The sequence below is a fragment of the Scyliorhinus torazame genome, chromosome 24, assembly GCF_047496885.1.
Source record: "Scyliorhinus torazame isolate Kashiwa2021f chromosome 24, sScyTor2.1, whole genome shotgun sequence".
Classification (NCBI taxonomy): Eukaryota; Metazoa; Chordata; class Chondrichthyes; order Carcharhiniformes; family Scyliorhinidae; genus Scyliorhinus; species Scyliorhinus torazame.
Window position 1 is genome coordinate 53931953 of NC_092730.1, and position 56007 is coordinate 53987959.

General features: G+C 45.7%; 11 non-coding genes across 11 annotated transcripts; 8 read left to right on the forward strand and 3 right to left on the reverse strand.

The window, feature by feature from the left end:
* Window positions 1-4213: 4213 nt before the first annotated feature.
* Window positions 4214-4285, forward strand: trnaw-cca (transfer RNA tryptophan (anticodon CCA)). The gene has a single exon. It is a non-coding gene; the product is annotated as a tRNA-Trp (tRNA).
* Window positions 4286-11601: 7316 nt separating this feature from the next.
* On the forward strand, window positions 11602-11673 carry trnaw-cca (transfer RNA tryptophan (anticodon CCA)). The gene has a single exon. It is a non-coding gene; the product is annotated as a tRNA-Trp (tRNA).
* A 99-nt stretch (window positions 11674-11772) lies between these two features.
* Window positions 11773-11844, forward strand: trnag-ucc (transfer RNA glycine (anticodon UCC)). Its single transcript has one exon. It is a non-coding gene; the product is annotated as a tRNA-Gly (tRNA).
* Window positions 11845-11860: 16 nt separating this feature from the next.
* Window positions 11861-11942, forward strand: trnas-uga (transfer RNA serine (anticodon UGA)). Its single transcript has one exon. It is a non-coding gene; the product is annotated as a tRNA-Ser (tRNA).
* Window positions 11943-14293: 2351 nt separating this feature from the next.
* Window positions 14294-14376, forward strand: trnal-cag (transfer RNA leucine (anticodon CAG)). Its single transcript has one exon. It is a non-coding gene; the product is annotated as a tRNA-Leu (tRNA).
* A 1088-nt stretch (window positions 14377-15464) lies between these two features.
* On the forward strand, window positions 15465-15536 carry trnam-cau (transfer RNA methionine (anticodon CAU)). Its single transcript has one exon. It is a non-coding gene; the product is annotated as a tRNA-Met (tRNA).
* A 2414-nt stretch (window positions 15537-17950) lies between these two features.
* trnal-cag (transfer RNA leucine (anticodon CAG)) lies at window positions 17951-18033 on the forward strand. Its single transcript has one exon. It is a non-coding gene; the product is annotated as a tRNA-Leu (tRNA).
* Window positions 18034-19348: 1315 nt separating this feature from the next.
* trnal-cag (transfer RNA leucine (anticodon CAG)) lies at window positions 19349-19431 on the forward strand. The gene has a single exon. It is a non-coding gene; the product is annotated as a tRNA-Leu (tRNA).
* Window positions 19432-32901: 13470 nt separating this feature from the next.
* On the reverse strand, window positions 32902-32983 carry trnas-gcu (transfer RNA serine (anticodon GCU)). Its single transcript has one exon. It is a non-coding gene; the product is annotated as a tRNA-Ser (tRNA).
* Window positions 32984-41067: 8084 nt separating this feature from the next.
* trnak-cuu (transfer RNA lysine (anticodon CUU)) lies at window positions 41068-41140 on the reverse strand. The gene has a single exon. It is a non-coding gene; the product is annotated as a tRNA-Lys (tRNA).
* Window positions 41141-48774: 7634 nt separating this feature from the next.
* trnas-uga (transfer RNA serine (anticodon UGA)) lies at window positions 48775-48842 on the reverse strand. The gene has a single exon. It is a non-coding gene; the product is annotated as a tRNA-Ser (tRNA).
* Window positions 48843-56007: the final 7165 nt, after the last annotated feature.

Sequence of the window (56007 nt, forward strand, 5' to 3'; positions counted from 1 at the left end):
GCAGCAAATTGATCATCGAGGAGGATGGATTCAGACCCGCAGATGCAAAGCACAATGGATTAGCAGCGCATCACCTTCACCTCTCGGCCAACTCGCCAAATGACCTGACTTCACCAAACCACCTCATGGACCTTTAACATCTGCAACAACTAACGGAAGGAGGTTGGATTTGTCCATTGGTCCAGATGTGCAGCCAGTTGTGAAATGTTGGAAATATAGTCTCTGTCAGCAAATTACATTTCCAACATATCAGCTGAAGGATTGTTCTGAACGGACTGATGGGAAATACTTCAACACCATGGGAGTGGGCACGTGAGCAATAGGTCAGAAGGTGAGAGTATTGAGGGAGAACTCACACACTGTATCAGAGAGAGACCTCTCCTGTGGAAATGTGTTCTCTGCTGTGTTACTGTGTTCTCTGCTGTGAAACTGTGCTCTCTGCTGTGTTACTGTGTTCTCTGCTGTGTTACGGTGTTCTCTGCTGTGAAACTGTGCTCTCTGCTGTGGGACTGTGTTCTCTGCTGTGGGACTGTGTTCTCTGCTGTGAAACTGTGCTCTCTGCTGTGGTACTGTGTTCTCTGCTGTGGTACTGTGTTCTCTGCTGTGAAACTGTGCTCTCTGCTGTGGTACTGTGTTCTCTGCTGCGAAACTGTGCTCTCTGCTGTGTTACTGTGTTCTCTGCTGTGAAACTGTGCTCTCTGCTGTGTTACTGTGTTCTCTGCCGTGAACTGTGCGCTCTGCTGAGAAACTGCGATCTCTCCAGTGGAAATGTACTCTCTGCTGTGAAACTGCTCTCTGCTGAGGAAACGTGGACCAGATGTGACGCAGCTGAGGATGCTGAGTGATGTAACGTGGACATGGTGAAGTTACTGGCCAGAAATTTCCGAATTCTATTTTTGTTTTTAATGGACCGCTACAATCCACGTGTTTATTCTAGGACACAACAATGAATAAAAATGAATCAGTGCTGAGCAGATTCTAACATCCCACACCTCCAGTTTGTTCTTATTGAGAACCCCGTCCTCGATGGAAGCTTTTGCTCTCCGAATCAGACCACCGCCTCCTGGGAATACAGCAGCGATACCTCCAAGATCTGATCTGCAACAGAATCACAGAACAATAGTGTCCCCTTGTGACTGAGGGGAACAGGTGCTCCTTATCCGCCCTGTCTATACCTATCATAATCTTGTACACCTCGATGAGATCACCCCTCAGTCATCTCTGTTCCTGCGTGAGAGAGAAAACAAGTCTATCCAACCTCTCTTCATATCCTAAATGTTCCATCCCAAGCAACATCCTGCTGAATCACCTCTGCACCCCATCCAGTGCAGTTACATATTTCCTAGAATGTGGTGACCAGAATTGCACACGGTACCCCAACATTCTATACAACTCCACCATGACCTCTCTGCTTTTGTAATCCATGCCCCGAATGATAAAGACAAATATCTCAAATGCCTTTTCCAACACCCTATTAACGTGCCCTTCTGCCTTCAGAGATCTCTGGACAAACACTCCAAGGTCCCTTTGTTCCTCAGGACTTCCCAGTGTCAGGCCATTAACATTAATCCTATAATAATAATATAATATTCTTTATTGTCACAAATAGGATTATATTAACACTCCAATGAAGTTACTGCGAAAACCCCCTACCAAATGATCACATCTAATTTTTCAGCGTTAAATTCCATCAGCCACTTTTCTGCCCATTTGACCATCCCGTATGTATCTTCCTGTAACTCAAGACACTCAACCGCACTGTGAGCTTGAAACTCAGTGAAAGGATTTCACCCTCCTCTCGGAATCTGATCACCACCTCAATCCCAACATTCAGCTTGGGTGGGCAGACAAGACAACGTCCTTCCCGCAGGCCCCCCAGCACAGACTGGATAATATCCCAAACTCGTATCCTGCTATTGTCACATTGCTCCACCACCTTGTTCTCTTCACAAAACGCCAGGAATCTCAGACCAATTCTTCAGGCCTTTGATTCTCTCTTCAAACAACATCTTGTCCCTGATTAAGTCCATCCTGGGAAGAGGGGCTCGGTATTCCGAGTTTCTCTGCAGGCATCCGGTTGCTGTTGATGGACCAAAAGAGGCCTCACGCCTGAAAGAAAGCCTCTCTCACAGCCCTGCGAGCATGTCTCCATTAGACGGTGTCGCCAATACCTGGAGAGTAGATAACAATGGAGAGAAGTGTGAGCAATTTCAGCGTCACAATTCTCTGGACACAGAGCATTCAAAATATAATATTATTGAAAATACTGAACTGATCCTCTGGGAGCAGGACTCAAGTCAAAGGGGAAAATCCAGTGGGTTTCTAGTGGAAAGATTTAACAACTGGATGATGGCAGCTAAAATCAATACTTGCGTTACAATCTCTGTAGATATTCTACTGAATTGAAACCTGCAAAAGGCATATTTTCCGACTAGAAATCCAACACATTTCCCCCTGTTGTGGAGGAAGTTCTCAATCGCACAGGTGGTCAAACGGAATAAGGCTGGGCTGGGATTTGAGTCCAGATTTTTCTTCAGTGAACAGACACTTTACCGGACGAAGCTACAGACTCTGAGGATGTTCAGCTAATCACAAGGGAATGCTGGAAATACTGTACGGATCTGTAGTATCTGTGAAAAGAGAAATAGTTAACATTTCACAACCTGACCTTGCGTTGGAACGACCTGTTTCTCTCTCCACAGAAGCTGCCGGATCAGCTGAATATTTCCAGCATTTTCTCTCTTTGTTTCAGATTTGCAGCATCCGCAGTATTTTGCTTTTGGGTCAAAGGACATTGAGTTGCCTTTCCTGCTCTGAGGGTTATTGCAGGTCTCTCTGGCTTTGATTGTCGCTGATTCGGCAAAACATTTACAATCTATCATTAATTGACCGCGAGAATGGGCGGTGAGGGGATTCTGGAACCGCTGCAAGTCCATATGGTGTATGTACAGGAGGGGAGGGGTTCCAGGTTTGGATGGTGCCTCGCGGAGGAAAAGTCAATTTCAGGAGTGGGATTCGAGCCCTGACCTCCAGAGGAGACTGCGACCTGCGCTCAGCCATCCTGACGTATTCGAAAGGTTAGGTGCGTTTCGGCCAAAATCTCGTGCTCTTTCCGAGGGTCGGTACCGGTTCCATGGGCCGAATGGCCTCCTTCTGCACTGGAGGCATTCTATGATTACTTAAACAGGGTGAAAATGGCAGCATCAGGACACAGGGACGAGTTAAGGTCTCAGGCCAGAGTAAGTGTCCTATGAAATGACACATAGAATGTACATTTATTGTGGACTGGTGCCATCTCCTGGCTGAACGGGAGCCGTGCGACACGGACACTTTCATTCAGGAGCATTTTAAATTGGAGTGAAATAACTTACGCAAAGTAAGTACTTGATACGAAACAGTTAATCAAACTAATCTAAAGAACCAAAAGGACACATCTCTGAGCAGTGAGCGATGGTGGTATAGTGGTGAGCACGATTGCCTTCTAAGCAGTTGACTCGGGATCGATTCCCAGCCATCGCAATAATAAATTGGGAATTTTTGCGCCTCTTCGTGAGTTTCAAACTGAGAAGGGAAAGTTTCTCACTCTGAATTTAGACGCAAATACAGCGGGGAATGAAATAAGTACTTATCGTTCTTTAACTTGGTTTCAATGTGGACAGTGTTCGACTATCCCACCCCGCCCCCCCACCCCCCCACCCCCGCCCCCCGCGCCAGCCCTCAAACAAAAGTTAAAAATAACAGCATTTTTACTTCATCTTTGATGCACGATCAATTGCACAAAGACTAAAGTTGTGGACAGCTGCGGCTTTATTACAGTCAGATGCGAGGCCTCCTGCTGCAGCTGGCGAAATGGCAGGGCACTGGGGGGCATGCATATTTATACAGTTCACACTGGGCGGAGCCAGCAGGCAGGAGCTACCGGCGAACCTGTAGTGCAGGCCCTACCTTACATCTCCTATCACAGTGGATCACCACAACCCCCATGAGGGGACCAAACACAGACACAACAGACACGTCACAGACCAGGATTGGATTTGAAGCCACGTGTACAGAGCACAATGGATTATTGTGCATCCCCTTAACCACGTGGTACAGCTGCTTTACTTCATGGCCCTTTAGTATCCCTCAATCGAACTTCTTTGCGTTTCTTTCGCACAGTTGGGTATAAATAAAACATAAATTTATGAGGAGAAACCCGCAATGATCCGCACTTGGGCTTGTGGCGCAACGGTAGCGCGTCTGACTCCAGATCAGAAGGTTGCGTGTTCAAATCACGTCAAGCTCAGGAGGATTTTCTGCCGCTGGTTCCAGGAATTTTTCTCTGTGGGAATGTTCCCGAAATGACTCCGTTCAAAGCCACAATGCTGGTAAATGTTTGCGGATATTTCAGATTGACCCGCTCAGTTTATATTTTTGAGCAGTTTAATCAAACATGCGGAGACTCGGATAGCTCAGTCAGTAGAGCATGTGACTCTACAACCCAGTTGGCCGCGTCCATATTATTATGGGAATATTGAACCAACTGTGCTAACATTGTGCTACCGTGCTGTCCAAACAGTTGGTTCAATCTCACTGCTCGTGGATGACACCAGAACAACTGGGCAGTTAAAAACAAGGACGTCGCTCTTTTTCGGACGGAGATGAGGAGATTTCTCCCTCTCAGAGAGTTGTGCGACTTTGGAACTCTGCCTCAGAAGGCCGCGGAAGCGGGACATTGATTATTTTTAAGGCGCAGATGGGGAAATTCTTGTTCAGCAAATAAATCAAAGGTTTATCGGGGTTGCATACAACCATTGCATTCAGCCAGTTACCTGGGTGCAGAAGCGTGCGGTTTTTAAAAAATGTCGTTTTCATTTCTTTACTTGTTCTCCACTGATATATTCGCTGCAATAATTTATCTGGGCACAAAGCACGGTAGCACAAGTGGCTTCACAGTGCCAGGGTACCAGGTTCGATTCACTACCTGTGCGGAGTCTGCACCTTCTGCCCGTGTCTGCGTGGGTTTCCTCCGGGTGCTCCGGATTCCTCCCACAGTGCAAAGTCGTGCATTAGTTGGATTGGATAAATTGCCCTGAGTGCCCATACGGGACCAGTCTTTATAAATAGTAGCGTCATCACGGCCCTGGGCCACTGCCCGCCTGGAGTTTGCTAATTCTTCCCATGTGTGCGTGGGTTTCACCCCCGCAACCCAAAGATGTGCAAGGTACGTGGATTGGCCACGCTAAATTGGCCCTTAATTGGAGAAAAAAAATAATTGGGTACTCTAAATTTATACAGAACGAAATAAATAAATAGAAACGCCGAGCACAAAGGCAAGGCCGCTATGGAGATTCTTCATAAAATGCTGCAACAGAAATAGACAATGTTGGATAACTCGGCTGGTCTGGCAGCATCTGTGGAGAGAGAAACAGAGTTACAGTTTCCAGTCCAGTCTGACCCTGCTTCCCATTCTCTGTTTCCCGCTGCCAGGTCTGCTGAGATTTTCCAGCTCTGGGCGACTGACATGCACACGGTGGGCGGAATGGCCGCACCCTGTGCTGGAACCATTCTATGATTCTATAATTCTAATCTGTTCTCGTAATTGAAACCTTCTATGTCTGTATCATTCTGGTGAAGCTCCATTGCCGCCGCTACATTAAGGTTCTGAATACATTTTTGGACTCCCCTCATTCCCTCCTCCAGCAGATTTTTGCTGGGTAAATATCCTGATTCCCTAAACTCCTCATTCTCTCGAACAATGAAATGCCGCTTGGCTTTGACACTACCCAATAGACAGAGTGGTTCCGACCTCACTACCCGATCAATGCATCTCAATCGGAACCTGACTGAAATTTAATTCTCGCGCTTCCAACACAACTCGATGCAATCAGGCCTCACAACTTGGACTGGATTGTCACATCAGTGATTGCAGATACTTTGGAAAAATGAGTCCCGCTGGGAGAAAGCAGGATGGAAAATCGACAATGATGGGTTTCGAACCCACGCACGGAGAGCTCAATGGATTATCAACCCGTCCCCTTAACTACTCGGCCACCTCATCCCGCAAGCGCGTTTGTCAAATCAAAGGTTTATCAGGTACAAATAGCCATTGTATTCAGCCAGCTGCGCGGATGCACAAGCTTGCGTCTGTTTTTACTTGAGGAGAAATTCAGAATCCCACACCATGATCAAACGACCTTTAAATACCCTGTCCGTTTCTTCACGTGTTCTGCACTGATATATTCGCTGCAATAACTTCCCGGGAGCTCAAACCTCCTCCCGATTTCAGTCAATGACACCATCCGGGCTCGTCCGGATTTTTGAACCCGGGACCTCTGGCATTTTATCGCAGCTGAGAATCAATGGCAATGTCAAGAGTGGGATTGAACCCTCGTCTCCAGAGGAGACTGACACCTGACGTATCCAAACGGTTCGGAGACGATTGGGCCGTGTTGGGGTGCTCTTTCCGAGGGTCAATGCAGACTGGATGGGCCGAATGGTCTCCTTCTGCACTGGAGGGATTATATGATTACTTAACCAGGGTGCAAACGGCAGCATCAGGACACAAGGACAAGGTGAGGTCTCAGGCCAGAGCAAGAGTCCCATGTAATGGCACACAGAACATCAGAAATAAATACTTTTATTGTGGACTGGTGCCATCTCCTGGCTGACCGGGAGCCGTGCGACACGGACACTTTCATTCAGGAGCATTTTAAATTGGAGTGAAATAACACAAACATAGTGAGACGTTGTTTACGAAACAATTTATCAAACTAATGCAAAGCATCAAAATGACTCAACGTTCGGCAGTAAGTGATGGGGGGATACTGGGGAGCATCGCTGCCTTCCAAGCAGTTGATCCGGGTACGATTCCCGGCCATCGCAATAATAATTTGATTGGAGGCGTTTGCGTCTTTTCCTGTGTTTCGAGCTGAGGAAGAGAGCTGGAGAAAGTGAGGTGGCTGGAGGCAGGAATCTTCGCTTGTTCTAAATAGTCTGGCTGGATTGTTCACATCCGTCCGAGTGGCGAAACTGTGATCTCGGTTTCTATAGTGGTTTATTATTGGATATTGTTATATATGCTTATTGCCCCTCTGTGGGGTATTCCTGGAAGTTATTATATAAACTTTTCACGTTCTCGCTGTTATAGGGTTTGAAAACACTGAAAAACACCCGGTTCGATCTTTACCAAATGACATGACTGTGTTAACAAAACATAATTCATTCCAGTCAGTGGAGATGTGATATTGACACCAATAATACTCACACACCACAGCAGATGTTGTCTGTTTTCCTCAGTGAGAGTGAATTGAAGAGCTTCCCTATTTTGTTACTTTGAGCTTCACAGTGATGTAATGCTGTCTGCTTCATTCCTGGCGCAAATGTCCGGATCACACTGGATGCAACACTTTGATACTAATCTACTGAAAAGAAAAGGCGGATGTGCCGCAGGGTGATAGCGTCATGTTTAATTTTGGGGTGACTGAGAATATCAATAGCAGATGATGGTTTCGATCCATTGACCTCTGTGTTATGGGTCCAGCACGCTTCCGCTGCGCCACTCTGCTTTTTAGATCCGCCGTGTTCGCAATTGCTGTTCTGCGGCAGCCACGTAACTATTTTTTTCTTAAACGAGAACCACGTGTTGTGAAGCTCACCTTGGCTGGACAATAACACAGAATATCAGCACGGCTGTGACAGACAGAGAAAGGCACACAGTAAAGCAGGAAGAGACTATCAGGACACACACACACAATGACACACAGAAAAGGTGCCGAGCAAACCAGCAAGATACTGAGATGGAAAAACTGGTTATTTAGCAAAAAGGGATTTTCGGTTCCACAAAGATAGGCAATTAAATGTTTTCCTGCTGTGTAACTGAGCTCTCTGCTGTGTAACTGTGCTCTCTGCTGTGTAACTGAGCTCTCTGCTGTGTAACTGAGCTCTCTGCTGTGTAACTGTTCTCTCTGCTGTGTAACTGAGCTCTCTGCTGTGCAACTGTGCTCTCTGCTGTGTAACTGAGCTCTCTGCTGTGTAACTGAGCTCTCTGCTGTGTAACTGTTCTCTCTGTTGGAACTGTGACTCTGCCGGTGACAGAACTTCACTGTGGTTGTGCTAATCATTCCCTGTTGTGGAAATGTGTTCCCAGTTGTGGAAATATGATCCGTCTGCAGCAGAACTTTCCTGCGCCATTACTGAGATGAAATTTCAATTCCAGATTAATTAAATCTTGTCACGAAAGATTAGTTCAGGCCTCTGGATTCCCAGTCCAGGAACATAACCTTGTGTTCCTGTTATCAAATCAGTTCGTTCAGCTCAACGCTCTCAGATTACAATATGGAAGCGCCCAACGTGGGTCTGGAACACACGACCCTGGGATTAAGAGTCCCAAGCATGAGGGCAGCACGGTACCATTGTGGATAGCACAATTGCTTCACAGCTCCAGGGTCCCAGGTTCGATTCCGGCTTGGGTCACTGTCTGTGCGGAGTCTGCACATCCTCCCCGTGTGTGCGTGGGTTTCCTCCGGGTGCTCCGGTTTCCTCCCACCGTCCAAAGATGTGCAGGTTAGGTGGATTGGCCATGGTAAATTGCCCTTAGTCTCCAAAATTGCCCTTAGTGTTGGGTGGGGTTACTGGGTTATGGGAATAGGGCGGAGGTGTTGACCTTGGGTAGGGTGCTCTTTCCAAGAGCCGGTACAGACTCGATGCAATTCTATGAAGCTCTACCGACTAAACTAGCCGGGCTGATGTCCAAAATACTATTAACCCTCTTCCTGAGGATATTAGAATTTGCTAAGTAGCGAACGTTGTGTCAAACCGTTGACTAAAAATCGATTAATTCTTCAGTCACAGTCGTTGGGAGCAGGGCTCGAACCTGCTGGGGAAATTCCAACACCTTAACCACTCGACCATCGCAGCTGTGTTCAATAGGTCATTCATTAAACATTATAAAACCGGCCTGGAATCACTCCAGGAAGTTCTTGCATTCCTGCGATGAACGATGACCCGGTGTTTATGTGAGGAGCGGTTGAATCTACCTTAAAATGACCAATGGATTTGGAGAAAAGCCTTGAGAGACTCGAAAATCCCAGCTCCCGAAACGCACAATTTCACTGATTCAATTGTTTGCGGAAGAAAAACAGTTAAATTGGAAATATCCTCGAAGTTCATTTTTGCATTACATAGAACAGCACCGAACGTCCCAGTCTAGATCCAAATTAAAGCATGAGTGGGGTGCAGGATTGGAGGGTCGGTGCAGAGTCGATGGGCCGAATGGCCTCCTTCTGCATTGTACTGGTTTCTAGGGAAACAGAGAGAATCACAGTATTTATTCACATGCGATAAACATCGGCTCGTATGTCCCATGCAGTGGTCGCGTGGCCTAATGTCTAAGGCGTCTGATTTCGGTGAACATAATGAAGATATCAGAAGATTGGAAGATCGAGTCCCACCGCGATCGTTTGATATAGAAATCCGGTGGAGCTTGCTGTCAGCTGAGTTTTCCTTCCTCCGCTCAAAGTTTCACCTTTCCATCCAAACGTTGCAGGGCTCTTTTTGGAATATAATTTTTGGGAACATTGTTCATTCAATTCGCTCTCATCCTAGTATTTTCTTTATCCCCTGATGAATCCACAGTGCCTGTTTGACTTGGATAAAACATAGAATAAAATATTATGTATCAATCGGTTCAATACAATTCTGTGGAGGAAATTCTAATATCATCAGGAAGACAGACAGAGTCAAAGAGTCGTGGATGTTGGCAGCATGGAAACAGCCATTCGTCCCAGCTTGTCAATGCCGCCCAGTTTCTATCACTAAGCTCGTCCCACTTGCCCGCATTTGGCCCATATCCACCTCCACCCACCCTGCGCATGTAACTGTCCAACTGATTATTACAAGACAAAATGATAACTGCCTCTACCACTGCCTCTGGCAGCCCGTGCCAGATGCTCCTCATTACCTTATTTATGCTCATCATTATTTCATAGACCTCTATGACATCACCCATAAGCCTCCTACGCTCCAGGAAAAAAAAGTCCCAGCCTATCCAGCCTCGAATTTTCACTCACACCATCAAGTCCTGGTAGCATCCTTGTAAATCACTTATGCACCCTTTCTAGTTTAACAATATCCTTCCGAAAATAGGGTGACCAGAATTGAACACAGTATTTCCCGTGTGGTCTTACCAGCATGTCTTGTACAACTTGAACAAGACATCACAACTCTTGGATTCAATATTTTGACCTTAAAACCGAGCATGCTGAATACCTTCTTCACCACCCTGTCCACCTGCGACATCACCTTCAAGGATGTGTGAACCTGTTCTCCTCGATCTGTTTGTTCTGTAATTCTCCCCAACTCCCTACCATTAACTGAGTAGGTCAATCACTGATTTGAGCTACCAAAATGCCTCACCTCACATTTATCCAAATTAAACTCCATCTGCCATTCATCGGCCCACTGGCCCAAGATGTTTAATAATGAGCCGAATCAACTGTTGTTCAGAGGGATGAAAGATTATGTCACTAGATTGGGAATCCAGAGGCCTGAACTAATCTTTGGGACAGGGTATAATTCTCACCATTCAAATTCACTGATTTAATAGATTTTCAGGGGGGTTGACAGGGTGGATGCTGAGAGGTTGTTTCTCCATGTGGGAGAGTCTGGGACCTGAGGGATTAATCTCAGGGTAAGGGACCGCCCAGTTAAGCCAGAAATATCGGTATAGAGACTGGTGCAAGAAGATTCACTCCTCAGGCCTGTTGAACTCCGAATCTAAACTCCATCCTAGTTCCGGACACACTGAATGAATCATCAGGTCACCCTCAATAAGTGGCCCAACGCGGAGACGCAGGAAATGGATCGTCGACGAAGATGGATTCAGACCCGCAGATGCAAAGCACAATGGATTAGCAGGGCATCGCCATCACCCCTCGGCCAACTCGCCATATGACCTGACTTCACCAAGCCCCCTCATGGATGTTTAATATCCACAATAACTAACGGAAGAAGGTCGTCTTTGTGCATTGGTCCAGATGTGCAGCCAGATGTGAAGTGATGGGAATGTTGTTTCTGTCAGCAAATTACATTTCCATCATAACAGCTGAAGGATTGTTCTGAATGGACTGATGGGAAACATTCAACACCATGTTAAACATGTTTCTACACATTGTAAATAAAACACCGCGGAAAGACTGAAAGATACAAACATTTGATCGCATCATGATGAAGATCAGTCAGACGCCTTAAACATCCCGTCAATGTCGGAGTTCTGACGATTCTAATTTGTTATCCAGAGAATCCCTGCAGGACATTCGGCCTCTTGAGTCTGTACCGAACGTCCGAAAGAAACCTATAAGGACTGAAAAGGTTAATTCTTACTCTGAAGCCTCTGCTGGAAAAAGTACAATTCAAAGCTCTCATTCACCTCAGTGTCGCAGTGGCTGTCAAACTTCAGCAGGACTGTTTTGAATTTTGTTTTGTCTTCGCCGGCAGCGAACGTAAGGGAGTTGTAGATGTGGATGGCATGGTCCCCCACGGTGGAGAGAAATAATGTGATCTTCCTGGCATCCGATGCTGCTTCGAGGTCGGAGGCCTCGATGTACAGGAGGAACCTAGTATGGGCTTGTGGCGCAACGGTAGCGCGTCTGACTCCAGATCAGAAGGTTGCGTGTTCGAATCACGTCAGGCTCAGGATGTTATTCTGCCGCTGGTTCCAGGAATTTCTCTCTGTGGAAATGTTCCCGAAATGACTCCGTTCAAAAAGCCACAATGCTGGTAAATGTTTAGTGAGCGATGGTGGTATAGTGGTGAGCATAGCTGCCTTCCAAGCAGTTGACCCGGGTTCGATTCCCAGCCATCGCAATAATAAATTATTGCAGCTGCGATAGCCGAGTGGTTAAGGCGTTGGACTTGAAACCCAATGGGGTCTCCCCGCGCAGGCTCGAGCCCTGCTCGCAGCGACTGTGATTCGAAATATTTTTAGGGCAGCACGGTAGCACAAGTGGATAGCACTGTGGCTTCACAGCGCCAGGGTCCCAGGTTCAATTCCCCGCTGGGTCACTGTCTGTGCGGAGTCTGCACGTTCTCCCCGTGTCTGCGTGGGTTTCCTCCGGGTGCTCCGGTTTCCTCCCACAGTCCAAAGACGTGCAGGTTAGGTGGATTGGCCATGCTAAATTGCCCTTAGTGTCCAAAAAGGTTAGGAGGGGTTATTGGGGATAGGGTGAAAGTGAGGGCTTAAGTGGGTCGGTGCAGACTCGATGGGCCGAATGGCCTCCTACTGCACTGTATGTTCTATCTATCTATCTATCTATCTCGAGTGAATCCGCATTGACCAGGAAGCAGCCATCCGGTGAAATGGAAAACACCAGCCTCCTCCGCAGCTCCGCATCTCCGGCAACCTTGGCACCAATTGGAAAATCTTCAAGCAAAAGTTCCTCCTGTACATCGAGGCCTCCGACCTCGAAGCAGCATCGGATGCCAGGAAGATCACATTATTTCTCTCCACCGCGGGGGACCATGTCATCCACATCTACAACTCCCTTACGTTCGCTGCCGGCGAAGACAAAACAAAATTCAAAAAGTCCTGCTGAAGTTTGACAGCCACCTCGACACTGAGGTGAATGAGAGCTTTGAATGGTACTTTTTCCAGCAGAGTCTTCAGGGTAAGAATGAACCTTTTCAGTCCTTCGTGACCCATCTCCGCATCCTAGCGCAGTCATGTAACTATGACTCGACGGTTGATTCCATGATCCGGGATCAGATCGTTTTCGGGGTCCACTCCGACTCCCTTCAGCAGCAGCTCCTGAAATTCAAACAGTTGATCCTCTCAGTTGCTATCGAGACATGCGTTATCCATGAGCATGCTAAGAATCGTTACTCCCACATCAGGGCGGCAGAAACTGCAAAACTGGCCTCCCACGAGAGGAACGGGTGCAGGCCATTGTTCAAATGCAGGGCCTGAGCATCGAGGAGAGATGTCGCTTTGTGCGCTTTTCCCAGGTCCCTGCGCATGTGCGCCATGTTCGAGTGGACGACGAGGCCGAAAACACGACTGCACAGGTGCGTACGTCGACCGACTGTACTGCGAATGCGCGATGGCGCACGGAATGCCCTGTCGTCGGCGTCATGACATCTCCGAATTGTGGCTCCACCCACTTAAAGCAGAAATGTCCGGCAAAAGGACGCCGGTGTCTGCAGTGTGGCAAGCTTGGCCACTATGCAGCTCTTTGCAGATCTGCTCCACCGCTCAGCAGCCAGCGATCCCAGTTGCGGCGCAGAAGTGTCCGCTCAATACAACAAGGCATGCCAGATTCCGATCCCGACAGCCCAACAGACCCTGATGCTGAGTGCGTCAGGTCCCCATACCGGGTGGGCATCATAACTACACATGCGCTGCCTTCCACCACAACGGCGAAAGGCCTTTCGATCCTCGGTGTGGATCGACGAGTGGTGTGCTGTCCACACAATTAATGAAATGAAAACGAAATGAAATGAAATGAGACAAGGCTTGCATCCGATTTAAACTTCACACCGGCACATCAGCGAACCTCATCTCAAAATCCGGCCTCGACACCATCCACAGCATTCTTCCACCGACCTGCCAGTTCCTTGACTACAATGGCAATGCCATAGCTGCCAGTGGTTCCTGTCAACTAGGGGTATCCAACAAGGCGATCAAGGCAACACTGTGGTTTGAAATCGTCGGGCCTGACAGAGCGTCCCTGCTCGGTGCTCGAGCCGGCAAGCTCCTGAACCTGGTTCAGCGAGTCCACACCACGTCATCATCACCGGCGGCGGCCTCGCCTGATGGAAACTTGCAAGCCTATTTCTATTCTCACTCACACCAAACGGAAACAAGCCGCTATTTGTCAGCAGCACACCTGCCTTCTTCTTTATTCGTAGCAAAGTTTTGCTTTCTGTCTGATCCGCTCCTTGTTTTTCAGCTAACCACAGTACAGTCTGTGAACTTGTCTGTGAAAGCAGCACGGGAAGCAACTGTGGAGAGAGATGGCAGTCGCCAGAATGCAACTCTCCAAATGGATACATCACGTCGTTCAGATCTTAGACTTTCAAAACTTTCGTGTGAGGAACAGGTCGAGCGGGAATTCGGAACTTGTTGGTTAGAGCAAACTGCTCAATGCAGCAATGAGAAGCTCCTTAACCACCAGCGGTTTGGACAAGGATGGCACTCAGACACAGGACTCTGGCTGGTGTTCAAAAGTAGGAAAAGCATATCTTGTTTGAAATGAAATAAAGATGAAGACAGACTTTAAGTCGATTTGTGCACGGATATTAGCTTTGGTGTCAACGCATCAGGATGGCCGAGTCGTCAAAGGCGCTGCGTTCAGGTCGCAGTCTCTTCTGGAGGCGTGAGTTCGAATCCCACTCCTGATATTGCCTTTTACTCCACGAGGTTAAATTTCTCCAGCAAGATTTTCAACCTCAGGAAGATCCAATACCTCCCTTTCAGTGGAAAAGCGCTGGTCTCTGGACCTGAGATTCCTGCTTAAATATGCACAGCAAGACACCACCGGCAGAAGCCCAGTTCATGACTCGATAATCTGCTTCAGTGACTCTGGTTGAGGAATTAATATTGATCCCAAGAGAAGGGTAAAATTCGTCTTCTCTTGTAAATAGTCTGGCAGGTTGGATTGTTCACATCCGTCCAAGAGGGGAAGTTGGGGACTCGGTTTCTATTGTGATTCATTGCTCGATAAAGCTTTATTTCCTTATTGTCCCCCTGTGAGTTATTACTGGATATCGTTATATATCTATATTGCCCCTCAGTGGGGTACTGCTGGATAACGTTTCCCGAGCAGCTTTGACTAAGGGTCACCTGGACACGAAACGTCAGCTCATTTCTCTCCCTCCAGATGCTGTCAGATCTGCTGAGACCTTAAAGCATTTTATCTGTGGTTCCTATGTGTGAGCTTTACAATGTTGTAATGTGTCATGCTGTCTCTTTCATTCTTGGGACTAATGTCGGGATGAGACTGCAAGGAAGTTTCTGATAGGTATTTGCTGCAAAGCAAACAGGAACGTGTGTTATGTTTACTTTTGGCGTGAGGGAGAATGTAAATAGCAGAGAATACCCTCGATTCCTCGACCTCGGGCTAATAGCCCTGCACGCTCCCGCTGCGCACTCTGCTCCTTAAACCAGGAGCTACAACATTACTGCCCTGCGGTAACCACACAATTATTCACTTCTTCATTTTTTTCTTTCAACCAGAACAGACGTTTGAGCACACTGATACTGGTCAGCATAGTTTAGATACTTTACTTTCGTGCTGAATGGTTGTTCTGTGAAGGTGATGTGATTTCTTCTCTGACGTTGTTCTGATGGGAAAGTGTGGAGTGTCTGGAATCATCTTTATAAAATGAAGTTCGGGGCGGCAGTTTCAGCTCTCTGGGAACATTGATCACGCTGTTACAGACTTCCTCAAACTTTGCCTCAAGTCCGACCACAAAAATAATGAGCTACGAGCAGAGTGGCGCAGCGGAAGCGTGCTGGGCCCATAACCCAGAGGTCGATGGATCGAAACCATCCTCTGCTATCCATATTCTCAATCACACCAAACGAAAACGAGTTGCTATTTGTCAGCATCACATCTGCCTTTCTCTTTATTAGGATCAAAGTTTTGCTTTCAGTCTGATCCGCTCTTTGACACCTGTTATTCAGGTTATTCAGGTTATTCACCGTACAGTCGAAGTGACTCAGTTGACTTCTCCCAGAACACTCTTCTGCCGCCTCTACTGGATGAACGTTCACCTGATTGGACAGTGGAGGGGTTCTTCGGCGACTTGTCTGTGAAAGCATCACCGGAAGCAGCTGTGGAAAGAGATTGCAGTTTCCAGAATGCAACTCTCCAATTGGATACTTCACGTCGCTCAGTTCGTAGACTTTCAATACCTTCGTCTGATGAACATGGAGAGCGGGAAATCGGACCTTGTTGATTAGAGCATACTGATCAATGCAGCAATGAAAAGCTCATTAACCACCAGCGGTTTGGCCAAGAATGGCACTCAGATACAGGACTCTTGCTGGGGTTCTAAAGGAGGAAAAGCATATCTTGTTTGAAATGAAATAAAGATGAAGACAGACTCTAAGTCGATTTGTGCACGGATCTTGGCTTCGCCATCAACGCATCAGAATGGCCGAGTGGTCTGAGGCGCTGCGTTCAGGTTGCAGACTCTTCTGGAGGCATGTATTCGAATCCCACTCCTGATATTGCCTTTTCCTCCATGAGGTTAAATTTCTCCAGGAAGATTTTCAACTTCAGGAAGATCCAATACCCCCCTTTCAATGGAAAAGCGTTGGTCTCAGGACATGGGATTCCCGCTTAAATACGCACAGGAAGACCCCACCGGCAAAAGCCCAGCTCATGACTCGACAATCTGCTTCGGTGAGTCTGGTTGAGGAATTAATATTGATCCCAAGAGAAGGGTAAAATTCGTCTTCTCTTGTAAATAGTCTGGCACGTTGGATTGTTCACATCCGTCCAAGAGGGGAAGTTGGGACTCGGTTTCTATTGTGATTCATTGCTCGATAAAGCTTTATTTCCTTATTGCCCCCTGTGAGTTATTACTGGATATCGTTCTATATCTATATTGCCCCTCTGTGGAGTACTGCTGGATAACGGTTCCCGAGCAGTTTTGACTAAGGGTCATCTGGACACGAAACGTCAGCTCATTTCTCTCCCTCCAGATGCTGTCAGGTCTGCTGAGACTTTAAAGCATTTTCTCTGTGGTTCCCTATGTGTGAGCTTTACAATGTTGTAATGTGTCATGCTGCCTCTTTCATTCTTGGGACTAATGTCGGGATGAGACTGCAAGAAGGTTTCTGATAGCCATTTGCTGCAAAGCAAACAGGAACGTGCGTTATGTTTACTTTTGGTGTGAGGGAGAATGTAATTAGCAGAGAATACCCTCGATTCCTCGACCCCGGGCTAATAGCCCAGCACGCTTCCGCTGCGGCACTCTGCTCCTTAAACCAGGAGCTACAACATTACTGCCCTGCGGTAGCCACACAACTATTCACTTCCTCATTTTTTTCATTCAACAAGAACACACGTTTGAGCACACTGATTCTGGTCAGCATAGTTCAGATACTTTACTTTCCTGCGGAATGGTTGTTCTGTGAAGGTGATGTGATTTCTTCTGTGACGTTGGTCTGATGGGAAAGTGGGGAGTGACTGGAATAATCTTCATAGAATGAAGTTCGGGGCGGCAGTTTCACCTCTCTGGGAACATTGATCACGCTGTTAGAGATTTCTTCAAACTTTGCCTCGAGTCCGACCACGGAAAGAATGAGCCACGATCCGTGTGGAGAAGCGGGAGTGTTCTGTGGCCATAACCCAGAGATCGATGGATCGAAACTATCCTCTGCTATTCATATTCTCAATCACACCAAACGGAAACAAGTTGCTGTTTGTCAGCAGCACATCTGCCTTTTTCTTTATTAGTATCAAAGTTTTGCTTTCAGTCTGATCCGCTCTTTCACACCTGGTCTTCAGCGACCCACAGTGCAGTCGAGGTGACTAAGTTGATTTCTTCCAGAACACTCTTCTACCGCCTCTACTGGATGAACGTTCACCTGATTGGACACTGGAGGGGTTCTTCGGCTACTTGTCTGTGAAAGCAGCACCGGAAGCAGCTGTGGAGAGATATTGCAGTTGCCAGAATGCAACTCTCCAATTGGATAATTCACGTCCTCAGATCTTAGACTTTCAATACCTTCGTCTGAGGAACAGGTAGAGCGGGAATTCAGACCTTGTTGATTAGAGCAAACTGATCAATGCAGCAATGAGAAGCTCCTTAACCACCAGCGGTTTGGACAAGGATGGCACTCAGATACAGGACTCTGGCTGGGGTTCAAAAGTAGGGAAAGCATGTCTTGTTTGAAATGTAATAAAGATGAAGACAGACTTTAAGTCGATTTGTGCACGGATCTTAGTTTCTGCGTCAACGCATCAGGATGGCCGAGCGGTCTATGGCGCTGCGTTCAGGTCGCAGTCTCTTCTGGAGGCGTGGGTTCGAATCCCACTCCTGATATTGTCTTTTCCTCCACGAGGTTAAATTTCTCCAGCAAGATTTTCAACCTCAGGAAAATCCAATACCTCCCTTTCAATGGAAAAGCGTTGGTCTCAGTCCATGAGATTCCCGCTTAAATACGCACAGCAAGACCCCACCGGCAAAAGCCCAGCTCATGACTCGACAATCTGCTTCGGTGAGTCTGGTTGAGGAATTCATATTGATCCAAAGAGAAGGGTAAAATTCGTCTTCTCTTGTAAAGTGTCTGGCAGGTTGAATTGTTCACATCCGTCCAAAAGGGAACGTTGGGAACTCGGCTTCTATTGTGATTCATTGCTCGATAAAGCTTCATTTCCTTATTGGCCCCCTGTGAGTTATTACTGGATATCGCTATATATCTATATTGCCCCTCAGTGGGGTACTACTGGATAATGCTTCCCGTGCAGTTTTGACTAAGGGTCACCTGGACACGAAACGTCAGCACATTTCTCTCCCTCCAGATGCTGTCAGATCGGCTGAGACTTTAAAGCATTTTCTCTGTGGTTCCCTGAGTGTGAGCATTACAGTGTTGCAATGTGTCATGCTGTCTCTTTCATTCTTGGGACTAATGTCGGGATGAGACTGCAAGAAAGTTTCTGATAGCTATTTGCTGCAAAGCAAACAGGAACGTGCGTTATGTTTACTTTTGGTGTGAGGGAGAATGTAAATAGCAGAGAATACCCTCGATTCCGCGACCTCGGGCTAATAGCCCTGCACGCTTCCGCTGCGCACTCTGCTCCTTAAACCAGGAGCTACAACATTACTGCCCTGCGGTAACCACACAATTATTCACTTCCTCATTTTTTTCTTTCAACCAGAACAGACGTTTGAGCACACTGATACTGGTCAGCACAGTTCAGATAATTTACTTTCGTGCGGAATGGTTGTTCTGTGAAGGTGATGTGATTTCTTCTGTGACGTTGTTCTGATGGGAAAGTGGGGAGTGACTGGAATCACCTTTATAAAATGAAGTTCGGGGCAGCAGTTTCAGCTCTCTGGGAACATTGATCACGCTGTTACAGACTTCCTCAAACTTTGCCTCAAGTCCGACCACAAAAATACCTTCGTCTGAGGAACAGGTAGAGCGGGACATCGGACCTTGCTGATTCGAGCAAACTGAGCAATGCAGCAATGAGATGCTCCTTAACCACCAGCGGTTTGGACAAGGATGGCACTCAGATGCAGGACTCTGGCTGGGGTTGAAAAGTATGAAAAGCATATCTTGTTTGAAATGAAATAACGATTAAGACAGACTTTAAGTCGATTTGTGCACGGATCTTAGTTTTGGCGTCAATGCATCAGGATGGCCGAGCGGTCTAATGCGCTGCGTTCAGGTCGCAGTCTCTTCTGGAGGCGTGGGTTCGAATCCCACTCCTGATATTGCCTTATACTCCACAAGGTTAAATTTCTCCAGCAAGATTTTCAACCTCAGGAAGTCCAATACCTCCCATTCAATGGAAAAGTGTTGGTCTCAGGACATGCGATTCCTGCTTAAGTACGCTCAGCAATACCCTTCAGGCAGAAGCCCATGTAACGACTCGATAATCTGCTTCATGACTCTGGTTGAGGAATTCAAATGGATCACAGGACTCCGGCTAAAATTAATCTTCTTTTGTTATACATCGTCTGGCTGGTTGGGTTGTTCACATCCGTCCGAGACGGGAAGTTGGGAACAAGGTTTCTATTGTGATTTATTTCTAGTTAATGCTTTCTTAACGTTTTGCCCCAGCTGTGAGGTATTACTGGATATCGTTATATCTCTATATTGCCCCTCTGTGTGGTACTACTGGATGACGTTCGCAGTCCAGCTTTGACAATGGGTCTCCTGGACTCGAAACATTAGCTCTTTTCTCTCCCTACAGATGCTGGGAGACTTGCTGAGATTTTAAAGCATTTTCTCTGTGGTTCCCTATTTGTGACATTTACAATGTTGTAATTTGTCATGCTGTCTCCTTCATTCCTGGGACTAATGTCGGGATGAGACTACAATAGAGATTCTGACTACAATAGAAATTTGCTGCAAAGCAAACAGGATCGTGCGTTATGTTTACCTTTGGCGTGAGGAAGAATGTATATTTTGCTTTCGTGCTGCATGGTTGTTCTGTGAAGGTAATGTGATTTCTTCTGTGACGTTGTTCTGATGGGAAAGTGGGGAGTGACTGGCATCACTTTTACAGAAAGAAGTTCGGGGCGGAAGTTTCACCTCCCTGGGAACGTTGATCAAGCTGTTACCGAATACTTCAAACTTTGCCTTAAGTCCGACCGCGAATAGCTCAACCACGAGCGGACTGGCGCAGCGGGAGCGTGGTGGGCCCATAGCCCAGCAGTCGATGGACCAAAACCATCGTCTGCTATTTGTATTCTCACTCACACCAAAAGCAAACAAGTCGCTATCACCCAGCAGCACACCTGCCTTTTTCTTTATTAGTATCAACATTTCCCTTTCAGTATGATCTGCTCCTTGACACCTGTTCTTCAGCTACCCACAGTATAGTCGAGGTGACTAAGTTGACTTCTCCGAGAATTCCCTTCTGCCGCCTCTACTGGATTAACTTTCACCTGTTTGGACACTGGAGGGGTTCTTCGGCTGTGAAAGCAGCACCGGAAGCAGCTGTGGAGAGAGATTCCAGTCGCCAGGATGCATCTCTCCAATTGGATACTTCACGTTGCTCAGATCTTCGTCTCCCAATACCTTCGTGTGAGGAACAGTTTATAATGAAAAAATATATCATTTGAACCATGAATGTGAACCTGGAAAAGACTGAGATTTGAAATGAAATGGAAAGGTCCCACAAAGGGTTAACAGTCGCAGCTTGTTTAAAACACAGATAGCTTCGCAGGCGTTAAAGAAAACAGATATGGACAAATCAACCTGGTTTTAAAGTTAAAAGACATTCAATCAATTTAAAATCTTAAGTTATATAAACGGGAACAGTATTTCACACTTCCTGAGAAGTGCATTATTTTACTGAACAATTAAAAAAGGAACAACCAGGATCTTAGGTTTAAATTGGGGGAGAAGGTTAAGCGGGAAACCTTGCTGACGCCACTTAAATATGAGACAACTGTTTTCCAGCTAGGAAACACATGAGGTGCACGTTAATCCCATAATTTACACATTTTTGACGTTAAAAATCTTTTAGCAAATAATCAGGTCATAGGGTACAGGTCCAAGCCAGATAAGCTTAGAAATATAGGGGGCGACCTGCCGTTGACACCAGCTGACCAGTGGAAGTGCAGAGGCGAACTGCTTCGTTGGACACGAGTTCATATCCAGTATTGAGACTGAGAAAAAACATCACGAAAGACAGATATCAGGAAAGTTGCTGTCGAAGCAACAAATAAATGTATTACCTGCCAAACAAAAGTATTACATGTCAAGCAGAATCAGCTCGTTCAACGACAGGGAGCTTGCATTAGCTACAGTCGGCAAGCAACGGTTACATTTCAATAAATGCCATGTAGAAACTAAGGCTGCGCAAAGGGTTATATAATACCTAATAATTCAGCAGCCAGCTCTCATAGCTACCCTCGGTCATGGGAAGGACTGAACACGGAAGCCGAGCAGAACAGCGAATCCATCAGGAAAAAACCAAAACTTACAGGAGAAAATTGTCAAGGCAGACTTGAAGGTCTAACAACTGACCAGGAAGATGCAAAGAAAAGATCTTATTACTTTTCTGTAAAAACAGTGATTACATCTTTTAATTTGAAATTAAAACTAACTTAAATTGATAACCTGAAAGAGTGTTTATTAGAAAGTTTTCTTCATCTACTTAGAAAAGCCGGACCCGTGAGTGAAGCACATGAGTGGAAAGTAAACAGAATCTTCTCTGAAGACATGGGTTATGCCGTGGGATAACATGAAACACTGGTTTGACCCGAATAGCGCCCACCTAAGTCTGCATAGGAGTCAGGGAGTGAGAATCCCTGTTCATCATTTAGAATATCTTGACCCTTTTCTGGTACAGGGGGAATTCTAAGAATAGTGGTGAGGTTTTAACTTCATGGCGCGCAAATTGGAGGCCTAGAATATTAGAAGTTTCTGGGTAAAGCGAGGCTAGAATATTAGAAGTTTCTAGTTAAGCAGGTGGAGGTTTGAATATTAGAAGTTTCTAACCTAAAAGGGAATGGAATATTAGACGTTTCTAGTTCCCAAATAATTGTTAGAATATTAAAAGTTTCTAACCGGCACAAAGGCTAGAATATTAGAAGTTTCTAGTTTATGTGTGAGGCGAACTTTCCTGCCGAGTTTAATGCGGAAAGTCATGTGTGATTGAGTTTTGGAAGGATATTCTGTGCATGGAGGGGGGGGGGGGGCGGACGACGACACATAAAACTCAGTTGGGTGCGAGCGTCAGAAGACTAGAAGATACTGACCCTGAGTAAAAGTCTGCAAGACATCTTAGTAAAGGTACTGGGATTCTTGCATCCATTACTGGTAGAAGGAGGACAAACATAAATCTTCCTTGGAGTCAAGCAGATTGTGAGGGAAAGCCGAGAGAAATAGGGACGCCGAGAAAACTTTAGAGACCAAGATCAATCGACCTTTAACTAAAACAAGAAGATAGTGCCTCAGTACCCCTGGCTAGGTCCCAGATAGGGTGCATATCCTGAATGTCGGAGTGCACCTGAAAGGGACAACCAGGAACAGAAATTTAGAAGTCGAGAAAATGGCAATTAGGGTAATCCTCTTGCTCTGAAACACGGTGAAGAGAGATGAAGCAACGGTGCGAGAGTACGGGGCGAGAGTGGAAGAGATTAAAATACGCAAAAAAAAACTCCTGGATAAGAGAGGCTTATCAGAACGGAGGGTTCTCAATTTTTGTTAGAGTACCTAAAACCCGATTGAATAGACATCCAAGGTCTCGGTGGATAAATGAGTGTGTGTGTGTGTTTAATAAGGATTTGTGAATTTCCGTTTGGTGTTTCAAGATTTTTAAATGTTGTATTTTGCAAAACCGAGTTTCACATCAATTAGAAGTTATAAACGGCAGGTAGAAATGTGACCAATATTATGAGGTAGTAAATCAGTATGTTCAGAACTAAATTGGTCACAGCATAAACACAAAAGAAGTTTTACTCGGGAGCAGACAGAGCTCTGTGCAGGAAAGTACTTTGAAACTAACCCGTTGAAATTGACACGGCACAGCTCCAGCAGGTTCCTAGTGCCCGAAGACTCAAAAGATAGTCAGGAGCAGGAAAAATGATGTTTAGAATGTTAAATACATGGTAGAAGGAGCTTTAGGGAATAAAGATATTAGACCAGAAGTTAGATTAGGAGAAGTACTTTCAGTATCAGGAAATGAGAATCTGATGGCAGGGAAATATTTAATAAAATTCGATGCAGGAAAAATTGCGATATTATATACCAATCGATAGCACAGAGGCAGTTTGGGTGAAGCTACCAACTAAAACCAGGTAAAAGGTAAAGAAAAGATCGTTCAGAATTTGGGTGAACATATAGTTGAATTAGAGAAGCATGGCGTCTGGAGCAAAAAGAATTGTATCAGAACTAAAACATCTGACCCAGCTAAATAATAACCAAGGGATTATGATAATCCATAGGCAACCTTTCGGCAGTAACGAAGAAACGTAATCAGCAAGGATTGTATGTGGGATGGTATGATAATGACAAAATGGCATGACTGCAGAGAAAACCTAGCTAACGACGATGTAATTCTGAAAGGATGTGCAGGATTGTGGAGAAGTGACAAACTAATTGTCCCAATTAGTGAGGGATTATATAGTTCAAAAGATGTTGGGATGACCCGGGGACATAAAATTAGCATAACAGTGTTCAGAGACTGTATCACCGCAATGGTGCCATGCCAGTAGGCAGACCATACCCCCCAAACCGGTTGGACAAGGAAAAAAGGAATGTTGTACGAAATTAATGATTGACCCGGGCTATGGATTTGGAAAAAATATGAACCAAAACTTTCCCGATACAGTGAAGGGAGTTCTGTGGATAAATTGAAAACCCCAGACAATGTACAGGCTTTAGAGGAAAGGAATGTTTGGTTATGAGTGTCAGGGAATTACTGCACTCACTAGTATTATGTGATGAAGTAGAGTGGGATGACAGTGAACCTGTTAGCAGCATTGATAGGACAGATGATGAAGTTAAAATGTCATGTTCAGAACTTACCTTTCATAAAACTCCTGTCATAATCAGAAATAAAGAAATTGAAATGAAGGCAGTAGCAATATCCGAAATGTATCAGGGTAAGTTTCAACCAGATTGGACCACTGAGCGAGCAAAAGAGGAGGAGTTTGAGATGCTTCGAATCTCTCTCAGGGATGCAATGATAGAAGGAGAAGGCTTAACCGGCCTTAATTGTATGATGTACATATATGAGCAAAAACCCAGCCAGCAACAAAAACAAAAAGAAACTTATGGTAGCAAAGGGCATCCGAAAGTCCTGGAGAGGGCACTTCTGGAGTATCCGAACAAGAATAGAAGATACAAATGAACAAATAGGGCCCTCTCCAACCTTGGCCTGTTCGTTTGATTTTTCAGATGGATAGAATGATACAGACACATTTGTTTGGAAGGAGAAATAGGACTACAATCAAGAGGAAAATAAGGATCAGGTTCAAAGAAGGAATGGAAGAAGCTAGGATTAGGAGTAAGCTAGATTGCTTAAAATGGGGGGCAACAATGTTGATGGGGATGACCGTGATTAGTTTCGGAATATTAGTATTCTAATTGCATGAGGGAAATCAGGTGAAGTAATGGGACATGGAAAAATAGATACCAGCTTCAATCAGATAAAACACAGAATAAAAATAAGAATAAGCAAATGTTTAAATATAACAGAAGAAATCATTAATTTCCAAGACATCCAGGAGATAGGGCTCAACAGCAGTATTTTAGAATCAAGCAACAGTGTCAGTAACAAAATGTTCAGTAGAATGTTGGGAGCACTTCCAAGCAGCCTGGAATACGTACTAAAATTATCAGATCTGTGAAAGATTTTTAGACAGTATTCGGGAAAACTAATGATACTAACGGGGACCCCGAGAAAGGGCAAGTTAAGATAAGTAATGCGTTGCAAAACAAAACCACAAGTAGGAATAATTTGGGAAACGATTTCATAGACGTGGGCTTAAAAATTAAAGAAACATTTAAAACAGCAATTAAAATTATAGCAAGTCCATTTAAATGGTTTTGGACTATGTTAACCTTTGTTCAAAACAATTGGTACTTGTTTCTATCAATTGCGGGAGGGGTAATTGCCGCAGCAGTGCTGTGGAAATTGGGAAATTTTAAATTATGTCACAACCTATGTTGCAAATGTTGAAATAAAATTGCTCAACGGAAAGAGAGAAAAATGATACAATTGGTTACATATTGGAGGAACGTAAATGACAAAGCCAGGAAGAAATCTTTTCGAGTTAGGAATAAACCGAAGTATCAAATGATTACTGAGCAGTGAAACCTTCGGTCACACATCTCTGACTGGACATGTGGCCTGGAGACCAGCTGATGGATGATCTGAGTTCTCCACGGGACGTGTACTACATGATGGATTTTTTAAGGGTCGCGACAGACAGCAGCGACTGACGAGGAACCCCCACAGTTTACGAGACAATAGTATTAAGACATTTTTGTTTGTTTGAGCTTGATGTTGCGGTGGGAAATTTACAACCAATGTATTAAACGAAGTTCCCTTGAGGCATTATGATAGTTATTAAAAAGAAATGTCGTGCATCTTATTAAGAATTGTTATGTATGTACGAAAAATAATTTGACATGGCTTGAGATAACAGATGCCAAATGACAAGGAACAAATGCTGGACTTTGGTAGTTGATTTTAGTTAGAGGGAGACTAACAGCACTAAACTACAACAGGCGGCAGATAGCTGGGCAATAGAAGAATTGGAACTAGGATAGCATTGGATGCTGTCAAAAGCATGAATTATTCTAAAGAACAAGTGACATCTACAGATACAATTGACATGCTTAGAACTAAACGCAACAGCACAGAATCTGACAGAGTTAATTTGAACTTGAGACAGGAGCACAACTTGACACACAGAACATCGGAATTCAATTGCATAAATATATTTATTGCGGACTCGGCAATTCTTCTGGCTGAGCGGGAGCCGTGCGACAAGGACACTTTCATTCAGAAGCATATTAAATTGGAGTAAAATAACAGAAGCTTAGTACGACTTTTTTTACAAACAGTTTATCAAACAAATGCCAGGTACCAAAAGGACTCAGGCAGTGAGCGGCGGTGGTACAGTGGTGAGCATAGCTGCCTTCTAAGCAGTTCAACCGAGATTGAATGCCGGCCATCGCAGTAAAAATGTAATCGTAAGCTTTTGCGCGACATTGTGGGTTTCAAAGTGAAGAAGAGAAACAGTTTCTAACTGTGGCGTTTTACGCTGATATCTACTTGAGGTGTATAAACTGCAAAACGGTCAGGATCAAGTATATGTGGCGATAATGCTTCCTCTTTTGCGGCATTCTCAAACCAGAGTTCTTAAGCTTAGAATAAGAGATAGCAAATTTAAAAAACATTTGAGGAAAAACTACTTGTCCGATCGCAGTAATAGTTGTAACGGATGTGTTTGCGCGACATTGTGAGTTTCAAACTGAGGAAGACTGGCCAACAGTTTCTCATTCAGAATTTATGCGCAATTCTGTAATTGAGGTGTATAAGATGTCAAACGGTATGGATAAAGTAAACGTGGAGTTGGTGCTTCCTCTTGTGGGGCATTCTAAATTGCGAGGTCATGATCTTACAATAAGAGATCTCAAATTTAAAAAAGATTTGAGGAAAAATATGCTTTTCCCAAAACATAGAACAATACAGCACAGAACAGGACCTTCGGCCCACGATGTTGTACCGAACCTTTGTCCTAAATTAATCATAGAATTTACAGCGTAGAAGGAGGCCATTCGGCCCATTGAGTCTGCACCGGCTCTTGGAAAGAGCACCCTACCCAAAGTCAACACCTCCACCCAACATTAAGGGCAATTTTGGACACTAAGTGCAATTTACCATGGCCAATCCACCTAACCTGCACATCTTTGGACTGTGGGAGGAAACCGGAGCACCCGGAGGAAACCCACGCACACACTGGGAGGATGTGTAGACTCCACACAAACAGTAAACGAAGCCGGAATCGAACCTGGAACCCTGGAGCTGTGAAGCAATTGCGCTCTCCGCAATGCTACCGTGCTGCCCTTAAGAACAAATAAATCTACACTATATCATTTTACCGTAATCCATGTACCTATCCAATAGCTGCTTGAAGGTCCCTAATGTTTCCGACTCAACTACTTCCACAGGCACTGCATTCCATGCCCCCACTACTCTCTGGGTAAAGAACCTACCTCTGACATCCCCCCCCCCCCCCCCCATATCTTCCACCATTCACCTGAAATTTATGTCCCCTTGTAATGGTTTGTTCCACCCGGGAAAACTATCTCTGACGGTCTACTCTATCTATTCCCCTGATCATCTTATAAACCTCTATCAAGTTGCCCCTCATCCTTCTCCGTTCTCATGAGAAAAGGCCTAGCACCCTCAAACTTTCCTCGTAAGACCGACTCTCTATTCCAGGCAACATCCTGGTAAATCTCCTTTGCACCTTTTCCAAAGCTTCCACATCCTTCCTAAAATGAGGCGACCAGAACTGTACACAGCACTCCCAATGTGGCCTTACCAAAGTTCTGTACAGCTGCATCATCACCTCACGGCTTTAAATTCAATCCCTCTGGTAATGAACGCTAGCGCACAATAGACCTTCTTCACAGCTCTATCCACTTGAGTGGCAACTTTCAAAGATGTATGAACATAGACCCCAAGATCTCTCTTCTCCTCCACATTGCCAAGAACTCTACCGTTAACCCTGTATTCCGCATTCATATTTGTCCTTCCAAAATGGACAACCTCACACTTTTCAGGATTAAGCTCCATCTGCCACTTCTCAGCCCAGCTCTGCATCCTATCTATGTCTCGTTGCAGCCGACAACAGCCCTCCTCACTATCCACAACTCCACGAACCTTCGTATCGTCGGCAAGTTTACTGACCCACCCTTCAACTCCCTCATCCAAGTCATTAATGAAAATCGCCAGCAGCAGAGGACCCAGAACTGATCCCTGCGGCACGCCACTGGTAACTGGGGTCCAGGCTGAATATGTGCCATCGACCACCACTCTCTGACTTCTATCGCTTAGCCAGTTTGTTATCCAACTGGCCAAATTTCCCACTATCCCATGCCTCCTTACTTTCTGCATACGCCTACCATGGGGAACCTTATCAAATGCCTTCCTCAAATCCACGTACACTACATCCACTGCTTTACCTTCATGGACATGATTGGTCACCTCCTCAAAGAATTCAATAAGACTTTTAAGGCAAGACCTACAAATCCGTGCTGACTATCGCTAATCAAGCAGTGTCTTTCCAGGTGCTCAGAAATCCTATCCTTCAGTACCCTTTCCATGACTTTCCCTAACACCAAAGTAAGACTAACTGGCCTGTAATTCAAAGGGCTTTCCCTAGTACCTTTTTTGAACAGGGGCACGACATTCGCCACTCTCCAATCCCCTGGTACCATCCCTGTTGACAATGAGGACGAAAAGATCATTGCCAACGGCTCTGCAATTTCATCTCTTGCTTCACATAGAATCCTTGGATATATTCCGTCAGGCCCGGGGGACTTGTCTATCCTCAAGTTTTTCAAAATGCCCAACACATCTTCCTTCCTAACAAGTATTTCCTCGAGCTTCCCAGTCTGTTTCACACTGTCCTCTCCAACAATATGGCCCCTCTCATTTGTAAAGACAGAAGAAAAGTACTCGTTCAAGACCTCCCCTATCTCTTCAGACTCAATACACAATCTCCCGCTCCTGTCCTTGATCGGACCTACCCTCGCTCTAGTCATTCTCATATTTCTCACATATGTGTAAAAGGCCTTGGGGTTTTCCTTGATCCTACCCACCAAAGATTGTTCATGCCCTCTCTTAGCTCTCCTAATCCCTTTCTTCGGTTCCCTCCTGGCTATCTTGTATCCCTCCAACGCCCTGTCTGTACCTTGTTTCCTCAGCCTTACATAAGTCTCCTTTTTCCTCTTAACAAGACATTCAATCTCTCTTGTCAACCATGGTTCCCTCACTCGACCATCTCTTCCCTGTCTGACATGGACATACATATCAAGGACACGTAATACCTGTTCCTTGAACAAGTTCCACATTTCACTTGTGTCCTTCCCTGACAGCCTATGTTCCCAACTTATGCACTTCAATTCTTGTCTGACAACATCGTATTTACCCTTCCCCCAATTGTAAACCTTGCCCTGTTGCACGCACCTATCCCTCTCCATTACTAAAGTGAAAGTCACAGAATTGTGGCCACTATCTCCAAAATTCTCCCCCACTAACAAATCTATCACTTGCCCTGGTTCATTACCAAGTACTAAATCCAATATTGCCCCTCCTCTAATCGGACGATCTACATACTGTGTTAGAAAAGCTTCCTGGACACGCTGCACAAACACCACCCCATCCAAACTATTTTGATCTAAAGAGTTTCCACTCAATGTTTGGGAAGTTAAAGTCACCCATGACTTCTACCCTGTGACTTCTGCACCTTTCCAAAATCTGTTTCCCAATCTGTTCCTCCACATATCTGCGACTATTGGAGGGGCCTATAGAAAACTCCTAACAAGGTGACTGCTCCTTTCCTATTTCTGACTTCAACCCATACTACCTCAGTAGGCTGATACTCCTCGGACTGCCTTTCTGCAGCTGTTATACTATCTCTAATTGACAATGCCACCCCCCCCCACCTCTTTTACCACCCTCCCTAATCTTATTGAAACATCTATAACCAGGGACCTCCAACAACCATTTCTGTCCCTATTCTATCCAAGTCTCCGTGATGGCCACCACATCGTAGTCCCAAGTTCCGATCCATGCCATATGTTCACCCGCCTTATTCCTGATGCTTCTTGCGTTGAAGTATACACACTTCAAGCCATCTCCATGCCTGCAAGTAATCTCCTTTGTCAGTGTTCCCTTCCCCACTGTCTCATTACACGCTTTGGCGTCCTGAATATCGGCTACTTTATTTGCTGGACTACAAATCCAGTTCCCATTCCCCTGCCAAATTAGTTTAAACCCTCCCGAAGAGTACTAGAAAACCTCCCTCCCAGGATATTGGTGCCCCTCTGGTTCAGATGCAACCCGTCCTGCTTGTACAGGTCCCACCTTCCCCAGAATGCACTCCAATTATCCATGTACCTGAAGCCCTCCCTCCTACAGCATTCCTGCAGCCACATGTTCAGCTGCACTCTCTCCCTATTCCTAGCCTCGCTATCACGTGGCACCGGCAACAAACCCGAGATGGCAACTCTGTCTGTCCTGGTTTTTAACTTCCAGCCTATCTCCCTAAACTCATTTATTACCTCCACACCCCTTTTCCTACCTACGTCGTTGGTACCAATGTTTACCACGACTTCTGGCTGCTCCCCCTCCCCCTTAAGGATCCTGAAGACACGATCCGAGACATCCTTGCCCCTGTCACCCGGGAGGCAACATACCTTCCGGGAGTCTCGCTCGCGACCTCAGAATCTCCTATCTATTCCCCTAACCATTGAATCTCCTACAACTATTGCTTTTCTATTCTCCCCCCTTCCCTTCTGAGCCCCAGGGCTAGACTCAGTGCCAGAGACCTGGCCGCTAGGGCCTGCCCCCGGTAGGTCATCCCCCCCCAACAGCGTCGAAAACGGGATACGTATTTTGAAGGGGAACGGCCACGAGGGATCCCTGCACTGTCTGCCTCCTCCCCCCCCCCCACCCCCGCACCTGACTCTAACCCAGCTATTCTTGTCTTGTACCTTGGGTGTGGTTACCTCCCTGTAACTCTGCTTTATCGCCCCCTCTGCCTCCCGGATGATCCGAAGTTCATCCAGCTTCATTTCCAGTTCCCTAACACGGTCTTTGAGGAGCTGGAGTTGGGTGCACTTCCCGCTGGTCTAGTCAGCGCGGACAGCGGTGGTATCCCTCACCACCCACATCCTACAGGAGGAGCATGCAACTGGCCTAGCCTCCATCCCCTCTTACCTTGCAGAATATAGCTGCCCTGTGGACCAACTGGATCTCCGCCCTCCGACACTGCTCCCAGTCAGCTGCACTCTCTGTAAACTCCTGGCTCTCTTCTCACTCTTTGCGGAAATGGAGGAAACAAAATGCAAGCAGCACCTTACTCCCTCCTCACTTTACTCCGCCAGTCACCAAACTCTCACTATAGCACTCAAATGCACCAAATTAAGCACTCCCTCAGTCACCAAACTCTCACTATAGCACTCAAATGCAGGAAATTCAGCACTCTCTCAGTCACCAAGCTCTCACTATAGCACTCAAATGCACCAAATTCAGCACTCAGTGCAAACACAGCCTGCACTGTAGGGGATCACTTTTATACTGTGAATCTAGCCTCTAAAGACTTGTGATTCGGGCAGCACGGTAGCATAGTGGTTAGCATAATTGCTCCACAGCTCCAGGGTCCCAGGTTTGATTCCCGGCTTGGCTCACTGTCTGTGCGGAGTCTGCACGTTCTCCCCGTGTGTGCGTGGGATTCCTCCGGGTGCTCCGGTTTCCTCCCACAGTCCAAAGATGTGCAGGTTAGACGGGTTGTCCATGTTAAATTGCCCTTAGTGTCCAAAAATTGGCCTTAGGGTTGGTTGAATGGGGTTACTGGGTTATGGGGATTGGGTGGTGTGGGCCTCGGTAGGGTGCTCTTTCCAAGAGCCGGTGCAGAGTCGATGGGCCGAATGGCCTCCTTCTGCACTGTAAATTCTATGATCGATGATTCTGTGGAATTCGCTACCCCAGATTGCGATGGATGCAGGGACAGTGAATACATTTAAGGAGGAGTTAGAGAGATTTTTGTTGGTAATGAGTGGAAGGGTTATGGAGAACGGGTGGAGTTGAGGCCAGTATGGGATCAGCCAAGATCTCATGGAACGTGTTATGCTCAGGAGGCTAAATTGTCTTCTCCCGCTCCTAGGTCATGTGTTATAGTGAGGACGTATTCTTGCTGAGATCAATCGCCCTCTTCATCTGTAACATTGCAGGTAACAGATGAGGAACACATCATCCGTGATAGAATGGCGGGGCAGACTCGATGGGTCTAATGGCTTAATTCTGCTCCTATATTTTATGAACTTATATTTTGTGCGACTTCGTGAGTTTCAAATTGAGGGGAAGGAACATTTTCCAACTCAGAATCTATGCGCAATTAGGGCAGGGAGTGAAAAGTAACTTTCTCAGCTTTTTATTATTTGGCTTCACCATGGACAGTGTTCGACTATTCACCGCCCGCCAAGCCCTTAAACAAAAGCTAAAAATCACAGCCTTTTTTCTATATCCTCATGAAGTGGACGAAACAGAGATACAACAGACACGTTAGAGACAAGAATGGGATTTGAAACCACGTGTGCAGAGTACAATGGATTATTGTGCCTCACCTTAACCACGTGGTACAACCCCTTTAGTTCATGGAACTTTAATATCTGATCTTGTCACAGACAAGTAGCCGAAGCACCCCACCAATGTACAATCAGGAGGACGTTCATCCACGAGAGGTGGCAGAAGTTAATAATGGGAGAAGTGAACCCGGTAACCTCGATTGCACAGTGGGGAGCCGAAGAAGAAGTGGTGGCAATGTGGGGTTAAGCCCCAAACACGTCTGCCTCCGTTCGTCCCTCCTCTAACCCAAATCGATGCAAGTGGCCTGACAACTTGGAATAGTTTGTCACATCAGTGATTGCAGATCCATCGTGGAAAAATGAATCCCACTTCCGTGAAACAATGGGCGAAAAATCGACGGGGATGGGATTCGAACCCACGTGTGCAGAGCACAATGGATTAGCAGTCCATCGCCTTAACCACTCGGCCACCTCGTCGCACAAATCTTTGCGTCAAGACGTCTTAATTCGTTTTGCATCCATGAACTGATGGAAATTATTTGCCTCTTTCTATTCAACCAGGTATTCGATGGGGGAAATGCAGCGATGGTGGTATAGTGGTGAGCATCGCTGCTTTTGAAACCGTTGACTCCGGTTCGATCCCCGGCCAGCGCGGTAATAGTTGAATCGGATGTTTTTGCGCGACATCCTGAGTTTCAAACTGAGGAAGACTGGTCAACTGTTTCTCATTCAGAATTTATGCGGATTATCTAAGTGAGGTGTTTAAGATGCGAAAAGGTGTAGATATTGTAGACGTGGAGTTGATGTTACCTGTTGTGGGGCAGTCTAAAACGAGAGGTCATCATCTTAAAATATGAGGAGGCAAATTTAAAAAAGAAAAACTACTTCTCCCAAAGGGTTGTAATTCTGTGGAATTCACTTCCTCAGAGTGTGGTGGATGCAGGGACAGTGAGAAAGTTAAGGGGGACTTAGAGATACTTTTATTGGTAATGAGTTGAAGGGTTCTGGAGAACGGGCAGGACGGTGGTGTTGAGGCCATTATGTTTGATCAGGCAAGATCACATGGAAGGTTTTACGCCCAAGAGGCTAAATTGCATATCCCAGCTCCAATGTTATGTGTTCTCGGGAGGTGTTCTGGCTGATATCTCAATCGATCTCTTGTTCCGTAACATTTCAGGTAGCAGACGATGAACATTTCAGTCATGATCGAATGGCGGGCAGACTCGATGGGTCGAATGGCGTAATACTGCTCATCTATCTGATGAATCTATCGTTTGCGCGGCTTCATGACTTTCAAACTGAGGGAAAGAAATAGTTTCCAACTCAGAATGTGTGCGCAATTATGGGGGGGGGGGAGTGAATTAAGTAACTTTCTCGTCATTTTCTAAAGTGGTTTCAATATGGAAAGTTTTCGATTATTCACAACCCCAAGCCCCAAACATCACAGCATTTTTCCGTCACCCTCATGAAGTGGATCAAACAGAGACACAACAGATACGTTACAGACGAGGATTGGATTCGAACTCAAGTGCGCAGAGCACAAAGGTTTCTTGTGCATCCTCTTAACCACGTGGTACAACTCCTTTACTTCATGGAACTTTAATATCTGACCTTCTCACAGACAAGTGACCGAAGCAACCCTCCAGTGCACAAACAGGAGGATGTTCATCCAGGAGAGGTGGCAGAAGGTAATTATGGGAGAAGTCAACCCGGTATCCTCGACTGTACTGTGGGTAGCCGAAGAAGAACTGGTGTCAAAGAGCGGTTCAGCCCCAAACACGCCTGCCTCCGTTCCACCGTCCTCTAACCCAACTCGATGCAATCTGGCCTGACATCTTGGAATAGATTGTCACATCAGTGATTGCATATCCATCTTGGAAAAAGGAGGCCTACTTCCGAGAAAAGTGAATTTAAAATCTACGAGCATGGAATTCGAACACACATCCGTAGAGCACAATGGATTAGCAGCACAGCGCCTTAACCGCTCGGCCACCTCAACCGACAAGTGCATGCGTCGAAACGTCTTAATTCGTTTTGCATCCATGAACTGATGGAAAATATCCGCCCAGAGTCCAAAGATGTGCAGGTTCGGTGGATTGGCCATGATAAATTGCTCTTAGTGTCCAAAATTGCCCTTAGTGTTCGGTGGGGTTAGTGGGTTATGGGGATAGGGTGGGGGTGTTGACGTTGGGTAGGATGCTCTTTCCAAGAGCCGGTGCAGACTCGAAGGGCAGAATGGCCTCCTTCTGCACTGTAAATTCTATGATCTTTGACTCCAGCCCCGTGTTCAATGTTGGAAATGCAGTGTTTTTCAATAAAATGAATTCCCATCACATTCAGGGACTTTTATGAATGGACTGATGTGAAACACTTCAATATTATTTCCAAGATGTTTCCACACAGTGTGAAAGGCCCCCGCTGAAAGACTGGAATCAACCAGCATTTGACAGCAAACACAAACGCTCCCGGCTTCACAGAGGAATCCGTCGATCATCGGAACACACATTTCACGATGGACATTTTCTGATCATTGAGTTACAGGTTTCTACTCCTGCCTGGCTTTATTCCCCAGGAAATAGGGATTATATTCTTTCAGCGAGACGTGAAAGTATACTTGGAGCAGATTAATGGTAAATTATTGTGGCACGATGAGACTATTGCTGGTTGAAAGGTAAACTTTCCAGAAAGTGCCTTCATATTGTGGTTGATAGCAAATCGGCACCACATTTAAAACAAAACACAGCTTAACTCGTAAACTTAAATCAAACTAATTAATTAATCAGTGATGGCTGGTCAGGTGATGTGCTTGAGCTGCTTGATGTGGGAGCTGGCAGATCGCATTCCGAGCTGCAGCGACCTCATCTGCAGTAAGTGTTGGCTGCTCGAAGAGCTCCGGCTCAGAGTTGATGAGCTGGAGTCTGAGCTTCAAACACTGAGGCACATCCGGGAGGGGGAGACTTATCTGGACACTGTGTTTCAGGAGGCAGTCACACCTGTCAGAGTAACTAGTTTAAATCCTGCCAGTGGCCAGGGACAGCAGGGTGTGACTGCAGGTCAGGCAGTTAAAGGGAACCAGCAGTCAGGATCTCAGGAGTCTCAGCCCTTGACCCTGTCCAACAGGTGTGAGGCACTTGCTCCCTGTGTGGATGGCGAACAGGGCTGCAGGAAGGATGAGTCAGCTGACCAAGGCACCGTGGTTCAGCAGGCCATTCAAGGGGAGGGAGTAAATAGGCAAGTTGTAGGGGATTCTATTATCAGGGGGATAGATAGTATCCTTTGTGAGCATGATAAAGAGTCCCGCATGGTACGTTGCCTGGTATTTCTGACCGGCTTGAAAGGATACTGGAGAGGGAGGGGGAGGATCCAGTTGTTGTGGCCCATGTCGGTACCAACAACATAGGCAAGTCTAGGAAACAGGACCTGTTTAGAGATTATAAAGAGCTAGGATTCAAATTAAAAAACAGGTCCTCAAGGGTCATAATCTCCGGATTACTGCCCGAGCCACGTGCAAATTGGCATAGGGAGGCAAGAATAAGGGAAGTTAACACGTGGCTGAAAGAGTGGTGTGGGAAAGAGGGGTTCCTTTTCATGGGACACTGGCATCAGTTTTGGGACAGGGGGGACCTATACCGTTGGGATGGTCTCCACCTGAACCGAGCTGGGACCAGTGTTCTGGCGAAAAGAGTAAATAGGGTGGTCAATAGGACTTTAAACTAAAGATGGGGGAGCAAGGGAAAGTCAGGGAAACAAGAGGTGAAGTAATCAGTGGGAAGCGTAGCTGCTTAGGAATACAAAAAAGCACGAAAAGACAAAACTCAGGAGAGGTTACGATAGTCCCCATCCCACAAAATATGACACAGTGTATGGAAAGGCTCAGTAAATCAAGGTCCACCACACTAAGAAAACAAAAAGGGACGGTCAATAGAGAATTAAAGGTGCTATATTTAAATGCGCGCAGTGTACGGAACAAGGTAGATGAGCTTGTGGCCCAGGTTATGACTGGCAGGTATGATGTGGTAGGCATCACAGAGACATGGTTGCAGGGGGTTCAGGACTGGCATTTAAACATCCAGGGATTCACAACCTATCGAAAAGACAGAGAGGTGGGCAGAGGGGGCGGGGTTGCCTTGTTAATTAGGAATGAAATTAAATCAATAGCACTAAACGACATAGGGTCAGATGATGTGGAGTCTGTGTGGATAGAGTTGAGGAACCACAAAGGCAAAAAAACATAATGGGAGTTATGTACAGGCCTCCAAACAGTGGTCAGGACCGGGGGCACAAAATGCACCACGAAATCGAAAGTGCATGTCAGAAAGGCAAGGTCACAGTGATCATGGGGGACTTCAATATGCAGGTGGACTGGATAAATAATGCTGCCAGTGGACCCAAGGAAAGGGAATTCATTGAATGTTTACAGGAGGGCTTTTTGGAACAGCTTGTGATGGAGCCCGCGAGGGAACAGGCCATACTGGACTTAGTGTTCTGTAATGAGCATGACTTGATTAAAGATCTTAAAGTAAGCGAGCACTTAGGAGGCAGTGATCATAATATGGTAGAATTCAATCTCCAATTTGAAAGAAAGAAGGTAGAATCAGATGTAAAGGTTTTACAGTTAAATAAAGGTAACTACAGGGGCATGAGGGAGGAACTGATAAAATCGACTTGGAGCAGAGCCTAGTGGGAATGACAGTAGAACAGCAATGGCAGGAGTTTCTGGGAGTAATTGAGGACACAGTACAGAGGTTCATCCCAAAGAAAAGAAAGATTATCAGAGGGGGGGTTCGGCAGCCATGACTGACAAAGGAAGTTAGGGAATGCATCAAAGCAAAAGAGAAAGCCTATAAATGTGGCAAAGAGTAGTGGGAAGTCAGAAGATTGGGAAGGCTACAAAAACAAACAGAGGATAACAAAGAGAGAAATAAGGAAACAGAGGATCAAATATGAAGGTAGGCTAGCCAGTAACATTACGAATGATAGTAAAAGTTTCTTTAAATACATTAAAAACAAACGGGAGGCAAAAGTTGACATTGGGCCGCTCCAAAATGACACTGGTAATCTAGTGATGGGAGACAAGGAAATAGCTGAGGAATTAAATAAGTACTTTGCGTCAGTCTTCACTGTAGAAGACATGAGTAAAAGCCCAACAATTCCGGAGAGTCAGGGGGCAGAGTTGAATATGGTAGCCATCACGAAGGAGAAAGTGCTAGAGAAATTAAGAGGTCTAAAAATTGATAAATCTCCGGGCCCAGATGGGCTACATCCCAGAGTTCTAAAGGAGATAGTGAAGAAAAAGTGGAGGCATTAGTTATGATCTTTCAAAAGTCACTGGAGTCAGGGAAAGTCCCAGAGGATTGGAAAATCGCTGTTGTAACCCCCTGTTCAAGAAGGGAACAAGGCTAAAGATGGAGAACTATAGGCTAATTAGCCTAACCTCGGTTGTTGGCAAGATTCTAGAATCCATTGTTAAGGATGAGATTTCTAAATTCTTGGAAATGCAGGGTCGGAGTAGGAGAAGTCAGCATGGATTTAGTAAGGGGAGGTCGTGCCTGACAAACCTGTTAGAGCTCTTTGAAGAGATAATAAATAGGTTAGACCAAGGAGAGCCAATGGATGTTATCTATCTTGAATTCCAAAAGGCCTTTGATAAGGTGCCTCGCGGGAGACTGCTGAGTAAAATAAGGGCCCATGGTATTCGAGGCAAGGTACTAACATGGATTGACGATTGGCTGTCAGGCAGAAGGCAGAGAGTTGGGATTAAAGGTTCTTTTTCGGAATGGCAACCGGTGACGAGTGGTGTCCCGCAGGGTTCAGTGTTGGGGCCACAGCTGTTCTCTTTATATATTAACGATCTAGATGACGGGACTGGGGGCATTCTGGCTAAGCTTGCCGATGATACAAAGATAGGTGGAGGGGCAGGTAGTATGGAGGAGGTGGGGAGGCTGCAGAAAGATTTAGACAGTTTAGGAGAGTGGTCCAAGAAATGGCTGATGAAATTCAACGTGGGCAAGTGCGAGGTCTTGAACTTTTGAAAAAAGAATAGAGGCATGGACTATTTTCTAAACGGTGACAAAATTCATAATGCTGAAGTGCAAAGGGACTTGGGAGCCCTAGTCCAGGATTCTCTAAAGGTAAACTTGCAGGTTGAGTCCGTAATTAAGAAAGCAAATGCAAAGTTGTCATTCATCTCAAGAGGCTTGGAATATAAAAGCAGGGATGTACTTCCGAAGCTTTATAAAGCATTAGTTAGGCCCCATTTAGAATACTGCGAGCAATTTTGGGCACCACGCCTCAGGAAGGACATACTGGCACTGGAGCGGGTCCAGCGGAGATTCACACGGATGATCCCAGGAATGGTAGGCCTAACATACGATGAACGTCTGAGGATCCTGGGATTATATTCATTGTAGTTTAGGAGGTTATGGGGAGATCTAATAGAAACTTACAAGATAATGAATGGCTTAGATAGGGTGGATGTAGGGCAGTTGTTTCCATTAGCAGGGGGAGACTAGGACACGGGGGCACAGCCGTAGAATAAAAGGGAGTCCCTTTAGAACAGAGATGAGAAGAAATTTCTTCAGCCAGAGAGTGGTGGGTCTGTGGAATTCATTGCCACAGAGGGCGGTGGAGGCCGGGACGTTGAGTGTCTTTAAGACAGAAGTTGATAAATTCTTGATTTCTCGAGGAATTAAGGGCTGTGGAGAGAGAGAGAGGGTAAATGGAGTTGAAATCAGCCATGATTGAATGGTGGAGTGGACTCGATGGGCCGAATGGCCTTACTTCCGCTCCTATTTCTTATGGTCTTATGGTCTAATATTTAGCGGGTTCGTCCATGACGAGACTGAAGAACGATCACTCGTCTATCCAATCGGTGAGGTCTGCCTCAGCGTGAGACAATATTAACAGAGTGAGAACCAGGTTATTTAGATTCAGATCACACGGTTACAATAGAACTGAATCAGGAAAACCCCGCCTTCACAGCCTTGCCACTCGCCTGAGGTATCGTGATCCTCAGGTTAAATCACCATCAGTCAGATCTCACCGTCAACGGGGAAAGCAGCCTTTGGATATCAGGGACTGAAGCGACTTAATTTACTTTGGAACTGGATCAATTTATGATGTTTCCAGGATGCGACTTCCCTCAGACTGATCAAATGATTGGCAGCCGGAAAATTAGCGCCCATTGAGGAGTTACTGGTACCTGAGGCTTAGTTGGAGTATTGGTTAAAAAGGTTAATCATGAAATCTAGAGATGAAAAGCCGGGAAAGTGGGCATGAGGATCATCATGAAATCATTAAAATGTAAAAGGTGGCCATTCGGCCCATCGACTCTGCACCGACCCTCTGAAAGAGTCCCTATGCCCCAACCACATCCCTGTAACGCACTATCCAACTTTATAAACACAAAGGGGCAATTTAGCATGGGCATTCCACCTAGCCCACACACATTTGGACGTGCGAGGAAATCGCAGCACCCGGAGGAAACCCATAGACACAGAAAAAAAGTGCAAACTCCATACAGTCAGTGACCAAAGGCTGGAATTGAACCCGGATCGCGGGCGCTGTGAGGTAGCCACTGTGACAACGTGCCACCGTATGAGGTCATAACACGCCATATATCAGATCAAGCATGATCTCATTGAAATACGGAGCACATTCGATAGGCTGAATGGTCTACTTCTGCTCCTCCGTCTTATACCCTGATATTGTGTAAATGTGTTCCGGTTCTTGTGTAAAACTCTTGTTAAAACAACACAGACACCGTATGTCGACTGCGTCTGATTATCTGGCGCAGAGAAGGCGATTGTGGAATACATGTCGTACCCATCAAACTCTGCTACTCACCTGACTGGGATTTGTTCTGTATCTGTAAATCACAGGTAGTGTTCGCGAGTGGAGGGAACAGTCTGCACCTCAGTCTCTGGAACAGGTTGTGAGAGCAGGATGCCTTCATTATGAGTCAATGTCTGGTACTTTTTGTGAGAGTGGAATTCAGTCTCTATCAGACATTGGTACTGAATGTCAGTGTGAAAATATTTCTGCATCTGTCAATCACAATTACTGTTTCGGAAAAGTGAGATGAATCCGTAACATCATCACGGCTGTGACAGACAGAGAAAGACACAGAGAAATGCAGGAAGAGACTATCAGGACACACACACAATGACACACAGTAAAGGTGCCGATGTGAATAAACTGTTTTTTTCGGAAAATGTGTTTTCTGCTGTGTAACTGTGCTCTCTGCTGTGTGACCGTGCTCTCTGCTGTGTAACTGTGCTCTCTCTGTCGGAACCGTCACTCGGCTGGTGACACATCTTCACTGTGGTTGTGTCAAATCGTTCCCTGTTGTGTAAATGTGTTCCCAGTTGTGGAAATTGATCCGCCTGAAGCAGAACCTTTCTGCGCCATTACTGAGACGAAATTTCAATTCCAGATTTGTTAAATCTTGTCACCAAGGGTTAGTTCAGACCTCTGGATTCCCAGTCCAGCGACATAACCTTGCCTTCTTGTTGTGAAGACAGTTCATTCAGCATCAATCTTTTCCGATAATAGTAAGGAAGCGCCCAACATGGGGCTTGAACCCACGACTCTGGGATTAAGAGTCCCATGCTCTACCGACTGAGCTAGCCGAGCTGGTGCTGCATTGCCCATTAAACATCTTCTTGTGGAGAGTGGCTGCGGTGCTCATTCGGAGGGTAAGTAATGACTTGTTGGGCCGAATGGCTTTCTGCGCTGGAGAATCTACGATTCTATGAAGCAAGGAGGTTGATGCGTTCAAATGCTTTTGCTATAATGTCCACTCCTGACACCATGTAGAAATGGTCGTCTTTGAATCACTGGAAACCAAGGAGTTGTAATAAAAAAATAATTGATTTAATAATTGAGCTGCTCCTCCTGGCTTGTGCTCTGACCGCGATCCGGGGAGAATTGCAGGAATCCAGACACGTGATCATTTTAGTTGCGTCATCACGTGACCATTCGGTCTCCACTGGTCTCCCTCGGTGCTCTAATTTCTAGATTCATCATTTTAATTTTCATCCAGACTGGGAAGTTTAGTGCTGCTGCATTTGAAAAGGAACATGAATTTCTTATATTTTTCCAATGTAACTGATGTTGTTACACAAACTATTTAATCAGTGGAATTGTGCGTTTAGGGAACTCAGATTTTCGAATATCTGAAGGCTTCTTTCCAAATCGAATGGTTATTTTCCACAAGATTCAACCCCTCCTCACATAAACCCCGGACGCTTTGATCGCTTGAATGCAATGACTTCCTGGAGTGATCCAAGGCCGGCTTTCGAATGTATTCTATCGACCAAATTACTGTTGAATGATGCAGCTGTGATGGCCGAGTTGTCAAGTCGTTGGACTTCAAATCCAATAGCGTTCCCCCCCCCCTCCCCCGCAGATTCGAGTGTGATTCGAAATGTTTGTTCAACTCCCCGGGGAAGCTGCCGGCTCGACAATGAATCGGAATTTCGGTTGGTTGTCTGTTAACGGTGTTAACATTTATCGAATTCAGTTTTTTAGAAAAACGTTCTTTTTGGAAACTAAACGAAACATAAAGATAAATAAGGAGTTCACCCTCAAAGCAACAATCAATAAATAATAAAGTTTCCTGCAACGTTCGGAAGGAGAAGCAGCAACGGCAGCGAATGGAAACGTGGTTCGGTTTCATTCAGCTGAATGTATTTCTGTGTAAAAAGATCGTGGCAGAAATGGAACATTTAAAAAAAATATTTTCTTGTTCTCTTTCTGTTGTCTCTCTATATGTTTCTTTCTCTCTCCCTCACTCACTGTTTTTGTGCTTCTCTGGGGACTGATTGGATACACAGTGAAACTCAGCCCCATCTCATCCCAACTCTTTTGGACCAATACGTCCTGGTGATGGACGGTCGTGAATCAGTAGAAGAATCGACAAACTATTCCATTCTTGCTCTGTAAGGAGTTCCATTCCTGGTTGTGAGGCGGCACTGGGATAAAGGGATCGAGAGAGAACGAGTCTGACTCTTACTCTGCAAATCATTTCGTGCGCACTTGTAGAAAGTGGATGTGTCTGAGAACAGGGGAAAAGCAGATCATGGGGGTGTGATTGATTTTACTGAGCCGGACCGAGAAAAGTGAAGGAAACTTCTAAACAGCCAGCTTCTATCTGAGAGCTGGTAAGGAATTACGGCTGACATTGAGGCAGTTCATAGTGAATTCTTACAGCAGATCGAATCTTGAAGCGGTGTTGGCATATTGTTTTCGTAGAGACTGACATAGTTTCTGAAAAGATCAGTTGTGCTTGTTTTTGTTTTGTCCAGTAGTTTGGGTAATCTATTTGGAGCGGGTGCAGTTGGTCAATATCTGTGCTTCTTGCTTGCCCAGCTCACCGGGCAGCAGCAGCTCCATTCCTCGCCAAATGTGTGGACACAAACGGCAAACGCACATTATTGTATCCCCGCGGAGGTTCGAACCCCGCTCGCAGCCGCTCTGCTCCGGGATATTTACTCAGCTCCATCAACAAACCACTGGCCGCACAAATGACCGGGGCTCCCTTTGCATCTCATTGATGGTTTTCACCCAATTTGGCTGTTTCGGGAATGAAAGTAAAAATTTATCGCGTCTGGTAATTAGTATTTTTAAATAAACTACACTAAACATATGAAACAATACTTAATAAATGATAATTAACGAATATTAATCAATATTTAAAAAGTGTTCTGCAACGATTGGAAGGAAAAGCCCATCCCATCAGGGCAGGATATGTTGGGAATGGACCGGAGTGAAACATTCCCAGACCATGTCCAACATGTTTCTCCTCAGTATGAAAACTCCCTGCGGAAAGACTGAAATAGACACTCATTTGATCACATCATGATAAACATCACTCACACCTTAACCATGAGGCCACTGATGAAGTCATGATGACTTCGAATTTCTCCTAAAATGCCAAATGAACCCACTGACTGGCAGAATTACATTACCCACGTGATTGGCGAAGCGCATCCACAGACCGACTTGGCGAGTGGTGCAAACTGACATCACTGCTTCTGATCAGCTCCAGAACAGAGAGATAAATGTCACATTGTCCTTTCATATTTCTAATTTATAATTGTGTGGGGAAACTGATGGGCTTTGGACGCAATTAAAAGTTGCTTCAAGTGAGATCAAATCAGCGGCTGGCTCGTTGGTCTGGGGAGACCTGTGCCACACAAAGCAACAGTCTGCAGATAGAGAATGAATCGAATATTCACATGTCACACCAGAGAACACGTAGGAGAACAATTCAGCAGTCAAGGGCATTGAGCCTCTGATCTCCGGGTAAGCGTTCTGCAAGGCGGCCTTCAGGACGCGCGACAAGGAAAATCGCCGAACAGAAACTTCTAGCCAAGTTCCGCATACATGAGTACGGCCTCAACCGGGACCTTGGATTCATGTCGCATTGCATTTATCCCCCACCGTCTGGCCTGGGCTTGCGAAATCCTACCAACTGCCCTGGTGTGAGCCAATTCACACCTCTTTAACCTGGGGTTACCCCTATCTGGTTTAGCACAGGGCTAAATCGCTGGCTTTAAAAGACGACCGAGTCAGGTCAGAAGCGTGGTTCAATTCCCGGATCAGCCTCCCCGAACAGGCGACGGAATGTGGCTTTTCACGATAGCTTAATCTGAAACCTACTTGTGACAATAAGCGATTTTCTTTTTCATTTTCATTTAATCTCTGGACCTGTAAAGACTTAATTACCTGCAAATGCTGGCATTTAAAGCATTGTCTTGCATTTTTGACATTGCCTCTATATATGTATCCGAAACATACCTCTTCATTCACCTGAGGAACGAGCAGTGCTCCGAAAGCTAGTGTTTGAAACACACCTGTTGGACTTTAACCTGGTGTTGTCAGACTTGTTACTGTGCACAGCAGGGGCTGACAGATAAAGAGTCATTCACCACCCAAATGTCTATATGCACCTCCCCCAGCACACGCGCATGCCCACTGCCACTGAAAGTTTTGTCCTGATTCTGATATGCAGACGTTTTAACGGAAACTAGCAAACAACATAATGATTTTATTCACTCAATAACAATATCAGAGATTGATCATTACAGATTTAGTTCAACCTTAACACAGATTTTCAGAGTATGAAAGATATTGAATGAATGACAGACTCTCATACAGTCCCAGAGACTCTCGCAAAGCGATTTAACTGAATACAAAGACAGATTGTTGCAGAAGATATGTAACAATCCGAAGAATGATTGGTATATTACAAATATGGAATGAATCTGACTCTGCCATATAGTGTCAGGGACTGAAATATGCAGCAATTGTATTTCAAAATTGATCGCACTTAGCAGGGTGGTAGTGTCAAATAACCGGATGGTGCGAATCCTCAATGTGCAAATGGGACCTTGTCGCCACAAGGACTGTGTAATGGTCACTCTGAACGTCAAGACTATGGGAGACAGAGCGCCACAGACTGACTCCTACTTTCCACAGACCACCACTGACTGAATCATGGTGAATACCAAGAGCTGAATTATGTTGTCAACACTCACATAGAAATGGCACACAGAATAAAATGGCGAGATCATTGTGACGTGGCTCTTTATCTCAGAGCCACGTCACAACCAGGAATGGGACTTCTCACAGAGCCAAGAATGGAATAGGTTGTCGATTCTTCCACTGATTCAGGACCGCCCATCACCAGGACGTGTTGGTCCAAAAGAGTTGGAATGAGATGGGGCTGAGTTTCGCTGTGTATCCAATCAGTCCTCGGAGAAGCACAAAAACAATGAGCGAGGGAGAGAGAAAGAGACAAAGAAACAGATGGAGACAAAGGAAAGAGAACAAGAAAATATTTCAAAAATATGTTCCATTTCTGCCACGATCTTTTTACCCAGAAATACATTCAGCTGAATGAAGCCAAACCACGTTTCCATTCGCTGCCGTTGCTGCTTCTCCTTCCAAACGTTGCAGGAAATATTAAGACCATAAGACCATAAGACATAGGAGCGGAAGTAAGGCCATTCGGCCCATCGAGTCCACTCCGCCATTCAATCATGGCTGATTTCAACTCCATTCACCCGCTCTCTCTCCATAGCCCTTAATTCCTCGAGAAATCAAGAATTTATCAACTTCTGTCTTAAAGACACTCAACGTCCCGGCCTCCACCGCCCTCTGTGGCAATGAATTCCACAGACCCACCACTCTCTGGCTGAAGAAATTTCTCCTCATCTCTGTTCTAAAGTGACTCCCTTTTATTCTAAGGCTGTGCCCCCGGGTCCTAGTCTCCCCTGCTAATGGAAACAACTTCCCTACATCCACCCTATCTAAGCCATTCATTATCTTGTGAGTTTCTATTAGATCTCCCCTCAACCTCCTAAACTCCAATGAATGTAATCCCAGGGTCCTCAGACGTTCATCGTATGTTAGGCCTACCATTCCTGGGATCATCCGTTTGAATATCCGCTGGACCCGCTCCAATGCCAGTCTGTCCTTCCTGAGGTGTGGGGCCCAAAATTGCTCACAGTATTCTAAATGGGGCCTAACTAATGCTTTATAAAGCTTCAGAAGTACATCCCTGCTTTTATATTCCGAGCCTCTTGAGATGAATGACAACATTGCATTTGCTTTCTTAATTACGGACTCAACCTGCAAGTTTACCTTTAGAGAATCCTGGACTAGGACTCCCAAGTCCCTTTGCACTTCAGCATTATGAATTTTGTCACCGTTTAGAAAATAGTCCATGCCTCTATTGTTTTTTCCAAAGTGCAAGACCTCGCACTTGCCCACGTTGAATTTCATCAGCCATTTCTTGGACCACTCTCCTAAACTGTCTAAATCTTTCTGCAGCCTCCCCACCTTCTCCATACTACCTGCCCCTCCACCTATCTTTGTATCACCGGCAAACTTAGCCAGAATGCCCCCAGTCCCGTCATCTAGATCGTTAATATATAAAGAGAACAGCTGTGGCCCCAACACTGAACCCTGTGGGACACCACTCGTCACCGGTTGCCATTCCGAAAAATAACCTTTTATCCCAACTCTCTGCCTTCTGCCTGACAGCCAATCGTCAATCCATGTTAGTACCTTGCCTCGAATACCATGGGCCCTTATTTTACTCAGCAGTCTCCCGTGAGGTACCTTATCAAAGGCCTTTTGGAAGTCAAGATAGATAACATCCATTGGCTCTCCTTGATCTAACCTATTTATTATCTCTTCAAAGAACTCTAACAGGTTTGTCAGGCACGACCTCCCCTTACTAAATTAATGCTGACTTGTCCTAATCTGACCCTGCACTTCCAAGAATTTAGAAATCTCATCCTTAACAATGGATTCTAGAATCTTGCCAACAACCGAGGTTAGGCTAATTGGCCTATAAGTTTCCATCTTTTTCCTTGTTCCCTTCTTGAACAGGGGGGTTACAACAGCGATTTTCCAATCCTCTGGGACTTTCCCGGACTCCAGTGACTTTTGAAAGATCATAATTAACGCCTCCACTATTTCTTCAGCTGTCTCCTTTAGAACTCTAGGATGTAGTCCATCTGGGCCCGGAGATTTATCAGTTTTTAGACCTCTTAGTTTCTCTAGCACTTTCTCCTTTGTGATGGCTACCATATTCAACTCTGTCCCCTGACTCTCCGGAATTGGTGGGATATTACTCATGTCTTCTACTGTGAAGACTGACGCAAAGTACTTATTTAGTTGCTCAGCTATTTCCTTGTCTCCCATCACAAAATTACAAGCGTCATTTTGGAGCGGCCCAATGTCAACTTTTGCCTCCCGTTTGTTTTTAATGTATTTAAAGAAACTTTCACTGTCATTCCTAATGTTACTGGCTAGCCTACCTTCATATTTGATCCTCTCTTTCCTTATTTCTCTCTTTGTTATCCTCTGTTTGTTTTTTTAGCCTTCCCAATCTTCTGACTTCCCACTACTCTTTGCCACATTTATAGGCCTTCTCTTTTGCTTTGATGCATTCCCTAACTTCCTTTATCAGCCATGGCTGCCTAATCCCCTCTCTGATAACCTTTCTTTTCTTTGGAATGAACCTCTGCACTGTGTCCTCAATTGCTCCCAGAAACTCCTGCCATTGCTGTTCTACTGTCATTCCCACTAGGCTCTGCTCCAAGTCGATTTTATCAGTTCCTCCCTCATGCCCCTGTAGTTACCTTTTTATAACTGTAACACCTTTACATCTGATTCTACCTTCTTTCTTTCAAATTGGAGATTGAATTCTACCATATTATGATCACTGCCTCCTAAGTGCTCCCTTACTTTAAGATCTTTAATCAAGTCTGGCTCATTACATAACACTAAGTCCAGAATGGCCTGTTCCCTCGTGGGCTCCATCACAAGCTGTTCCAAAAAGCCCTCCTGTAAACATTCAATGAATTCCCTTTCCTTGGGTCCACTGGCAGCATTATTTACCCAGTCCACCTGCATATTGAAGTCCCCCATGATCACTGTGACCTTGCCTTTCTGACATGCACTTTCTATTTCGTGGTGCATTTTGTGCCCCCGGTCCTGACCACTGTTAGGAGGCCTGTACATAATCCCATTATGGTTTTTTTGCCTTTGTGGTTCCTCAACTCTACCCACACAGACTCCACATTATCTGACCCTATGTCATTTAGTGCTATTGATTTAATTTCATTCCTAATTAAGAAGGCAACCCCGCCCCCTCTGCCCACCTCTCTGTCTTTTCGATAGGTTGTGAATCCCTGGATGTTTAAATGCCAGTCCTGAACCCCCTGCAACCATGTCTCTGTGATGCCTACCACATCATACCTGCCAGTCACAATCTGGGCCACAAGCTCATCTACCTTGTTCCGTACACTGCGCGCATTTAAATATAGCACCTTTAATTCTCTATTGACCGTCCCTTTTTGTTTTCTTAGTGTGGTGGACCTTGGTTTACTGAGCCTTTCCATACACTGTGTCATATTTTGTGGGATGGGGACTATCGTAACCTCTCCTATGTTTTGTCTTTTCATGCTTTTTTGTATTCCTAAGCAACTACGCTTCCCACTGATTACTTCACCTCTTGGTTCCCTGACTTTCCCTTCCCTTATTATTTCCTGATTGCTGTTTTGGGTGTGAGTTCCTTTTTCATCTGAATAGTTCGTTCAGTCGTCCCCCCCCCCCCCCCCCGAAAATGTTAAATATCTGACTGAACTTGATTAACGTTGAAACCGCTTATTTACAAACAATCGGAAAACGTATTAATTTTCGAGTCAGCGGCTTGTGCGGGGAGTAGAACAAACATTTCGAATCACAGTCGCTGCGAGCAGGATTCGAACCCCATTGAATTTCAAGTCCAACGCCTTAACCACTCGGCCATCGCAGCTGCGTTCATTGTGTCATTCATTAGTTATTTGGTCGATGGAATACATTCTAAAACCAGCCTGGAATCACTCCAGGAAGTTATTCCATTCGAGCGACCAATAGTCGGCCGGTGCAGACACGGTGGGCCGAATGGCCTCCTTCTGCACTGTAAATTCAATGATAATCTATGGTTAATCTAGGAAAAAGGTTCGGCACAACATCGTGGGCCGAAGGGCCTGTTCTGTGCTGTATTTTTCTATGTTCTAATAGTGTTTATGTGAGGTGGGGTTGAAACTTCGTGGAAAATGGCCATTGGATTTGGAGAGAAGCCTTGAGAGACTCGAAAATCTCAACTCCCTAAACGCACAATTCCACTGATTAAATAGTTTGTGTAACAACATCAGTTACATTGGAAATATATTAGAAATTCAAATGGAACAGGACCACACTTCCCAGTCTGGGAGAAAATTAAAATGATGGAATCTAGAAATTACGGCACAGAAGAAGACCTGTGCAGGCCGAATAGTCACGTGATGACCTGATGACGCAACTAACATGATAACGTGTCTGGATTCGAGCAGTTCTCCCCGGATCGCGGCCAGAGCACAAGCCAGGAGGGGCTGCTCAATTATTAATTTAATTATTTTTTATTACAAGACCTTGGTCGCCAGTCATTGAGAGACCAGCATTTTTACATGGTGTCAGGAGTGGGCGGTATGGCAGAAGGACTCCACCGCATCAACCTCCTTGTATCATCCAATCGTAAAATCTCCAGCGCAGAAGGAGGCCATTCGACCCAACGAGTCAACACTGACCCTCCGAATGAGCACCGCCGCTACTCTGCAAGAAGAGGTTTAATCAATAGGGCAGCACCACCCCGGCTAGCTCAGTCGGAAGAGCATGGTACTTTTAATTTCAGGATCGTGGGTTCGAGCCCCACGTTGGGCGCTTCCATATTAGTATCTTCAAATATTCATGCTGAATTAACTGTGATCATACTATTATGTCGCTTGACTGGGAATCCAGGGGTGTGAACTAACCCTTGGTGACAAGATTGAATAAATCTGGAATTGAAATTTCGTCTCCGTAATGGCGCAGAAAGGTTCTGCTTCAGACGGATCGATTTCCACAACCGGGAACACATTTACACAACAGGGAATATTTTGACACAACCAAAGAACAAAGAAATGTACAGCACAGGAACCGGCCCTCCAAGCCTGCGCCGACCATGCTGCCCGACTAAACTACAATCTTCTACACTTCCTGGGTCCGTATCCCTCTATTCCCATCCTATTCATGTATTTGTCAAGATGCCCCTTAAATGTCACTATCGTCCCTGCTTCCACCACCTCCTCCGGTAGCGAGTTCCAGGCACCCACTACTCTCTGCTTAAAAAACTTGCCTCGTGCATCTACTCTAAACGTTGCCCCTCTCACCTTAAACCTAGTAATTGACCCCTCTACCCTGGGGATAAGCCTCTGACTATCCACTCTGTCTGTGCCCCTCATAATTTTATAGACCTCTATCAGATCTCCCCTCAACCACCTTCGTTCCAGTGAGAACAAACCGAGTTTATTCAACCGCTCCTCATAGCTAATGCCCTCCATACCAGGCAACATTCTGGTAAATCTCTTCTGCACCCTCTCTAAAGCCTCCACATCCTTCTGGTAGTGTGGCGACCAGAATTGAACACTATACTCCAAGTGTGGCCTAACTAAGGTTCTATACAGCTGCAACATGACTTGCCAATTCTTATACTCAATGCCCCGGCCAATGAAGGCAAGCATGCCGTATGCCTTCTTGACTACCTTCTCCACCTGTGTTGCCCCTTTCAATGACCTGTAGACCTGTACTCCTAGATCTCTTTGACTTTCAATACTCTTGAGGGTTCTACCATTCACTGTATATTCCCTACCTGCATTAGACCTTCCAAAATGCATTACCTCACATTTGTCCGGATTAAACTCCATCTGCAATCTCTCCGCCCAAGTCTCCAAACAATCTAAATCCTGCTGTATCCTCTGACAGTCCTCATCGCTATCCGCAATTCCACCAACCTTTGTGTCGTCTGCAAACTTACTAAACAGACCAGTTACATTTTCCTCCAAATCATTTATATATACTACAAAGAGCAAAGGTCCCAGCACTGATCCCTGTGGAACACCACTGGTCACAGCCCTCCAATTAGTGCAGTGCAGTGCAGATCTGTCACCGGCAGAGTCATTGTTCCACGACAGAGAGAACAGTCACACAGCAGAGAGCTCAGGTACACGGCTGAGAGCTCAGTTACACATCAGAGAGCACGGTTACACAGCAGGATATACATTTACAAACAGGGCCTCTCTGTGTGCAGCAGAAAACACATTTTCCTAAATACCCAATTACTCCATCTCAGTATCTTGCTGGTTTGCACTGCACCTTTTCTGTGTGTCACTGTGTGTATCCTGATAGTCTCTTTCTGTGTGACTTTCTCTATCTCTTACAGCCATGCTGATGTTACGTATTCATCTCACGTTTCCCAAACAAGAATTGTGATTGATAAATACAGAAAGATTTCCACACTGACATTCAGTACCAATGTCTGATAGAGACTGAATCCCACCCTCACATACAGTACCAGACATTGACTGAGAGGGAAACCGAGAATGGGAGGTAGTGTCATACTGGACTCGGAACTGTAACTTTCTCTCTTCACAGATGTTGCCAGACCAGCCGAGTTATCCAACATGTTATATTTCTCTTTCAGGATTTTATGAAGGATCGCCATAGCGGCATTGCCCTTGTTCTCGACGCTTCTATTTATAAAGATTGGTCCCGGATGTCTATTGTTCTGTTCGCAGCGGAGGCCAACAAACCAGAATGAACCAAATTGACCCAATGACCCCGATAAGAAAAGCAAGGGACAAAAAAGAGTTTCTTTCGATTTTACTTTAACAACCAAACCAAATTGAACAGGAATTAAAAAGCCCATTGAGTTGATAAAATAATTTTTGCTTGGGAGGTAATGGTAAAATGGTATCAGCGGCACGCTGACCACCGGCTGGCTCGTTGGTCTAGTGGTATGATTCTCGCTTAGGATCTTCTGCTGCCATAAAATGAGAGAGATCCCGGGTTCAGATTGCGGACTGTGCAAATAACTTTTTAAAATCTGTACGATCGATATGGGGCCATTGACTGAAATCGGGAGTAGTTTGGAGGAAAGGGAGGGAGGGAGCGAGGGTCATGTTTAGAGCTTAACCACTTCTTCACGCCAGTTCTTCGGCTGCCAACAGTACAGTCGAGGTGACCCAGTTGACCTCTTCCAGAATCCTCCTCTGCCGCTTCCACTGGATGAATTTCCTCATGTTTGTCCACTGGAGGGGTTCTTCGGCTATTTGTCTGTGAAAGCAGCACCGGAAGCAGCTGTGGAGACAGATTCCAATCTCCAGGATGCAACTCTCCAATTGGATACTTCACTTTGATCAGATCTTACACTCTCGTTTAGAGAATCATTGAATAGTTACAGATCAGGCGAAATCCATTTTGCCCACCGTGTCCACGTTGGTCGCCGAGAGCTGGCGGTAGTCCCGTGATAAAAACAGAAAATGCTGGAAAATTCCAGTAGGCCTGGCTGCATCTGTACAGAGGGAAACAGAGTATGAGAAGCAGGGTCATACTTGACTCGGAACTGTAACTCTCTTTCTCTCTCCACAGATGTTGCCAGACCAGCCGAGTAATCCAACATTTTCCATTTCTCTTTCAGGATTTTATGAAGAATCTGCATTATGAAGAATGTGCTCGACGCTTCTATTTATAAAGATTGGTCCCGGATGTCTATTGTTCTGTTCGCAGTGGAGGCCAACAAACCAGAAAGAACCAAATTGACCTAATGATCCCGATAAGATAACCAAATCAACAGGAATTAAGAAGCCCATTGAGTTAATAAAATAAGCTTCGGTTGGGAAGTAATGGTAAGATTGTTTCAGCGGGACGTTGATCAGAAGGTGGCTCGTTTGGCTAAGGGTATGATTCTCGCTTTGGCGATTCTCACGTAGGAAATTCTGCTGCGACAAAATACCAGAGGTCCCGGGTTCCAATCCCGGACGAACCCTGCAAAGCACTTTTTAACATCTGTGCGATCGATATGGTGCCATTGACTGAACGCGGGAGCAGTTTTGAGGAAAAGTAGGGAGGGACGTGTTTGGCGCTTAACCGCTCCTTGACACCTGTTCTTCGGTTGCCCACAGTACAGTCGAGGTGACTCAGTTGACCTCTTCCAGAATCCTCCTCTGCTGCCTCCACTGAATGAAGTTCCTCCTGTTTGTCCACTGGAGGCGTTCTTCACTGAGTTCTGAATTTGGTGCATTTGCGTGCTATAGTGAGAGTTTCGTGACTGAGGGTGTATAAGGGTTAATTTTGATCTAAAGTCTAGTCTTTCTTTTATTTAGTTAATTAACTTAAAAGTTCCTGTTTGGTTGAGAAGGTGAATTTTCATCAAGCTTTAAACAAAGGTTCTACTTGTAGGTACTTGCAGCTGGAGCTTATTAATTAGCTAATTGGATTAGGCCAGTCTCCAGAGGCTAGATTCACGGTATAAAAGTGATCCAGCTACAGTGCACACTTTGTTTCCTCTGAGTGATGAATTTGGTGCATTTGACTGCTACAGTGAGTGTTTGGTGACTGAGGGAGTTAGGTGAGGAGTGAGTAAGCTGCTCCTTTAATTTCATTTCAGCAAAGAGCGAGAACGGAACCAGGAGTTTATAGAGTGTGCAGCTGACTGGGAGCAGAGTCAGAGGCCGGAAGTCCAGTTGATCCACAGGGCAGCTATATTCTGTAAGGTAAGAAGGGTTGGAGGCTAGGGCAGTTACATGCTCATCCTGTAGGATGTGGGTGGTGAGGGATACGGTGTCCACGCTGACTGTACCTGAGGGAAGTGCACCCAACTTCAGCTCCTCAGAGACCGTGTTAGGGAACTGGAGCTGGAGCTGGATGAACTTCGGATCATCCGCGAGGCAGAGGGGGTTATAGAGAATAGTTACAGGGAGGTAAGCACACCCAAGCTACAGGACAAGAGTAGCTCGATTACAGTCAGGGGAAAGAAAACAAACAGGCAGACAGTGCAGGGATCCCTCGTGGCCGTTCCTCTTCAAAACAAGTATACCGTTTTGGATGCTGTTGGGGGGGGGGGGGGTGACCTGCCGGGGGAAGGCCTTAGCGGCCAGCTCTCTGGCACTGAGTCTGGGTCTGGGGCTCAGAAGGGAAGGGGGAGAAGAGAAAAGTAATCGTAATAGGAGATTCAATGGTTAAGGGAATAGATAGGAGATTCTGTGGTCGCGAGCGAGACTCCCAGAAGGTATGTTGCCTTCCGGGTGCCTGTGCCAGGGATGTCTCATATCGTGTCTTCAGGATCCTTAAGGGGGAGAGTGAGCAGCCAGAAGTCGTGGTGCACATTGCTATCAACGAGGTAGGTAGGAAAAAGGGTGTGGAGGTAATAAACGGAGTTAGGTTGGAAGTTAAAAGCCAGAACAGACAGAGTTGTCATCTCTGGTTTGTTGCCGGTGCCACGTGATAGCGAGGCTAGGAATAGGGAGAGAGTGCAGTTAAACACGTGGCTGCAGGAATGGTGTAGGAGGGAGGGCTTCAGGTATTTGGATAATTGGAGTGCATTCTGGGGGAGGTGGGACCTGTACAAGCAGGATGGGTTGCATCTGAACCAGAGGGGCACCAATATCCTGGGAGGGAGGTTTTCTAGTAATCTTCGGGAGGGTATAAACTAATTTGGTAGGGGAATGGGAACCGGATTTGTAGTCCAGCAACTAAGGTAGCCGATATTCAGAACGCCAAAGCGTGTAATGAGGCAGTGGGGAAGGTAACACTGACAAAGGAGAGTACTTGCAGGCACGGAGATGGGTTGAAGTGTGTATACCTCAACGCAAGAAGCATCAGGAATAAGGTGGGTGAACTTAAGGCATGGATCGGTACGTGGCACTACGATGTGGTGGCCATCACAGAAACTTGGATAGAAGAGGGGCAGAAATGGTTGTTGGAGGTCCCTGGTTATAGATGTTTCAATACGATTAGGGAGGGTGGTAAAAGAGGTGGTGGGGGGGGGGGGGGTGGCATTGCTAATTAGAGATAGTATAACAGCTGCAGACAGACAGTTCGAGGAGGATCTGCCTACTGAGGTAGTATGGGTTGAAGTCAGAAATACGAAAGGAGCGGTCACCTTGTTGGGAGTTTTCTGCGGGCCCAAATATTAGCAGAGATGTGGAGGAACAGATTGGGAAACAGATTTTGGAAAGGTGCAGAAATCACAGGGTAGTAGTCATGGGTGACTTCAACTTCCCAAACATTGAGTGGAAACTCTTTACAAAGAACAAAGAGCAAAGAAAATTACAGCACAGGAACAGGCCCTTCGGCCCTCCCAGCCTGCGCCGATCCAGATCCTTCACCAAAACCTGTCGCCTATTTTCCAAGGATCTACTTCCCTCTGTTCCCCGCCCATTCATATATCTGTCTAGATGCATCTTAAATGACGCTATCGTGCCCGCCTCTACCAGCTCCGCTGGCAAAGCGTTCCAGGCACCCACCACCCTCTGCGTAAAATACTTTCCACGCACACCTCCCTTAAACTTTCCACCTCCCACCTTGAAATCGTGACCCCTTGTAATTGACACGCCCACTCTTGGAAAAAGCTTGTTGCTATCCACCCTGTATATACCTCTCATAATTTTGTAGACCTCAATCAGGTCCCCCTTCAACCTCCGTCTTTCCAATGAAAACAATCCTAATCTACTCAACCTTCCTTCATAGCTAGCACCCTCCATACCAGGCAACATCCTGGTGAACCTCCTCTGCACCATCTCTAAATCATCCACATCCTTCTGGTAATGTGGCGACCAGAACTGCACGCAGTATTCCAACTGTGGCCTGACCAAAGTTCTAGACAACTGTAACATGACCTGCCGACTCTTGTACTCAATACCCCGTCCGATGAAGGCAAGCATGCTGTATGCTTTTTTGACCACTCTATCGACCTGCGTTGCCACCTTCAGGGTACAATGGACCTGAACTCCCAGATCTCTCTGTACATCAATTTTCCCCAGGACTCTTCCATTGACCGTAAAGTCCGCTCTTGAATTAGATCTTCCAAAATGCATCACCTCGCATTTGCCTGGATTGAACTCCACCTGCCATTTCTCTGCCCA